Source organism: Papaver somniferum, chromosome 5 (genome assembly GCF_003573695.1).
Source record: "Papaver somniferum cultivar HN1 chromosome 5, ASM357369v1, whole genome shotgun sequence".
Classification (NCBI taxonomy): Eukaryota; Viridiplantae; Streptophyta; class Magnoliopsida; order Ranunculales; family Papaveraceae; genus Papaver; species Papaver somniferum.
This window is the reverse complement of record NC_039362.1, coordinates 173,380,993-173,453,081: the sequence shown is the minus strand read 5'-3', so window position 1 is coordinate 173,453,081 and position 72,089 is coordinate 173,380,993. Positions and strand designations below refer to the sequence as shown.

General features: G+C 37.1%; 7 protein-coding genes across 7 annotated transcripts; 2 read left to right on the top strand and 5 right to left on the bottom strand.

Moving 5' to 3' along the window:
* Positions 1-24,128: 24,128 nt before the first annotated feature.
* On the bottom strand, positions 24,129-28,798 carry LOC113283697. Its single transcript, XM_026533026.1, has 4 exons — positions 28,735-28,798; positions 27,102-28,025; positions 26,841-26,990; positions 24,129-25,375 (listed from the first exon to the last, which is right to left on the bottom strand). The coding sequence occupies exons 2-4, from the start codon at positions 27,279-27,281 to the stop codon at positions 25,292-25,294; spliced, it is 414 nt and encodes a 137-aa protein (XP_026388811.1). The 5' UTR covers positions 27,282-28,025; positions 28,735-28,798; the 3' UTR covers positions 24,129-25,291.
* LOC113280092 (F-box/FBD/LRR-repeat protein At1g78750-like) lies at positions 27,283-27,825 on the bottom strand. Its single transcript, XM_026528742.1, has one exon. It carries the CDS (start codon positions 27,823-27,825, stop codon positions 27,283-27,285), a length of 543 nt encoding a protein of 180 aa, XP_026384527.1.
* Positions 28,799-35,711: 6,913 nt separating the features above from the next.
* Positions 35,712-36,520, top strand: LOC113278164 (non-specific lipid-transfer protein-like). Its single transcript, XM_026527075.1, has 2 exons — positions 35,712-36,135; positions 36,272-36,520. Exons 1-2 carry the CDS (start codon positions 35,795-35,797, stop codon positions 36,279-36,281), a joined length of 351 nt encoding a protein of 116 aa, XP_026382860.1. The 5' UTR covers positions 35,712-35,794; the 3' UTR covers positions 36,282-36,520.
* A 3,088-nt stretch (positions 36,521-39,608) lies between these two features.
* On the top strand, positions 39,609-40,442 carry LOC113283695 (non-specific lipid-transfer protein 1-like). The gene is made up of 2 exons (XM_026533023.1): positions 39,609-40,045; positions 40,191-40,442. The coding sequence occupies exons 1-2, from the start codon at positions 39,702-39,704 to the stop codon at positions 40,198-40,200; spliced, it is 354 nt and encodes a 117-aa protein (XP_026388808.1). The 5' UTR covers positions 39,609-39,701; the 3' UTR covers positions 40,201-40,442.
* Positions 40,443-40,868: 426 nt separating this feature from the next.
* Positions 40,869-41,717, bottom strand: LOC113283696 (non-specific lipid-transfer protein-like). Its single transcript, XM_026533024.1, has 2 exons — positions 41,272-41,717; positions 40,869-41,157 (listed from the first exon to the last, which is right to left on the bottom strand). The coding sequence occupies exons 1-2, from the start codon at positions 41,610-41,612 to the stop codon at positions 41,148-41,150; spliced, it is 351 nt and encodes a 116-aa protein (XP_026388809.1). The 5' UTR covers positions 41,613-41,717; the 3' UTR covers positions 40,869-41,147.
* Positions 41,718-43,586: 1,869 nt separating this feature from the next.
* LOC113283694 (non-specific lipid-transfer protein 1-like) lies at positions 43,587-44,490 on the bottom strand. Its single transcript, XM_026533022.1, has 2 exons — positions 44,022-44,490; positions 43,587-43,907 (listed from the first exon to the last, which is right to left on the bottom strand). Exons 1-2 carry the CDS (start codon positions 44,360-44,362, stop codon positions 43,898-43,900), a joined length of 351 nt encoding a protein of 116 aa, XP_026388807.1. The 5' UTR covers positions 44,363-44,490; the 3' UTR covers positions 43,587-43,897.
* Positions 44,491-63,117: 18,627 nt separating this feature from the next.
* Positions 63,118-64,860, bottom strand: LOC113280091 (zinc finger MYM-type protein 1-like). The gene is made up of 3 exons (XM_026528740.1): positions 64,561-64,860; positions 63,674-64,449; positions 63,118-63,571 (listed from the first exon to the last, which is right to left on the bottom strand). Exons 1-3 carry the CDS (start codon positions 64,858-64,860, stop codon positions 63,118-63,120), a joined length of 1,530 nt encoding a protein of 509 aa, XP_026384525.1.
* Between the last annotated feature and the right edge of the window lie 7,229 nt (positions 64,861-72,089).

Below are 72,089 nucleotides of genomic sequence, written 5' to 3'. Positions count from 1 at the left end.
TCTGGCATGCGCGTCTGGCGAGCGTGTCTGGTGAGCGCGTCTGGGATGCGCGTCTGGTAAGCGCGCCTGGCATGCACGTCTGGCGAGCGCGTCTGGCATGCGCGTCTGGCGAGCGCGTCTGTCATGCGCGTCTGGCGAGCGCGTCTGGCATGCGCGTCTGGCGAGCGTGTCTGGTGAGCGCGTCTGGGATGCGCGTCTGGTGAGCGCGTCTGGCATGCGTGCCTGATAAGCGCGTCTGGCATGCGCGCCTGGCATGCGCGTGCGGCATGCTGGCGTTTTTTGGGAAGCTAGCATGTTTTTTGGGAAGCTGGCATGTTTTGGGAAGCCAACTTAGTATGGCGACCTTTTTGAGGTCGTGGCAAGTTTTGGAGCAACCCGATTGGTTGACGGGAAGTGGGGGCAGCATGCTAGGACGTGGCCATACTTCCAACGCGCGGTGGAGGATTCGGAGCGACCTGATTGGTCAACGGAAAGAGGGCCGATATGCTAGGGCGCGGCTGCACTATTAGCGCGCTGTGGTGGATTCGGTTGCCTAGCTTGTTTAAGCATGGTTTCGACCAACGGGGTCCAGTATACTGCGCGGGGCGCGAAACTGTAATTTGCAAATTAGTTGGGTTTATGAGTTCTTTGTGAGTTATCACAATAATTACCTGGATTTTGTATGATGCCATACAAAAATCTTTATCTACAGAATGTAGTGTGCGGATAAAAGTGTATTGAGCGGCTCAATAAATATGTCGATGGAGAGGTTTAGTACTCGCATCACCGCTTCCTTGTAGAGTGTCGTCACATCTGATTCAAGGTTTTACGATTTTAACCCTAAGCTAAAAACCACCATCAGCACCCACTCAGCAAATAGTCAACGAAAGTATCATACGATGGAGGCAAAGAACATAATAATATGATGGATTTATCCTATCAGAGATATTGACACTGATATTAGACAAACCAGAACAGATCTTATTAAACTCATTAATATGATCAATCATAGATTTACTCGAAGACATCCTAAAGGCATGGAGTCTACGCTTCAAGTAAAGTTCCGAAGTCAAATCCTTTTGCAAGTAGAGCTTCTCTAAATTCTCTCACGACATCTTTGCATAGGTTTCACTCGAAAATTTATGAGCGATATCCCTTGACAAACATAAACGAACAGTTGAACACGCCTCTGAATAAAGGTCAACCCACTTTTCATCAGTCCAATCCTTTGGAAACGGTGCTGGCTTCGCCTTGATTGCTTTGATTTGTTTCATACTAACAAGAATATATTTTACATCAGTTTTCCATGATGGGAAATTATTCTTCCCAATGAACTTGATAATATCAAATCCATGCACCATCGAAAATCCACTTGATGTAGACCTAGACATCTTCACTTCTAACTATGATCCTCTCCACCCTTACCGCACCACTTGTTAGGATTAAGACCTCCACAAGACACTAATAGTTCTTTGGATCAATATAGAACAAAAGAAAACAGAAACTAGATGCACTAAACGAAACAAGAAAGACACTAAATTTAACGTGGTTCGGCAATATGCCTACGTCCACAAACAGCTACGATCAACTCTTATTATAGAACAAATTATAGAGAATTAAAGCACAACTATGAGCAGCAAGTTGTTGTTCACAAACACCAAACTAATTCTCTATGAACAAATGTTCTAAACCCTAAAATTCTCTAATTATGAGAATTCTTCTCTAAACTGTGTTGTATGTATGTCCCTAAGACTTGTAGCCTATTATATAGATTACAAACTTGTCTTCCAAGTAAACCTAGAGTTTAACCAAAATATGAAACTTTGAGTTTAACCAAAATAGGAAACCTCTAGCTATACCAAAATCAGGAAACACCTGGATAATTCTAGAATATTCTGAACCTTCTGAAAACATCGACAACTTCTAACACTTTCTTGTCAAAGAAAAACAATAGCCAAGTATTGCGGCTTGGAAGCACTACTGCAGAGTAGCAGTACATGTATGGCAAGAGGCACGTAAAACTACTTCTCAAATAACTGCAGGACTGATGGATCATGCATGTATTCTGCCAGAAAGGGTTTTACTCCCTACTTTGAGAATACCACTGAGAGAGCTGAGAAGAAACATTTCGGCATGTTAGCCTATCAGCGGGTGTCACGTATCCTTTTTAAAATGTCTGGCTTTAAAAGAAACAAATGAAATGAAATGCTTTTCTTTCGTTTACACAGGATTGAGAAAACAACATTTTGATAGATAAATTCCTACAATGATGTTACTTTAACTCGTTTATTTTGAAACGATCCATAATCTTTACTTGTAATGAGTTTGATCTCAACTATGGATGCATACTGTATAATTGGCAAGCGCTGAAAGACAATACATACATTCCTCCATGCCAGTAACCAAACAAAACACAAACTCATCTACCAGTTTTCACATGAAGTACTGAAATGCATGGGGTAATTTTAATAGAAGTTGAGCTAGATGATTAATATCATACATACATAGACTGTAAACTTTAGTTAGAATCGGATAAAACATTGATAAGTTTTCAGCTGCTTTAGGAAGAAGGTACTGAAAACAAAATTAAGTGATAACACGATGAGCCAATGTAAAATTAGTGCCAAGAAATTGATTTCTGATAATTAAATAACATTCCATATCATAAATGAACTTGTGAAATCCGTGAGTTTTGACAAATATCAATTTGATCCTATTAAGGAGGAGGTAGACAACTGATCTCTTAAGTTTCATCAAGAGAAGAATGGTGGCGATTGACAAGAAGAAGCTGACGCTGAAACAAGAATGAAAATCAAAAGATAAAAACCCATTAGAGAATGAAACCCACAAAACAAAATTTATACACCACCGGAAGTTCTACAATGAAATGAATCTCCCTCACCCCATAGTCCGACCGAGGAACAGAAAAATTCTTTAAAAGACCTTCCACATAAACAGCGAGAGAAGTGTCTTTCCAAGCCGAGCCCAGAACTTGTTGGATAGCAACGTGCTGTCAAAAATTGAAATAAAATATATTACTATACATTTAACAATCAGAGTAGTGTAAAGCGTCTACAGCAAATGTTCAAGGTAAGAAGATCCTGAAGTAAAAGATGGTGAGGCTGAAACCAAAATGAAAATCAGAGAATTAGACCACCAAACATATAATTTGTACACCACTAGAAACTCTAAATCAGAGAAAAGATAAAAGTAAAGCAATTAAACCTGAGAAATGGTTAAGGTGTGAGAAACGGGATGTACCCTCACCAAATGGTAGAAATAAGTGAAAAATACTGAGAGGAGATATCATTATGCTGGGATAACTTGTAATTGTTAAGGATGGTGTTGGAAATACATCAATCATGGTTTTGAATTGCATTTGTATGTTGATTTACTAGCTAGGATGGCGTTGGAAATACATTAATCATGGTTTTACCATCTCAATAACATGGTGGGCTACAGGAAAATGAAGTTTTTGATACAACCGGAGTAGGGTCCTCATTACCCGAATTATTGACTGAAGTTCCGGCAACTCCTGGGTTGATCTTATTTCCATGAATCCTGCTATCATACAACAAAAACAGAATATATCAGGATCTAAGTTAAAACCTAAAACAGTAGAAAAGAATGTTCACCTTCTGATGTAAGTGCTTGTGGATATTACATCTTGCGATCAATCCCAGATTAGCAGGTTGGTCTAAACTCTGTAAAATTGGACCAAATAACTAAGCTGTGGTGTTTTAACAAACAGATTTAAGAAACAATATAAACTAGTACTAGAATAAGAACCAGACAACATTTGCACACCATCAGAACACCTAAAAATGAAAAGATAAAAAATTAAAGATTGAAACCTGCAAGACTAGTGAGAAAAACAATCACAAGTCCGTAGAAAAGGGATAAGTGATGTAGTTTTTAAGTGGTAGTAAAGTTCGTTCAACTCGGACTTGTGTAGACTCAATTTCAGACTTAAAAATAAAAACAAATAAAATATATTCACAGAATTGTCACGATAACGAGAGACACTAAGACTTCGGATTCCACCATTAATCACATTCAATTGGTTCATATAATGACTCATAACAATTCTAGCTCTTTTATGGACTCTATTTATTTGCCAAGGTAGATTTCTAAAACATTAGATGTAAATCACAAGTATGGTATATCAAAATCTCTTACGTCTAAGCATACACCATCAAACGAAATCACAACTAATTAGTGAAAATCATAAATCAATTGAATCAAGTGCAAAAGTCAAAAAGAATCTAATATAGTTACCAAACAATTGTGAATAAGACTTCCTCCGTCATCCCAGTTTTGGGGTTTAGCTCCTCATGTCAAAAACACACCCGAAAACATGGCTCACAAGGTGCTTTTATCGAAAAATAATATAGTGCAGCGAGTTTTTAACAGAGATAATTGTTACAAATCCCAATGTTACAGAGAAACCCTAGCAGAAGTGTTGCGAACTCAAACTTAAGTGTTACAAAACTGTTATAAAGGTATTGGATTTGAAATATTGGCTAACGGTTTCTGCGACTTTCTTTTTCTGCGGTTTGCATTGTTCTTCTTCTTCTTCCCTGGAACAGCAGCAAGCTTCTCTGCAACTTCACCTGCAGCTACCCAATCACCTCCGTTCGGTCCCCCAACTCCCGATTACTCTCTGGGACTCTAGCACAGGATATTTATATCCAACAGCAATCCAAAATATCCCTAAAACATCTTCCAAATCTCTCTCTGCCTTTCACCGGAAGTCGCGCTTCTTTCCTTTTTCGTTTCTCTTTTTAACGCGTAATAACAGAGTGTGACATGTTCAATCCTCTCCATAGATAGACTACAATCACGAGATGAAGATATCTTATCTTATTCTCACGTACTTTCCTTCCTTTTTGCTCAACCCAAACAAACCCGATAAACATATGCTCTGTTTTGTTGTCGCGAAAATCAACTGCCAAACTTTGTCACACAGACTCGAGCTCTTATTGCTCCTCCTCAGAATCACCACCGGCTGCAACAACAGTACCCCGAAGCAATCAAACTACGGAAAATATCCGAGTATATCTCTTCCAAAAATATCCAAACAATCCCGTGAATATCTTCACCTTCCCTGCTTCGGTAAAACTTCCCTTATAAATAAAACAGGGTCATATCAATCAGTACATGGCAATAAATCCAATTAAATCTCTCCAGTTCTTCCCAAATATAAATCCGAGAAGCCTATCTCCCTGTTTCACTCGAATCGAAATATTTCCCTTTTTTTATACGTAAATAAATCGTTACCATCCCTTCTCTATTGCACCAAGCCCATGATGATCCATATCTGTGAACAAGTCCAACAGAATAGCAACCAAATTGTTGCCAGAAAGTTACGCAGTTGTAACTCATTCTCCCGCCAAAACTTCATTTTCAAACAAGGAAGATAGGATGCCCCCAACCAGAGTAGGGGTGCACATAGCCATGGGGTGTAAATAATATATCTGGGGTACAAATAGCAGTGAGGTGCCCCTTAGTAATTGAAGTACCCCTTATCCGAACTGAGAGTCCGAATAGTAGGTGTCCTCCGGGGCGCCTTTATCAACTTTTCGAGCCGATTTCTCCAAAAATGTTTATTGCCCAAAAATACCTACAAAGACATAAAACACCATAATAAGTACAAAATCGAGCACTAACAATATATATAATTGAGATCAAAATAGACACATAAATGTGTCTATCAAATACCCCCAAACTTATTATTTGCTAGTCCTCGAGCAAATCAAATCTAAAAAATAAAATCCTAACTCATTGTCGCAGGCATCGTCGGTTGCATTTAGCATATGCAAGAAGCCTTTAAACCCCTAGGTGGCCCTAGTGGCCAAGTTATAGTCTCGGGAGGGCTTACCAGAGATATACCCAGAAAACCTTTACTCCAGACCCTAGCTATCTTCGCAAAACCTCGGAAGGCACTAAAGAATCTCCTTTGGTTGGCATACTTATTGAATACAAGGAGGAAATACCCTGATGCGAAATTCCAATTGTTGTACACGAGTTTGCACTCAAGCATACTAAAATTCATATAAAGTGACAGAGCTCTACTCAGATAGTCACACTATGGACATCAATATCCGGAGTCAAACTTATCACATGGATAGATCAAGAAGATGTATATAGAGAAAAACATAGATGGTTTTCTATGTTGACTAAGGTGAACGGTGTTTCTCATATCTGTCTGAAGGCCACTGCCAAAATGAACCTATCCTAATGGATTAAGGTACTAGTCTGACTAATATCAACACACTGGCATATACAAGGGAACCAGTGGTCGATAACCTAACTCTAGGTCAACACAACTGGCATATACAAGGGTACCAGTGGTCGACTTTATTGAATTTATTCCTTTTGGTCAAATGGTCTGGTCTCAATTTTTTATTTTTATTTTCAACTTTTTTTTTTTCATGGTATCTCAATGACTCTAATTCACCCTAGCATTGGTAACAACTTGAATCGTGAGCCCCACCAAATCACTTAGAAACATATTTAAAAAGAAAACTAAAAACAGAAGTGAAAAGGACTCAACGAGATATGGCGAAACTACCATGTTATTTCTAACACCTGAGCTTTGTGCTTTTATGAATAGACTCTTTAGATGTTTCCATCTAATAAGATTGGTTCCTCAACTCCTACAACCAAAATGCTTCCATCCACTTAGATTGGTTAGTGCAATCCTTAATAGGCATAAATTTCTAGGCTCTGGAGTTTATTTATTGCAACTAAAAAGTTTATCACATACCCCCAAACTTAAATTTAACATTGTCCTCAATGTTCTAAAGATGAAATTAAAAGCATGAACAAGGAGAAACTGTTACCATTTGAAGCAAAAGAGATAAGGAAAGATATTACCGTGTTGCATGAGATTGGGTTACCTCCCAAGAAGTACTAAGTTTAACGTCTTCAGCCAGACATAAGAAATGATTAATCACCTCGTATCATAAAGTAATAGCCGAAATATTTGTGGGTCATCAGAACCAAATAGAGCTATCACAAGTAAAAGAAATCTGCAACATGCCAAGAAAATTAACAAATAAAGCGCACTCTTGTCTAGTTTCCTGTTTAAGACAACTACATCTAGCTGTGGTTCAGGTTCAGGCTCTATGAAAGGGTCTAGATAAAATATTTTCATGCGCTGGAATTCCTCAAAGCTAAGGTCCGGTTCAGGTATTAGAGTCTGGAAAAACTCAAGTAAAAACTTAGAAGCACATAATAATAACCTGAATAATTGTGGATCCTTAAAGTCAATCAGTTTTGACTCACACAGCTGACCACAATGAGAGTGGTGGTCTTCCTTAAACAAATGTGTCGACCCTAATCTCCTAAACTAATTAGGTTTAGTCTCAAAACTTAATAATTGACACATATGAAACTTATACGTTCCTACAATTGGTCGAAAAATATTTGGTGAGAAAACAAAGTCAATTTGGATATCATAGCCTGGGTAAACCACATCAACCATAGGATGGGTTTCTAACAACTGAACTTCCTTATGGACATCACTAGGTTCAGGAAAACGTGTATGAAGATAATCTTGTAAAATGGTTGAGGCACATATGTCAAGTCCCAAGTGAGGGACATTTCTAATAGTTAAAGAACATGGAGAATGATAATCACCCCCAAACTTAAAGTTTTCAGTGTCTCTAGAAAGACTAGTCACAACTTCCCTAATTTCAAGGTCATATGATCCTTGAAAATGGTTAATTGATTCTTCTAAGTCAGGTTCATCCTCACTCATCTCTACGAGTTCACTTTCTTTGTCTAAGACTAATGTTTCTAAATCACTAGACTCTAAAACAATATTCTCAGAAAAAACTCGTTCCTCTAAACCATTATTAGCTTCATAATCAAAAGAAAATACTACATCGTCTAAAACGGGGGTATCTCTAGTCAAATCCTCGTCCTTTTGAATAAGTGAATAATTATTAAAATTATTTGGATTTGAACTAGAAACATTATCATTATTAAGCTCAATTGGAGTAACAAATTCCTGATCACTATGCCTACTTATTTCAAATTCTTCATCAACACTATCCTCATTATAATCATCATTATAATAACATGAAAATAGTTGAACCTCATCTAAACAAGTAGTGTTACCAATTTTATCCTCGTAATCTTGATTATGTGAATAACTATCTTCATTTTCAAAGGTACTATTGGAAACACTATATTGGAAATTAAGAGCGGTTATGTTCTGGGCCTCTAACAAAATATTTTGAGTCGACTCACACGACTTCCTGATTGAATCTAGGAAAGAAAGTTCACTCGTTACATTTCTTTCGTCCATAACTAAGTTATTCATTTCTGCTAACTTACGTGTCGACTCAGCTAACTTACGTGTTGACTCTAGTGATGGATTTCAAATAGTGATTGTAGTAATAGTGGTAAAACTGGGTCTTTTCAGACTTGTGAAGGAAATAATTTTTAGACTTAATAAAAATAAAGATAAAACAAATTAAATTCAAAAGTGAAGTAAATATTATGGAAAGACCAGGGTTCAGGATTTCACCATACACCAAAATTCATGTGATTCAATGATAATTCTTATCATGCAATTCTAGACATTATAATTCCAATCAAAAGTAATTGTGATTCTAATCATTGCCTAAATCAGATTTTCAAAACATCCATTGTTAATCGCAAGCATGAAATATCAAAAGCAATAAACCAAGCATATTTCATCAAGAGAAAACACAATTAGTTAATAAAAATCATTTATCCAATTTTCATTCGGTGCAATTAATCATAAAAGGATTGCATAAATAAATTTAAATGAATTTTACCACATAACTTTTGGAAGAATGGCTTCCTCCATCACCCCTTGGATTGGGTTTATCTCCTCATCCCAAAAACACACTCACAAGATAAATTCATGGCTAAAATAGGTGTTTTAATTAATGAATATAAGATGAAACAGGAATTTGCAACGCTGTAATGGTGTTACAACGCCACTGTTACAAAGGGAAAAGGGTTGAAAATCAACGATACAACTCAAGTGCTGTAAAACAACGACACTGGGTTTCACTTTTAATACTGTTGAAGAACGACTTGATAGACGCATTTATGTGTCTATTTTCATCTCTTTTGTGTATTTTGTTAGTATCCATTTTTGCTTATTGTGGTGTTTTTATGTTTGTTTAGGTGTTTTTGGAGAAATACCCCTTGTGTAGAAAGAGTTGCTCAATAAGTAATGTTTTACACCCTGGAGAAATGCACCCCAGAAATGCACCGGAAACGTCCCAGAAATGCCCCGGAGGATCCCAGAAAAATTATTATTTCCACCCCAAAATTACTATTTCCACCCAAATTACTATTCGCACCCCAGCACTCTGGATAAGGGGCACCTTTTTCTCAAATTCAAATAAACTTTTTGGCGGGAAAATTGGTTCATCAACTGGCAGAATTTCAATCGACAAAATGAAGGTGTTGTGGTGCGATTCAATGGCTCAAACTTGGTAGGAAGATGTGATATAGGTTAAGGAACACTTTTTGGGCTTTTGGTTTGATCAAATTTGGCCATAATTAGCTGGACAATTGACGGAAGCAAAACAGGGAAACACGGGTTGGACACGGGATTGGAGAAGATTTGAGCGTGTTCTTCTCATGCATGAGGGCTCTAGCAACGTTGTGGGTCGTGTTTAAACACTTCTAGAGTGACCAGGATGGAAATCTATGCGTACCAGAGCAAGAATGGAAAGAAAATATTCCCAAGAATATTTTTCTTTACTGCCGAGTTAAAGAGAATTATATGGAGTAATTGAGGGAGATTCAACGAGCTGTAGGTGTATAAATATGTTCCATGGGAGTACTAGAGAGTCTGTCGAGAGTTGGGAGAAGAGAGGAGAGCCACAGACGCAGAAATCAAGAGTTGATCAAACTCTGCTGCTGCTGCTGCTGCTGCTGATGAAGAACACCAAGAACACGAAGAACGGACTCGCAGTAGCAGTCGTTTATCAACAGTGGAAATGACTCACGTCCGCGGGTCGTAGGTGTGGGTCGTAGCATTTCAGCGACAACAGCACCTCAGCTTTGTCGTTCATTTTGGACGCCTTCTGTGGGTCGCAGAATCCTGTTTTAGAACATTTACTTATCTTTCTCTTTATTGTAAACATCAATTGAGCTTAATAAAATATTTTGAGAGGTTTTCCAACATGATGAGTTAATTCCCTCGTAACCAAGGCAATGGAGGAAGCTATTCACGCAACATAAATGGGTAACTATTTCATTTAATTATATAATTCACCTAATCGCTGCTTTTGCAGAGTTTTAAATTGTTTGAATGATTGTCTTAATTATTTGTTATTCAGTTTGATAGGTTATTCTTGGTTTAATCTCTTGATAATCTATGCTTAAGGTTTACAAATAATGTTTGAGAATTTGTATGATTGATAGTGAATTAAAGATAAAAGAGGACTTAAGAATTGAATAGAGTTTTGAAATATTTATCATTCAATCTTGCGTAGTAGTGGAATCTAGTGTCTTGGTTACCTCTCGCCCAAAATTGTTAATATTTTGTATATATATTTTTATAAGTCTAAAAAAATCCTTTACCTTCACAAGTCTTAGAGTTCGAACCTTTATTACTACAACCCCCATTAAATCTTTAATCATTTTGGCGCCGCCGACGCGGATTTGTGCTTAGGTAGAATTATTTTTTTTTTTAGGTTTACTATTTTTTTTTAGAATTATTTGTTCCTTTTTACTTTGTCTTTTTGTCTTTGATTTACAGGTTCGAAGTGGAGCACTAAGGACTTGGAGAGGAAAAAGCTTAAAGCGAAAAGCGAAAAGAGAAGAAAAAAGGACAATTTTAGGATTTAATTTTTAATTTTTTTTTTAGAGTGTGTGAGGAAAACTGTAATTTTTTTTATTTTGGACTTTCTTTTTTATTTGGACTTTATTCTGGACTTTGGACATTATTTTTAAAACCCTACGGAAGGGTTATAAATTAAAAAAAAAAAATTAAATACAAACTGTTTGCAGGGAAGGACGACGATTACTATATCGTCTCGGCCCCTCGGGTTCGCACACGGCATAGGAGTCGTGGCCCGAGTCGACGACAACGGTTCATCGCCCGTCTGGTACGGGAGGTAAGTCCAATCGAAACCCCCGCGAATCTCCTGCAAGCGGGTTACTGTCTGCCTTAAGGTGATAATTGTTTGAGGACGAACCGGACTGTCTTTATTTTCCTAGTAAAGGGCAAGGCCTGGCCTAAACAAGATAAGGGTTCGGATTTCATCACCGTTCTCTTCTTGCCCGCCTTAGGAAAACGAAACCGAACGCGAACCTAAGCTTTAAAATTTGGAATAGAACGAGACCGATAGGGTAACGAGCTTAATAGGAAACTCGTTCGAAAAATATTGGTTGCTCTTTAAGCAAACTCCAAGTTCATGATGGTTTCTGTGAGTTGAATGCGTGACTGCGCCGCCTTGTGATAGCGGTGAGGCCTTGGGTATCAAAGCTCCACTGAGCTTCCCTCGCCTCAATTCAACTTACTTTGACTCGGATTGATTCCAGAGGGGTTTGCTCAAATTGCAACGAATTCCCTTTCGAAAGATAGAAGCTGGTCTAGAAACAATCTAAGTGGAGCCATCATGCTTTTTGTTTGCTAGAAATCTTTAGGTTTGTTTTGGTGGAGTCGAGTCGGCTTTGTTTGTGGTTGTGTAGAATTCCCTTGCAATTAAGAATGTCGAACTGGTATGATAGAAGCCAATACAATGAGTATCGACCTGAATTTGAATATGGACATCATCAGTTTTATGACCATGGTGGGAATAGTAGTTGGGAACGCCAACCTTTTCAAGGTTATGGTTCATACCATAGTGAGCCCAATTACTATCCACACACGAATTGGTCTTACGAGCAAGAAAATCAGGAATATTATAGTACTAGTCATGCGTTTTTGGAAAATTACTTAAAAACTAGTCCTGATTATGACATTTATAAACCTGTTCAATCTCTAGAAGAAACCTACCAACAAATTCGAAGGGAGTATGAACGTGCAGATAGTTCAAGAGAAGAGAGTACACAACGGTCTAAGATATTCAATGAGACTTGTGAACATATAAGTGTTATGCTCAGTGAAATTCAAGCACGTTTAGAGGCAGAAAATGAACAGTTAGCTAATGCTGCTCGAAATAATCTAAATTTCCAAAATAGGGTTTCTAATTCTACCCTTGATATCAATAGTGAATATTTGCCTAATTTAGAGGACGAGGTTAGAATTGGTAACACTACTTGTTTTGATAAGGTTCGATCATTTTCATGCTATATAATGATGATGATGATGAGAATAGTAGTAATGAAGAATCTGAAATATGTAGGCATAGTGATCAGGAATCTATTAATCCAATTGAGCTTTATAGTGATTATATTATTTCTAGTTCAAATCCAAATAATTTTTATGATTATTCACCTATTCAAAAGGACGAGGATTTGATTAGGGATACCACCTTTTTAGACGATGTAGTTCATGATCCTTTAGCCTACATAGTATTGGACAATCCATTATTTGATGAACTTATTAGTGGATCGGAGGAAGTAACTATGATTAACACCTTAGTTAATGAGCCTTTACTAGAAACTTTTTCTCATAATCCTTTATATGATGGTGGTTTAGAGGAACCGGTTTATCCTGAGAATCACCCACAAGATTACAACTTAGAAAAATCAATTGCCCATTTTCAAGAATCTGATGACATAGAAATTAGGGAAGTTGTGACCAGTCTATCTAGAGACACTGAAGACTCTAAGTTTGGGGGTAATCATCATTCTCCGTGTACTTTAACTCTTAGAAAGATCCCTTACTTGGGACTTGACATCAATGCCTCAACCATCTTACAAGATTATCTTCATACTCGTTTTCCCGAACCTCATGATGTCCAGGAAGAATTTCAGTCGTTAGAAACCCATCCTCTGGTTGATGTGGTTTGCCCAGGATATGATACCCAGATTGACTTTGTTTTCCCACCAAATACTTTTCTACCAATTGTGGGAACATATAAATTTCAGATGTGTCAATTATTAAGTTTTGAGACTAAACCTAATTACTTTAGGAGATTAGGGTCGACACATCTGTTTAAGGAAGACCACCACTCTCTTTGTGGTCAACTGTGTAAGTCAAATCTGATTGACTTTAAGGATCCCCATTTATTCAGGTTGTTATTATTTTTAATTGAGTTTTTCCAGACTTTTAAACCTGAACTGTTGGATCTTAGCTATGAGGAAGTGCATCCAATGAAAATTTTCTATCAAGATCCTTTCATAGAACCTGAACCTGAACCACAATGGGACATAGGTATCTTAATCAGGAAACTAGATAAGGGTATGCAGTACATGTTCATTTTCTTGGCTTGTTGCAGATTCCTTTTACTTGTGATAGCTCTATTTGGTTTCGATAACCCACAATTATTTCGGCTATTGCTATATGATTCGAGGAGATTAAACCTTTCTTAGTCTGGCTGAAGACTTTAAACTTAGCACTTCTTGGGAGGTAACCCAATCTCACGCAACACGGTAATATCCTTCAATAAATCTTTTACTTCAAATAGTAACCGTTTCTCCTTGTTCATGTTTTTAATTTTATCTTTAGAACATTGAGGACAATGTTAGATTTAAGTTTGGGGGTATGGGGAGAAACTTTTTAGTTGCGTAATAAATAAACTCCAGAGCCTAGAAATTTACGCCTATTAAGGATAGCACTAACCAATCTAAGTGGATGGAAACATTTTTGTTTTAGGAGTTGAGGGACCCTGACTAGATGGAAACATCTATAGAGTCTATTCATAAAAGCACAGAGCTCAGGTGTTAGAAATAACATGATAGTTTCGCCATATCTCGTCGAGTCCTTTTCACTTTCTATTTTTAGTTTTTTTTATTTCAAGTGATTTGGTGGGGCACACGATTCAAGTTGTTACCTTTGCTAGGGTGAAATAGAGTGACTGAGTTACCTTTTCAAAAAAAAAAAAAAAAAAAAAGACCGGACCAGTTAGACCAATCGGAATAAGTATTAACACTTGGATAGCAATATGCGTGTGTTCTCCCTGTTTCCGTCGCCTAAGCAAGCGTGGAATGCAGGACCCGTGGGAACTATCGTGTAATCTGCTGACAAGAAGCATGCGCTTGGATCCAAAAGATCTATTCATGCCGTTAAAAAATAATAATAAAAAATATATAAATAAAAAAAATGGTTATTGTTATGTGTAGTCAACTGCTGGTTCCCTTGTATTTGCCAGTTTGTTGATCTAGATTTAAGTTATTGACCACTGGTTCCCTTGTATATGCCAGTGTGTTAATATTAGTCAGACCGGTATCTCAGTCATTTAGGTTAGGTTCATCTTGGAAGAGGCCTTCAGACAGATATGGGAAACACCGTTCGCTTTTCAACCATCTACATTTTTCTTTCCATCTTCTTAATTTTTCATGTGATTAGTCTGACTCCGAGTATGATGTCCATCGTGAAACTATCTTAGTAGAGCTCTGTCACTTATATGAATTTTAGTATGCTTGAGTGCAAACTCGTATACATCAATTGGAATTTCGCGTCAGGGTACTTCCTCCTGTAATTAATAAGTATGCCAACCAAGGAGGTTCTTTAGTGCTTTCCAAGATTTTTCGTAGATAGCTAGGGTCTGGAGTATTGGTTTTTGTGGTACACCTCTGATAAACCCACCCGAGATTAACTCGGTCACTTTTCAAGAATAAATTTTGCTTGAGGACTAGCAAATAATAAGTTTGGGGGTATTTGATAGACGCATTTATGTGTCTATTTTCATCTCTTTTGTGTATTTTGTTAGTATCCATTTTTGCTTATTGTGGTGTTTTTATGTTTGTTTAGGTGTGTTTGGAGAAATACCCCTTGTGTAGAAAGAGTTGCTCAATAAGTAATGTTTTACACCCTGGAGAAATGCACCCCAGAAATGCACCGGAAACGTCCCAGAAATGCCCCGGAGGATCCCAGAAAAATTATTATTTCCACCCCAAAATTACTATTTCCACCCAAATTACTATTCGCACCCCAGCACTCTGGATAAGGGGCACCTTCTTCTCAAATTCAAATAAACTTTTTGGCGGGAAAATTGGTTCATCAACTGGCAGAATTTCAATCGACAAAATGAAGGTGTTGTGGTGCGATTCAATGGCTCAAACTTGGTAGGAAGATGTGATATAGGTTAAGGAACACTTTTTGGGCTTTTGGTTTGATCAAATTTGGCCATAATTAGCTGGACAATTGACGGAAGCAAAACAGGGAAACACGGGTTGGACACGGGATTGGAGAAGATTTGAGCGTGTTCTTCTCATGCATGAGGGCTCTAGCAACGTTGTGGGTCGTGTTTAAACACTTCTAGAGTGACCAGGATGGAAATCTATGCGTACCAGAGCAAGAATGGAAAGAAAATATTCCCAAGAATATTTTTCTTTACTGCCGAGTTAAAGAGAATTATATGGAGTAATTGAGGGAGATTCAACGAGCTGTAGGTGTATAAATATGTTCCATGGGAGTACTAGAGAGTCTGTCGAGAGTTGGGAGAAGAGAGGAGAGCCACAGACGCAGAAATCAAGAGTTGATCAAACTCTGCTGCTGCTGCTGCTGCTGATGAAGAACACCAAGAACACGAAGAACGGACTCGCAGTAGCAGTCGTTTATCAACAGTGGAAATGACTCACGTCCGCGGGTCGTAGGTGTGGGTCGTAGCATTTCAGCGACAACAGCACCTCAGCTTTGTCGTTCATTTTGGACGCCTTCTGTGGGTCGCAGAATCCTGTTTTAGAACATTTACTTATCTTTCTCTTTATTGTAAACATCAATTGAGCTTAATAAAATATTTTGAGAGGTTTTCCAACATGATGAGTTAATTCCCTCGTAACCAAGGCAATGGAGGAAGCTATTCACGCAACATAAATGGGTAACTATTTCATTTAATTATATAATTCACCTAATCGCTGCTTTTGCAGAGTTTTAAATTGTTTGAATGATTGTCTTAATTATTTGTTATTCAGTTTGATAGGTTATTCTTGGTTTAATCTCTTGATAATCTATGCTTAAGGTTTACAAATAATGTTTGAGAATTTGTATGATTGATAGTGAATTAAAGATAAAAGAGGACTTAAGAATTGAATAGAGTTTTGAAATATTTATCATTCAATCTTGCGTAGTAGTGGAATCTAGTGTCTTGGTTACCTCTCGCCCAAAATTGTTAATATTTTGTATATATATTTTTATAAGTCTAAAAAAATCCTTTACCTTCACAAGTCTTAGAGTTCGAACCTTTATTACTACAACCCCCATTAAATCTTTAATCACGACTGTCTTAGCTAGTCCGTTCTTCGTCTTCTTCTTCCTCCTCGAGCAGCAGCAGCAGCACTGTAACTCTCTGTAACTCGATTCTCCCTTCTCTGCAGACCTCTAAACTCTCTCATAATGGTTGCTAACCCTTCTTATGACTCGACCCAACCTTTTTATAACTCAACAGGGTCATCAAATCCAGATGAAATCTCTAATTTCTCTTCTCTGCCAGTTACGGGTTTCTATCTTCTTCTCTCTTCTGTACGCGTCTGTTAGCTATCCCATTGCCACAAAACTCTCTCCTGACTTGAACAAAACTAGATACATGTATATCCAGCGTGAAAGTCTCCCAAAAATTTCTCACAAAATATTTGAACGTGAACAGCAACATACGTGTCCTGTTTGGACTTTGATTGCTTCTCCCGGTCATTCCAGACCAACTGGTTGGGTTAAAATCGATTTTACCAGGCCTGTTCAGTCAGTTAGAGTCCATACGTACCAAATACAGCCATTGAATCTCCTAAAATCTCGTCAGAATTCGATCTCCAAAACTGTTCTTTGCTGCATGCATTTTCCCGCCAAAACTTGTATTTGAATTATGAAGATGACCTCCCCCTATCTGGGGTACAAATAGCAGTGAGGTGCCCCTTAGTAATTGAAGTACCCCTTATCCAAACTGAGAGTCCGAATAGTAGGTGTCCTCCGGGGCGCCTTTATCAACTTTTCGAGCCGATTTCTCCAAAAATGTTTATTGCCCAAAAATACCTACAAAGACATAAAACACCATAATAAGTACAAAATCGAGCACTAACAATATATATAATTGAGATCAAAATAGACACATAAATGTGTCTATCAAATACCCCCAAACTTATTATTTGCTAGTCCTCGAGCAAATCAAATCTAAAAAATAAAATCCTAACTCATTGTCGCAGGCATCGTCGAATGCATTTAGCGTATGCAATAAGCCTTTAAACCCCTAGGTGTCCCTAGTGGCCGAGTTATAGTCTCGGAAGGTCTTACAAGAGATATACCCACAAAACCTGTACTCCAGACCTTAGCTATCTACGCAGAACCTTGGAAGGCACTAAAGAATCTCCTTGGTTGGCATACTTATTGACCACAGGAAGAAGTACCCTGATGCGAAATTCCAATTGTTGTACACGAGTATGCACTCAAGCATACTAAAATTCATATAAAGTGACAGAGCTCTACTAAGATAGTCGCACTATGGACATCAATATCCGAAGTCAAAACTAATCACATGGATAGATCAAGAAGATGGATATAGAAAAACATAGATGGTTTTGATGTTTACTAAGTGAAAAGTGTTTCCCATATCTGTCTGAAGGCCTCTGCCAAAATGAACCTATCCTAATGGATTGAGATACTAGTCTGACTAATATCAACACAACTGGCATATACAAGGGTACCAGTGGTCGATAACCTAACTCTAGGTCAACACAACTGGCATATACAAGGGTACCAGTGGTCGACTTTATTGAATTTATTCCTTTTGGTCAAATGGTCTGGTCTCAATTTCTCTTTCTCTTTCTCTTTTTTTTTTTATAATTGTTTTTTTTTTCTTTTTCTTTCTTTTTTTTTTTCAATTTTTTTTTCATGGTATCTAAATCACTCTAATTCACCCTAGCATTGGTAACAACTTGAATCGTGTTCCCCACCTAATCACTTAGAGAAACATAGTTTAAAAAGAAAACAACATCAAAAAAAGAAGTGAAAAGGACTCAACGAGATATGGTGAAACTATCATGTTATTCCTAACAACTGAGCTCTGTGCTTTTATGAATAGACTCTTTAGATGTTGCCATCTAATCAGATTGGTTCCTCAACTCCTACAACCAAAATGCTTCCATCCACTTAGATTAGTTAGTGCAATCCTCAATAGGCATAAATTTCTAGGTTCTAGAGTTTATTTATTCATACTGCAACTAAAAAGTTTCTCCCATACCCCCAAACTTAAATCTAACATTGTCCTCAATGTTCTAAAGATAAAATTAAAAGCATGAACAAGGAGAAACTGTTACCATTTGAAGCAAAAGAGTTAAGGAAAGATATTACCGTGTTGCATGAGATTGGGTTACCTCCCAAGAAGTGCTAAGTTTAAAGTCTTCAACCAGACTTAGGAAAGGATTAGTCAACTCGAACAGTATAAAAGTAGTCGGAATAACTGTGGGTCTTTAAAACCAAAAAGAGCTGACAAAAGGAAACTGCAGTGAACCAACGAAATGAACAATACTAGCATGCCCTTACCTAGATTCCTGATAACTATCGCTATTTGCGGTTCAGGTTCTATGAAAGGGTCTAAATAGAATATTTTCCTCGGATGCATTTCCTCATAGGTTGGATACAAATTATTAGGTACTAGAGTCTGGAAAAACTCAAATAAGAACTTAGAATCACAAAATAATTACCTAAATAACTGATGATCCTCTAAGTCAATCAGGTTTGACTTACATAATTGACCACAGTGAGAGTAGTGGTCATTCTTAGGTAAATGTGTCGATTCTATTAACCTAAAGTACTTAGGCTTAGTCTCAGAACTTAATATTTGACTCATTTTAAATACAAACGTTCCCACATTTGGAAGAAAACTATTTGGTGGGAAAACAAAGTCAATCTGGGTATCATATCCTGGGCAAACCACATCAACCAGAGGATGAGTTTCTAATGACTGAACTTTTTTCAGGACATCATTAGGTTCGGGAAACCTAGTATGAAGATAATCTTGTAAGATGGTTGAGGCATGGATATCAAGTCCTATGTGAGGGGACTTTCTGAGAGTTAAAGGTAAAGCACTAGGAAAGTGATAATCACCCCCAAACTTAGAGTTTTCAGTGTCTCTAGATAGACTAGTCACAATCTCCCTAATTTCTAGATCATCAGATTCTTGAAAGTGGTCAATTGATTCTTCTAAGTTTTTATCAGGTAGTGCATCTTTACTCATCTCTACGGGTCTATTTTCTTTATTTAAGATTATTGTTTCTAAATCGCTAGACTCTAAAACAGCATTTTCTGAATAAACCCGTTCCTCTAAACCACTATCGGCTTCGTAATCAAAAGGAAATACTACATCGTCTAAAACGGTGGTATTCCTAATCAAATCCTCTTCCTCTTGGATAGGTGAATAATCATAAAAATTATTTGGATTTGAAGTAGAAATAATATAATCACTATAAAGCTCAATTGGATTACTAAATTCCTGATCACTATGCCTACATATTTCAGATTCTTCATCACTACTATCCTCATCATCATAATAGTACGAAGATGATTGAACCTTATCTAAATAAGTAGTGTTACCAATTATAACATTGTTATCTTGATTATGTGAAAAACTATCTTCATTCTCAAGGGTATTATTGGATACACTATATTGGCAATTCAAGTTATCGTCTCTAACTCAAGTCTACGTGTCGACTCAGCTATCCTCTCAAGGGTCTCTTCCAGAGAAAGTTCCCTTAGTGTAGGATCTAAGTTTTGAGTTAATCTATTGAGGATATCTTCTACAGATTCAGTTGTTGTTGCAGTTCTTTCGTCCATAACTACGTTATTCACCTCATCTAATTTATACGTCGATTCAGCTAACTGACGTGATGACTCAGCTAAATTCCTGAGAGTCTCTTCTAGAGAAGGAATAGGAACTGAAGGATCATAATAAGGACTACTTTTCAATAGTTTGATTGTATCCTCTAGAGACGAAGAACTAGTACTATAATCTTCTTGCTCCTATGACTGATGCACGTGTGGATAGTAATTGGGCTCACCATGGTATGACCCATAACCTTCAAAAGGTTGGCGTTCCCAACCACTATTCACACTGTGGTCATAATAATGTCCATATTGTTCAGTAAGATAATTATATTCATTTTGATGGCTATTATAATACCAGTTTGACATTTTAACTGCAAGGGAATTCTAAACAAGCACAAAGAAGGCTGACTCGACCACGACAAGCCTATTTTATCTAGAAAACAAAAATCATGATGGCTCCCTTAGATTGTTTCTAGACCAGCTTTTAATCCTTCGAAAGGGAATTCGTTACAATTTAAGCAAACCCCTTTGGAATCAATCCGAGTCAAAGTAAGTTGAATTGAGGCGAGGGAAGCTCAGTGGAGCTTTGATACCCAAGGCCTCACCGCTATCACAAGGCGGCGCAGTTACGCATTCAACTCACAGAAACCATCATGAACTTTGAAGTGTGCCTAAAGAGCAACCAATATTTTTCGAACGACTGTCCTATTAAGCTCGTTACCCTATAGGTCTCGTTCTATTCAAAATTTTAGGCTTAGGTTCGCGTTTGGTTTCGTTTTCCTAAGGCGGGTAAGAAGAGAACGGTGATGAAATCCGAACCCTTATCTTGTATGGTCAGTCCTTGCCCCTTACTAGGAATTTAAAAACAGTCCAAATTCGTCCTCAATCAATGAATCACCTTAAGGAATACAGTAACTCGCTTACAGGAGATTCGCGGGTGTTTCGATGGACTTACCTCCCGTACCAGACGGGGGCTGAACCGTTGAAGTCGACTCGGGCCACGACTCTTATGTCATGTACGAACCCGAGGGGCCGAGACGATATTGTAATCGTCGTCCTTCCCTGCAAACAGTTTAGATTTATTTATTTTTTATTAATAATAAGACCCTTCCGTAGGGTTAAAAAAATAAAAATAAAAAAAATGTCCAAAAGTCCAGAATAAAGTCCAAATAAAAAGTCCAAAAATTACAAAAATTATGAAAAATAAAGCCTATTTACAAATTCTAAAAAAAATAAATAAATAAAATCTATATACAAAAAAATAATAATAATAAAAATTAAATCCTAAAAAAAAAAAAAGTCTTTTTTTTCTTCTCTTTTAGCTTTAAGCTTTTTGTTCCCAAGTTCTTAGTATTCCACTTCGAACCTGTAAATCAAAAACACAAAAAGAAACGTAAAATGAACAAATGGAATAATAAAAAATAACAAAAACCTAAAAATTCTACCTAAACATAAATCCGCGTCGGCGGCGCCAAAAATTTGATGGATTTCAAATAGTGATTGTAGTAATAGTGGTAAAACTGGGTTTTTTCAGACTTGTGAAGGAAATAATTTTTAGACTTAATAATAAAGATAAAACAAATTAAATTCAAAGGTGAAGTAAATATTATGGACAGACCAGGATTCAGGATTTCACCATACACAAAAATTCATGTGATTCAATGATAATTCTTATCATGCAATTCTAGACATTATAATTCCAATCAAAAGTAATTGTGATTCTAATCATTGCATAAATCATATTTTCAAAACATCCATTGTTAATCGCAAGCATGAAATATCAAAAGCAATAAACCAAGCATATTTCATCAAGAGAAAACAAAATTAATTAATAAAAATCATTTATTCAATTTTCATTCAGTGCAATTAATCATAGAAGGATTGCATAAATAAATTTAAATGAATTTACCACATAACTTTTGGAAGAATGGCTTCCTCCATCACCCCTGGGATTGGGTTTAGCTCCTCATCCCAAAAACACACTCACAAGATAAATTCATGGCTAAAATAGGTATTTTTAATGATGAATATAAGATGAAACAGGAATTTGCAACGCTGTAATGGTGTTACAGCGCCACTGTTACAAAGGGGAAAGGGCTGAAAATCAACGATACAACTCAAGTGATGTAAAACAACGACACTGGGTTTCACTTTTAATACTGTTGAAGAACGACCGTCTTAGCTAGTCTGTTCTTCGTCTTCTTCTTCCTCCTCGAGCAGCAGCAGCACTGTAACTCTCTGTAACTCGATTCTCCCTTCTCTGCAGACCTCTAAACTCTCTCATAATGGTTGCTAACCCTTCTTATGACTCGACCCAACCTTTTTATAACTCAACAGGGTCATCAAATCCCGATGAAATCTCCAATTTCTCTTCTCTGCCAGTTACGGGTTTCTATCTTCTTCTCTCTTCTGTACGCGTCTGTTAGCTATCCCATTGCCACAAAACTCTCTCCTGACTTGAACAAAACTAGATACATGTATATCCAGCGTGAAAGTCTCCCAAAAATTTCTCACAAAATATTTGAACGTGAACAGCAACATACGTGTCCTGTTTGGACTTTGATTGCTTCTCCCGGTCATTTCAGACCAACTGGTTGGGTTAAAATCGATTGTATCAGGCCTGTTCAGTCAGTTAGAGTCCATACGTACCAAATACAGCCATTAAATCTCCTAAAATCTCGTCAGAATTCGATCTCCAAAACTGTTCTTTGTTGCATGCATTTTCCCGCCAAAACTTGTATTTGAATTATGAAGATGACCTCCCCCTATCCAGTTCCGGTGTCCCTTTAGTACATGCACTGAAATGGGGTCCCCCTTATCCAAATTAGGGGTGCCTTTAGCAATTCTTCTGGGATGTTTTCTGCACTTTTTCAGGGTTCCTCCGGGGTATTTCTGGGGTGCTTCTGGTAGTTATCAACGGAGGTCCAAATGCCGCATTTTTAGCCAATTTCGCCACAAAGCCTTATTCTTCCAAAAACACCTACAAATAAATAAAGTAACCAAATAAGTACGATATGGAGCACTAACAATACTTACAAATGATCTATAATAGACACATAAATGCGTCTATCATCTAGTAGAGAGGAATTTTGCTCGTATGACTGGTTGGCGTGTGGATAGTAATTGGGCTCACCATGGTATGGACCATAACCTTCAAAAGGCTGATGTTCCCAACCATTATTCACACTATGGTCAAAGTAGTAACGTCCATTTTGAAAATCGGTCTGATATTCGTTGTATTGGCTATTGTAATACCAGTTCGACATTCTATTGCAGGGGTGTGAGTTGTCACACAAAATAAAACCCACTGACAGGGGATTCGTGGGTGGATAAAATCTTACCTCCCGTACCAGACGGGCGATGAACCGTTGAAGTCGACTCAGGACACCGACTCCGATGTCAGTGTACGAACCCGAGGGGCCGAGACAGTATCGTAACTGTCGTCCTTCCCTGCAAACAGATGATATTTAATTTTGGCCCTTCCCTAGGGTTTAAAAATAATGTCCAAGAATGTCCAAAAAGTCCAAAAATAAAAATGTCCAAAAAGAAAAAGAAAAATTACAAAAATAACACCTTATTTACAGTTTCTAAAAATAAAACAAAATAACTATATACAAAATCTTCTTCTTCACTCCTTTCGGATTCCTCTTTTCTTTCCTTCTTTGGCGATGCTTTCCTTTTATAACACTTTTTCTTCCCTTGTAGCTTCGCTTCAAATCTGAAAAGAATCGAAAAATACCAAAACGCGTAAAAAAGAACAAAAAATAATAAAAAGAAACCTAAAACAAATCTAAATACAAGTCCGCGTCAGCGGCGCCAAAAATTGATGTAGTTTTTAAGTGGTAGTAAAGTTCGTTCAACTCGGACTTGTGTAGACTCAATTTCAGACTTAAAAATAAAAACAAATAAAATATATTCACAGAATTGTCACGATAACGAGAGACACTAAGACTTTGGATTCCACCATTTATCACATTCAATTGGTTCATATAATGACTCATAACAATTCTAATTCTTTTATGGACTCTATTTATTTGCCAAGGAAGATTTCTAAAATATTAGATGTAAATCACAAGCATGGTATATCAAAATCTCTTACGTCTAAGCATACACCATCAAACGAAATCACAACTAATTAGTGAAAATCATAAATCAATTGAATCAAGTGCAAAAGTCAAAAAGAATCTAATATAGTTACCAAACAATTGTGAATAATGCTTCCTCCGTCATCCCAGTGTTGGGATTTAGCTCCTCATGTCGAAAACACACCCGAAAGATATACACATGGCTCACAAGGTGTTTTTACTGAAAAATAATATAGTGCAGCGAGTTTGTAACAGAGATAATTGTTACAAATCCCACTATTACAGAAAAACCCTAGCAGAAGTGTTGCGAACTCAAACTTAATTGTAAACTGTTACAAAGGTATTGGATTTGAAAGATTGGGTAACGGTTTCTGCGACTTTCTTTTTCTGCGGTTTGCACTGTCCTTCTTCTTCTTCCCTGGAACAGCAGCAAGCTTCTCTGCAACTTCACCTCCAGCTACCGAATCACCTCCGTTCGGTCCCCCAACTCCCGATTACCTCTGGGACTCTAGCACAGGCTATTTATATCCAACAACAATCCAAAATATCCCTAAAACATCTTCCAAATCTCTCTCTGCCTTTCACCGGAAGTCGCCGCTTCTTTCCTTTTTCGTTTCTCTTTTTAACGCGTAATAACAGAGTGTGACATGTTCAATCCTCTCCATAGATAGACTACAATCTCGAGAGGAAGATATCTTATCTTATTCTCACGTACTTTCCTTTATTTTTGCTCAACCCAAACAAACCCGATAAACCTATGCCCTATTTTGTTGTCGCGAAAATCAACTGCCAAACTTTGTCACACAGACTCGAGCTCTTATTGCTCCTCCTCAGACTCACCACCGGCTGCAACAGCAGTACCCCGAAGCAATCAAACTACGGAAAATATCTGAGTATATCTCTTCCAAAAATATCCAAACAATCCCGTGAATATCTTCACCTTCCTTGCTTCGGTAAAACTTCCCTTATAAATAAAACAGGGTCATATCAATCAGTACATGGCAACAAATCCAATTAAATCTCTCCAGTTCTTCCCAAATATAAATCCGAGAAACCTATCTCCATGTTTCACTCGAATCGAAATATTTCCCTTTTTCTATACGTAAATAAATTGTTACCATCCCTGTGCTATTGCACCATCCCATGACGATCCATATCTGTGAACAAGTCCAACAGAATCGCACCCAAATTGTTGCCAGAAAGTTACGCAGTTGTAACTCATTCTCCCGCCAAAACTTCATTTTCAAACAAGGAAGATAGGATGGCCCCCAAACAGAGTAGGGGTGCACATAGCCATGGGGTGTAAATAATATATCTGGGGTACAAATAGCAGTGAAGTGCCCCTTAGTAATTGAAGTACCCCTTATCCAAACTGAGAGTCCGAATAGTAGGTGTCCTCCGAGGCGCCGAACCGATTTTTCCAAAAATGTTTATTGCCCAAAAATACCTACAAAGACATAAAACACCATAATAAGTACAAAATCGAGCACTAACAATATATACAATTGAGATCTTTAATGTTTGTAAGCCATGCTCTTTAATGTTTGTAACTTGATAACTTGTGAAAGAAACCAAAAATAAGAATTGAGTTTTAAAGAGTAAGTCTTGCTTCAGCTACATTAGCATGCTAGGCGCTCTAGGCGAGCAATCCATATGGGTGTCAAAAAAAAATCCGCATCAAAGTTTTTTGCCGGCACAAATCAAAGGAGATACAAAGTTTAAAATGATGAAAAGATACAAGAGCCTAGGCGGTCTATATGGGCGTGAAAGTTATCGGTGCAATTCAACGTTGTTTATGGAGTTATTTAAAGGTATGATTTTCAGCTATCTAAAGTTTAAAGTGCAGATGTTACCATTTTTAGTTACAACCCCAATAAAAGCTATGTCACCCAAATCCAAGTTTAAGAAAAAGATGAAAAGAATAAAATAATAATTACTTGTGAAATTTACTAAGTCGAGTTGAAATAAATTAAAAGATGCAAATACGTCTACATAAAAAAAATTAAAACTAGCAAGAAAAGAAGTTTTGGGATGTGCTAATGGAATGCATGCACTTCCAAAGTTGAAAGAAGAGAGCAACAAAGATTGCCTTCTCAACTGTTCCATAATTGAGGATAATGGCATGAAAGACTGCCTCCTCAGTTGCCGAAGATGACAGGAGAGCCATATTGTCACGGGAGTACTAACTGCCTACTTATGACGAAAAAAGAAAAGTGGACCTGTATCCACCATCTAGCCAAAACTAAGCAGACAGAAGATAAAATGGAGCTCCGAGACACTGCCACATAGAATTAAGGACGAGATGTTTTAGGCGTGACGACAGGTCGAAAATGAAGAATACGAGTATGAGAAGCTTAATATAAGAAGTTAGATTGGGTGAAGATCGAAATTGGATATGTTGGGCCATTACAAATTAAGAGGGGGTGTTGGTACATGTAATTTGGAATGTTAAGAAGATTCTGGAGTTGTGCAGATAAGTGTAGCAAAGTCTTATAATATGAACTAACAAGAGCTAGTGGGTTGTAATCTGTAATATAAGAAAACGTAGAAACTACAAGGTTAGTGTAGTTGGTTCTTGTGTAAGATAGGTGAATTAGCTTTGAAGACTCTAGAGAGTCGGGAGAGATGGCCATAAAAAGCTATGGTGTGTACCGTTTGTAACTTGATAACTTCAGAAAGAAACCAAAAATAAGAATTAATCGAGTTTCAAAGAGTAAGTCTTGCTTCAACTACACCAGCATGCTAGGAGCTCAATGCGAGCAACCCTAAGGAGATACTATGCTTGTATATCTCCGCTTAATATTTTATAAAATGTTAACAATAATGACCACATACATAATTGCTTAACAAATGTGTTATCTATTTAATCAATGTCGGAATGCATGAAAAACTGAAAGTTGTGTAGAACTTGCCTTATCAAATACAAGTAACTCCAGATTATGTGTTGCTTTGAGCAAAGCAACTAGGGCTTTATCATTGGTTACTTCCTCCAACATGGTCAATTTCTTGGCATTATGAAATGTAGGCAACTTTTCCCAAAGATCGTCTGCGAAGGAGAGAGCCTATTCATGACATGGCAATAGCAAAAGATAAATAAACTTTATGGGATTAGGTTAAACATAGATAAAAAGAAGAAGCAGATCTACTCTATATTCAGCAGTAGGCAAGAATACCTGTAAGGTATCATCAGAAACACTTAGGCATTTTACATTTACAAGGGCTCGAAGAAATTGACTTATTGCTGCACAATGACAAATCTTTTCCTCCCTTGTTGCGACATATGGTTCAAACCGAAATTCAACATTTGCTTTCACTAGTAATGGGAAGGTTGTCAGAACATTCTCCTTGGCCATACTACCATTGTAATAAAAAGACTCCAGATTCTCCTAACCCGTCATCCTCTCCACGCGGTAACCATTGGTCATCCCAATTAGCAATGTTAAAGCTTTTCAGTGTAGGAGTTGAAATACAGAAATATGGCATATGGACCCAAATGCAATTTTCCATTCTGATTATTTCAAGGGCTGGGCAATCGGAAAAGTGATTCTCATTCCAGTTTTCATCGCTGAATTCAACACCCTCAAGCTCAAGACGCTTGAGTTTTGGAAGAGAGATATAGTTAGGAAAGCGGACATCAGCGGATATACTCAAGGAAACTAGTGATTCACAAGTAAAAAGAGACAGGGTGATACTGAGCGGTTCATCCTGAGTTAAATTTAAACGAACTTGTTGAACGTTATGCCTTACAGCACTGGTGATCCATGAATTGAGCCGTTCTTCATTCAAATGTTTATCCCAGCAGATTAAGAGCCTTTGGATATTTTCCTGACGACGATGCAATGTCCCATCTACAAATTCCATGAACTTATTGGTCTTCGAATCCATGGATCGCGACATTCCGACTCATAAAATTCAAGGATGGGGAAAGTGATCCAAATGTAGCTCCATCTTTTAGATAAAATGCTAGTTTGTGCAACATGCTTTATTTATGAAATGAGAGGATGTGATGTACCAGTGAGTCTGGGAAGTTGCTTATCCTATCAACTTCTTCCTCCTCCTCCTCCCTCTTATTCAAATCCATGTCTTCTTCGTTTTTACTGTTCAATGAAAATAACTGAAATAGTTAACAGAGATTATTATAACTTGACTAATGTTAGGTGCATGTTTGTTTGAAAAATTCACTAGATTGAAACAACTCAAACTGTGAATATAGGACTATGCATTGAGAACATTACAAATTTCACCATCAAGATGCATTGAGAAACATACAATCATGATTGTTCAACAGCTACCAATTAGTCAACAGAGTTACCCAAAACAATGTCCACAAAATGATTTTTAGGGAATCTGTTTTTAGAAAGCCTTGACAATTCCATGCCAAAGCTGTAGCCATAATAGACGAAACCCAGGCTGCCACAACTCTAAAACCCCCAGACTCCTTCACTCAGAAAATTTAAGCACTTACGGAAGTCCAATTAGTTTTCCAAATCCTCTTGAAAAAGGTAATCACCCATGTTCATGTGATAGACAAAAATAGCATACACACAGGTGATCTGAATTTGAAAATTGATCATCTATTTAACAAAAAATACCATAATCGATCACAATTACCAGGATTAGAGACCCAAATTATTCTCAATTGATTACATTCTTAGACTTAAACAGCATTATAACTTGACTAACATCTAATTGATCTCTCAAGACTTAAATTGAAACAGTGTTTCTAGGGTTTATCAGAACAATATAATTGTGGAGGAAATTGAAACAATGGAGATCGAACAACAGTTAATTAACTAAAAGGATTACCTTTAACTTGATCTTCAAAACACTTTTTGTGGTTTGAGTTTGAGAGAATCAGACCGTCAGAGGAGAGTGAGTGTAAAATGAGAAGAAATTGGGGGAAGTTCCAATTTAAGGCAGGAAGGGCATATGGTGTCATTGTGGTTCCGGGTACCCGATTCATTGGCCACGGGTCATCTTGATCTCAAGTCAAGTCAAGTCAAGTCAAGCCAATTTGAATTTGAATAACACACTACAAGAAAAGTCTCTTTTAGTGGCAAAACATTGTGTCACGAAAACTAATTTCTTCGTTGCAAAAAGAATTCAGCGGCACAAAAAATTTCGTCACCTATAGTGAGTCGTTGAAAGTGTTCAGTGATGTCCTTAAGAAATCGTCACCGGATTTTTTAATTAGCGATATAAATCTTTTTTGTCACCAAAACTATCTGTTCGTGAGCAAATAATATTGACATTGTTCAATGATTTTGTGATGAAAATTTTTGTCACTCTAGGTATTTTTGGTGAGGAAATTATTTTATCACTTAAAATAGTTTTAACAACGAAATTTGTTTGTCTCGGAATACATCTATAGTAAGGAAACAAGTTCGTCACATAAAATAGTTTTAACCGCGAAATATTTTCGCCTCGGAATATATTTCTAGTGAAGAAACAAATTTGTGACATAAAGTAATTTTAGCCTCGAAATTTGTTCGTCTCAAAATATATTTATAGTGAAGAAACAATTTTGTCACATAAATAAGTTTAGCGGCGAAATTTACTAATTTTAGAAAATAATTTAGCAGCGAACTAACTTTGGTCTCAAAATAAAAAATTAAAATGATGTTTCTAAAAGTACGTATAATGACCATCGTCGTCCCCAAAACGATTTTATCGGCGAATATAGTTGTCTCCAAAATAATTTTCATTCGTCTCAGAAAATCATTATCGGCACAACACTGCCCTAACCACAACTATTTCCTTGCAAAATTATTTATCCCTAACTATATTTTTTACATGACAAATTCGTCACCAAATTTTCATTGGTGACTAGCATATATCGTTCCAAAGAGAATAATTACAAAATAAATATCTCCCATCATGAAAACCTGTAGGAAGACCCACTGCTACAAATGATTTGAACCTTTTAAGAGCTTGTTGGCGCAGCTTCAGCAAATTTGCTTCAGAAGTTGTCCTTAGAAAAGGTTCCACAAGAAAAATAGTTGAGGAGAGCTGCCACTACTCCACTACCGATGAACTCAAATGTGGAGACACCACTCCTTTACTAAGCTCCGCTAGCAGCTCAGACATAACACCAACCAAATGCTCCACGATCTAATAAGCGAAGAGCATAAGACATTCAGTTGCTTTCAAATATTCATTAAGCGTAAAAGGTCATTAGTTACTCCAACTTCAGTGGCTGTGTCAGCAGAAAAATATTTAACCTTGAAGTCTTTCGCTCTTGCACAGACTTCGCACGAAGACTAGAATTAACCAATGTAATTTCTACAGTAGCTGGGGGGAGAGCCAATATTCATAGGAGCGGAATATTTTGATTCCTCAAAGGAATTTCTTCTTGCATTCGATCCAGCAACGTTTCGTCTACAACGCCGAGAACGCGTTGATGATCCAGCTAGCGGGAGATTCCTGGAGAGCAGAGCTTGATGAATCATACACTATAAGAGTCTCCACAGCATGTACCATCCCTTCTCTAACGAACATCTTTGAGAAGGTCCCAGGAAGTTTGTCCATGAGAATTTCATCTATCTGAAGGGCGGGAACTAAAACTTGTGTATCCTTCCATGCGAGCACACCAGCTAAGAATCTGGAAAAAAAAATTCAAACATTGGTGAATCAGCATTCTACAAAATCATGGATTGAAGATGAGATTTAAGATTGCAAGAACTGGCTCTTTATTTAGGAAATTGTGTGACATAATATTTACAAAGACAACTGAAGTAATGATCTTAGAAGAAAAAGAAACTAGAGCAAAATCATAGGGGGGAAATTAGGCAAAAGTCTGTGCCATCTAAAGTATCATTCCTTCCTGTTGCAAAAGTCTGTGCTAAAATTCAAGATAGAAAGCAAATACTCTATGCTACAGAACACTATAGTTAAAACGACATTCTAAAGAACATTTTCTGCTTGCCATGAAGGAAAACAACAAGTAAAAATACAATAAGGTGGATTAAGAATTTAATCACAAAAATTAGAAGCAAAACACCATAAAGGAGTTAGAGCATGGTTTTCGAAAGAATGAGATTTTCCGGAGAATCGATGGAATTGTTCATTAAGGGTTAATCCAATGATAAAACATTAGCATGGAATTGTTCATTTTCTTTTGCTTTCGACAATTACGACAAAAACAAATAAAAATGAAGGGATTTTTCATGTTCTTTCTTTTTCGCTAAAAGAAACCTCAGCTACAAATTAGATGCAATCATAGGTACCCAATACTCGAAGTTATTGAAGAAAAATTCCATCAATTATTTCATTGAAAGACTATTGGAGTAACTGAAAACCAAGGATAAAAATAGAAGAAAATCCCTACTTGTGGAACAATATAACTTGTAATCTTAGAAAACAATTAGGGCAGTTTTCACAAAGTAAACCTAGATTAATCAAACAACACAGTTAACTTTCTCCTTATGCTATACTTCGCTCCACATCTTTACAAATCCAACATATTTAGCCGACTTTGAAGATGGTGGTGGAGCTTTCAACTTTTTGATGTCTGAATTAAAAAAATACACGAAATGAGTATAACAAAACCAAGAAAGCAAACAAATTGAAAAGTTGAACAAATGCACAGCACCAACCATCAAATTGAAGTGATGAATTTTTTGTACTATGAAAAACCCTGAGGGAGAAATCCAAAACCTTCTTAGAAATCAACAACCTAATTAGAAATCGAAACCTTAATTAGAACCAAAACGAAGAAATCGACAGAAATTGAGACAAAAGAGAGAAATCAAAACCTAATTAGAGATAATACAGAGTAAAAACTAAAGATCTGACAAATTTTGTGGAAAACTTACCACATCTGTAGATGTAGGATTTGCTATTGGTATTGCTCTACTAAAAAATTTTCCTCTACTTCCCATTTGAGTAGTTGAAAGGATTAGGGATTATACCAAATCGATGGCATTGAGAACGTGGTGATGCGATTAAACTGATGTGTTTTATGAATTTCTTTCTCTCCTTGTTCTCTGGGAATCACCAGGGGATGAGTTGTATTCGCGATTGGGCTTGAAGTTGGTCGATCGGTGAAGACGGACCTTCAATTTGATGGATGGAGAGAAGAATCAGACGACATTTAAGAGACAGACAACGGTGATATTGAGGGAGTAACAAAAGATGGGTTTTGTTTTGTTTGTTTGATAACAGTGATGGAAGGAGAGCCGGAGAAGGAGAAAGAGATGGGAGCCAAAGGAGGATAAAAAGATGCGAGACGAGCTAGAGGAAAAGTAAAGTGAGATAGAAAAGAAAAAGAGGTTTTGATAAAAGTTATCGACGGGGGATCTGTGTGTAAGGTGTAGTCATGCGGATTATGAAATTTATCGAGCGGTGGATATTTTTCCAGCAGTACTCATACAGATCAAGTATGTGTACGTGTGAGAAGCATGAGGTTCTAAGAGATCAGGCGATATCATGAATCATATTTTCTCTTGAAATCGACTTTATATAAATCACTAAGCGTATCCAATGAAATTTAAGTATCTGAAAATGGGATGAATTTTTCATACACTCAATATACAAATCTTAATAACTTGTCCTATGGGAATGAACACAACGAACTTTTATCGACTTTCTCCACAGTGAACCCAATATATGTATGTGAATGCGAATGAAATTGTAAGATCGAGAATTACTTTTAAAATGAAAATTAATCCAAATAATAATAAAGAATCCGACAAATGAAAACAAGTCCAAATATTAAGAAGGAATCCAATAATTGTTATTGATCTTTTGGGATCGAGATAATTCTAAACGGTAAAAGAAAAATTTGAATAATAAGAAATTGAATTCGAAAATTATATACGGGCAAAGTAATAAATTCTTCATCGATGGAAACGACTCAGATTGAGATTTAAACAAATCCTTGACATGCATCCATCTATAAAGGGGACCTTCAGCAGCTCTACGGTTCATCTCTTACTCTCGAAGTAGTTTTGCATATAGGTTATCATATCTCTTAATTTACTGCATATGACTTGAAATAGTTAACCATAGAATGAGAGTAATGTAGTTGAGATTAAAGAAATACTTAATAAATGAGCTATACGCTAAACATCCAGCCTAATAGCATCAATTCATTGATCTTAATTAGTCAAATCTAGAAAAATGGTAGAACCAAGTGTCCTTAGGGATTTACCATTAACTAGGGATACCTATATGGCTAAGTTAGTAAATATTCTTCTAGGGAAAATTTTTATACATGGGATTTCAATTTACTGAATTTTCCGTCAACATCAGTAGACCACACTTACCTTAATTGATTATTGATAAACTCAACCCATTTACAAAAATTTACTCAATTCCATTAAAATTGCTAGATAATGCTTAATATAACTGATTAGACAGCTAATTCCATCTAATTGATTTCAATCATATCAAATTTTTCGTCAACATTAGTAGATCACACTTGTTTTGATTAATTATCCATAAACTCAATTCAATTTACTTTGTTTTACTCCATTATATAAAAATAACTAAATCGTGCTCAATATGACTAATTATACTTAATGTGATTGATTTATCTATGCTCATATGAGAATTTGTTAGAGCAAATGGAAATTAGGTTTTGAAATTCTTAGAAAATTTTGGCAATAGGACAAAAAATCAAATGGTGTATACTGATTCGATTTAAGGAAATCGGGTTTGATTTTCTGAAAAGAAGAAATAAACAAACATTTCGTTTTTTCAATTAACTTTAAATATTTTGAGCGGGATGAAAATGAAATGGAGAAATCTTGTCATTGCATACATGACAGTGCGATAATCTAATATATAAATAATAAATAATATTGCGTGCATATATACGCAAAATACTTCTTTTAGTAATCAAAAATTGGTGCAATTGCCTACATTCAAAAGAATTTGGCCATTCAACCGTTCGAGTCCCTTGTAACATGGAAATTAAAAATAAAAGATATCAAATTTCTTGAATTTGATTAAATTCTTCCAACCTCACTACAACATCATACTAGTTCCTCCAACCTCAGTGCATTCATGGACAAAAACAAATCCTAATGTTTTTACCACTTTAATATATATAAAACCAAAAACAAATTTATATTTGCTATAGAAAAAAACCTGCTTTATTTGTATATAACATGGCAAGTTTCTATTAGATAAAGAATTATGTTGTATCTTAATTTGGTAAGTCATGATGTTTGTGATAGAAACTTGGTTAGGACAAAATTTCACCATGTTTGATTTCGATGCTATCTTAGTTTTTCTGATAAGTTTCCAACCGGACTTCACCTGGTTTAATCTCGATATTCTTTGTGTTAGAAAAAAAAAATTTCCCTATTTATGCTGGTTTCTTTTCATTCTTTTCCCTATATGATGTAAACAAATAATAACTTGTAATTTTTTCCTTTATGAAAATTTACTTCGTCAAACAAACTTATTTTTGCTAATTTTGTAAGTTATACTTAGATATTATGTTTTAGGTGATAAAATATATTTTTACTAAAAACTTATTTTTACTATTTTATCTTTTGCCACCAAAAAGAATTCTTTGTGACAACATTTTGGTAATCACAGAAATCATGAACTGCGGTGAAATTACGGTGTCACTAAAAAGGACTAAAGCGACAAAATTTACTTCGCTACAGATGTTTTTTCTTGTGACGATTAGGCGTTGTTACTATATAAATATTGGCAACAAAAAAAGTTGATGGTCACTAAAAATAATTATAGCGTCAAACTTTTAGTTTCGTTACTATAAAATTAGTTAGTGACGAATTAATTTGGTCAGTATAAACTTTTTTTTTTTGCAACGAAAGTTATAGATTATCACTAAAAAGATTCATTGTCGATTTTTTAGCATCGTCACAGTAGACTTAAATAGTGACACAAATACATTATTACTAAAAACTTATCAGTGACTGAACATTATTTTGTCTCTAAACATGGTCACTAAAAACTTATGAGTGGCAAAATCTGAGTTCCATCATGGAAAACCTAACAACAGTGACAACAATTTATTTTGTCACGATAACTAAGCTTTAGCGGCGAAATTTTCTTTGCCGCAAAAACTATTGTCACTAAAGCAACCTTTTCTTGTAGTGACATTATTTGGCATTTTGATATCGTTTTTATTATAGAACCTTAACGATGATTAATTTCGAAGCAAAATTGATGATGACATTTTCGCTTGTAAAGCTCGACCTTCTTATTAAAAAATGAACCCATTCAGAGATGGGAAGCATTCTGGTCAATACTATGATTGTTCAGCATATATTTCGGTCAATGCAATGGTTGTTTGGTGTATATTTTGTTTTTGAAATGTAAACAAATTTTATTTTATTTTTTGAAGGAAAGAAAATGCAAACAAATTGATTGGTGTCAAGTGCTTAAGGTTTTAAAACTTTTTATACTCAGGTAAGGTGTTTTAGACGGTTAAGATTTTGTGTTTATACAGTTGGAGTCAATAGTCAAAGTTATAATATTGACCCACATCCAAAGTGGTCAACAGATATATTGTTGGAACAAAATTGTTCGGTAAATCTGCCAGCGCCCCAGCCTATGGTGAAGTGTTAGGTATCAAAACCGTTAGTAATGTTAATCAAACTCGTTTATATAGCAAGGAACGTTACCCTTATATCTTTTCTGGAAATGAATTTTATCTCGATCATGTATACGCATTCGCGCTAAATGATGCCAAACTATGTAAAACCTCTCATGTTACCATGTGCAAGAAGAGTACGTTGTTTGATATCAACTTCTAACTACAAGCCAACTAGTACGATAATTGAGAGCCTATATAAACCCCTCCATGCCTTGTAACCAAAACACACAAAATCATAAGTTCAGCTCAGCGAAAACCTATCACTTGCTTTCAAGATTAGCAACGAAGAAAATGGCAGCTATGCTTAAATTGGCATGTGTTACCCTAGCTTGCATGATTGTTATTGCACCTTATGCAGCTGAAGGTGCAATTTCATGTGGTACTGTGGTTCGCAAGGTGTCACCATGCATCGGCTACCTGAAAGGGGCTGCTCTTCCTCCTAGCTGTTGTGCAGGACTCAAGTCTCTCATTGGTGCTGCTCATACCACTCCCGATCGTCAAGCTGCTTGCAATTGCTTGAAAAGCGCCTCCCGTGGTATCTCTGGAATTAACTATGGGAATGCTGCCTCACTTCCTGGCAAATGTGGTGTTAGCATCCCTTACAAATTCAGCCCCTCCACTGACTGCACCAAGTATGTATTCTTATCGTCCATGTTTTGTTAATTTCTCTACTAGCAATTTTAAGTTGATAGACACCCGATAACCTCGATCGGGTAAAATGAACTCTAATTAACATGGTTTTTCTTGTTTTATCTGTGTTGCGCGCAGGGTACACTAATTTTATACCAATCGATGAGGAGATTAATGTAGGATTGGCAAAATGAATACTGATATGATAGATGAATAATAAGATGGATGTTGTATCGAGTGAAGGAGTTTCCATGCTCTTTTAAGAAAAGCTTTGTTAGCTTTCATCAACTCCTAGCTAGTAAATAAATGTATTGTTGTGAATTGTGATGTTGTGGTTGTCGTTGTGTTTTGAGTTCAATATCAAGTCATTTCTCTCTAGTTGTTAAAGTCATTAGCTCATTATCCTCTCTTTAGCCATGAAAAATAAAATTCTAACTATATTTTAATCAACTCTTCCAATGAAAATTGGACAAATCGTCTATTAAAATTAGATAAATAGCTCGGTGACTTTTTGTTACGACCCAAGTTTCACAACTAAAATCAGGAGGTTTGCAAACAGAAAATAAGGTTGGAGATAAATGTTTCAAATAACTAAAAGAAACATTCCCCAAACGCTAGCTGATGCAATAATTATATCTGATCTTTGTATGTATGCACGAGGAGATCCCTTAGCTTACATAGACCTTCCTTCGCACACATCCTACCCAACTCTTTTAGTACCATGCCAAATTACTTTTTCGGTGCTGAGATCCTAACTGTTGGAGAGCGACAGGCTATTGAAGGAGGATCAACAATTTCTATTACACAAAATTGGTTAAAAAGACCAAAATTAATAATGGGGATTTTAATAAAGTGCCACACTTCCAATTTCATGTTTAAAAAAGTGTCAGGGGTTTTTTCAGAATTTATTAAATGCCACACTCTTGACCTTTTCCATCCAGTTTTTTTGAGAAAACAGTTAACTGCAGTTAGTGCATACGTGTCATTAAATCGCCCATATAAAATGACATTCAAGCGCTTGAATCAGTTAACTGGGAACGAGTGATTGAGTAGAGAGTTAACTCGTGACTAGATACCGAGTCGAAACAAACTGAATGCTTTCATGCACCAATACCAACCCAGACAAGCAATTTATTTACCTCCAGCTGCTGCTCATCTCTTGCAAATTCAGCTGTAACTCACTTCCCTTAGCAACAACCACTAGCAACATCTCATCTTGTATGATTCACCATTGCAACTGCATCTTCTCCAATCTCTAATTCAACTCAATCCTATAGAAACAACATTCATATTTGTTTGTCTTTCTCTGCAACCATCACCTTCAGCTCAACTCAACACATCAGCTCTCCACATTAACATAGCCTCAACATCAATTCCTATCAACTCAGACATCCTAAGATTATTCAAATCCAGAAACCTTAACTAAGTCTTTGATTTACTTTTCGCCTGAGTTTGAAAAGAAACCATTAGTGAGAAAATCAAACCCCACTTTCAATTTCAAACTCATAAGAAAAATAATGAAAGAAAAATTTCAATCTCAATTTCGAATCCTGATGGAAACCCATTAGTCAGATATGATTAGAAAACAAAAAACCCATTAATCCGACCAAAATCAAACCCTAATTTCAATTTTAACACAATCTGCATACCCTAATAGTGAGGAAATGACTTGTTATTTTTGTTGTGGTCGAGATTTGAAAGAAGGAGAAGATGAAACAAGAAGATAGAAACGGAATAGTTAGAAAGAATAAGAAGTGGATCCGCAGAAGCCATACAGGAGGGGGCGATGGCTTTTTCTTTTGTTCCCTTCGTGATAAGGATAAACTTGTAAGGGTAAGTGTAAAGTAGACATATTATTTTGACAAAGTCAACCAAAAATGACCAAACTCGTGGGTCCGGATGGAAAAGCTAACGGTTGTGGCAATTAATAAATTTTGAAAAAAACGGTGGCATTTTCTTAAACCGGAAATCCAAAGTGTGGCAGTTTGTTAAAATTCCCATTAATAATTTCTGGGTGAAAAAAATATTTAGATTTTGATACTGTTTAAATGGACAAAAATTTAAAAATATCCAGGATGTAAACAGTTTCATCCTACCCATTTTCGAATACTTTTTCTTATTTTTAATTTACATGAGGATGCATCCAGTTTCATCCTTGCTATTTTTTAAGATTAAGTCAGGATAAATCCAGTTTCATCCTTGCTATTTTTTCGGTGTCCATTTCACCCATACAAATTTTTACTCGTCCATTTGAACCATGATTTAAATATATTTAGACAATGACCTATATATTTTCCGGTTCTGTTATTGGCATTGTCAATACAGTTAGTATAAAAAGGCTCTTTTCCCTTGAACCGATAATAGTACGGTGCATCTAGAAAATGCTCTCAGTGTGGCATTTTTCCAATATCCCCAAATATAAAGACAAATACATTATAGTTAGGGGAACGTACTGTGTTATCTAGATATTGCATGTGTATATATCATATGCCAAATTTAAGACATGCATGTGCACCAAGTACTATGCATGAACATTGAGCCCATGGTGTGTCCTATTGTACCTAATTGCCAATTTAATTTACAGGTGGAGTTGTGTACTCAACTTTCTCTCGTGACCCATGAGCATTTATCAAGCCACTCTCCCTATTTAGTTCTTTTAGTACTAATTCAGGCTGGTACATGCTTCAAAAAAGAAAATTCAGGCTAGTATATTATCTTTTTAATGTCCCAGACTCTCAATGTTGTTTTCATTGTTTTTAGTCATTGGCTTACACCGCACGTACACGAGAAAATGAATTTCAATTGCAAAGCAAAATAACCTTTCTTTATTTTGAAAACAAAATAAAATCGAAGGAAAATATGGAGGAAAACTGAAAATATGGCTGGAGTACAAGTATGAAATTGATGTGGCATGTCTGAATTAATCCCGAACTCTGAAACCTCAACCATTATAACTAGATTCAAGTAGAAGTCGGTTCTAAACGAACCCAGCTGCGAGATAAACCATGCAGGTTACGTTTGTCAAAGGGGCGTTAAAAGTCATGCATCACGATAACAAGATAATGTTGGCTTAACTGGATTTGGGAGACAATTTAGTCCAGTGATAATGCAACTGTTAACTTTAGTTAAAATAAGATAATGTCCAACTTTTTCCGCTTTGTAGTTCTTATAGCAATTTGACAGGTATTTCTATGTGCAAGTCCAAATGAATAGCATATACAAATGGGATTACGCAAAGTATTAATCTTCAACGAAAAATCAATTATCTGAACTACAAAAGGTAAACCATATTGTCTTGTCTATAAAAAATGAAAGAAATCTCATTAGTGTTTAGTTGGAAAATCTGATGGTTAATCATCAAATTAAGCATCTAGATAGTGATTAATGAGAGCCAACCACCAAATATGACAAGGACTGATTCACTATATAACTCCCTTTATGCCTTTGCAAAATCAAATCACAAACTCATAAGCCATTGGGTAATTCGTCACTAGCCAAAGTACATACATTCCAGTAGGGAAACATTTATTACTTGCTTTCGAGTTTAGTAGAGTAAGAGCCTACGAAAATGGCAACATTGTTTAAGTTAGCATGTGTTGTTCTTGCTTGTATGGTTGTCATTGTACCATTTGTAGCTGAAGGTGCAATCTCATGTGGTACGGTGGTTAGTAAGTTGTCACCATGTGTTGGCTACTTGACGGGATTAGGTAGTCTTCCAGCTAATTGTTGTACAGGAGTCAAATCTCTTTATCAAGCTGCTCAAACTACTTCTGATCGTCAAACTGTTTGCGGTTGCTTGAAGAATGCTGCCAAGTCTATGACTAATATTAAAATGTCTAACGCTGCCTCACTCCCTGGAAAATGTGGTGTTAGCATCCCTTATACATTCAGTACCTCCATTGATTGCTCTAAGTACGTATTGGAATTACTTGTTCAATATCTGTGATTACTTTTTTTTTCAGTAGAGTGATTAATTCATTTAGACTTGACCTCGGTTCAATTTGAACTCTTAATATATGGTTTTTTTGCTTTAAGTCTTTTGTCTTTTTTGTTGCAGGGTAAACTAAATACAAAAAATGTTCCGATTCAGGATATGCAATAAGATTACCAAGCTATGATTAAGAATAATTGGATGGTTAGGTGATGAAGGATCATAAGGACTTATGCAAACCTTAATTATCTATCATTTACTGCTATAAGCTTTGTTAGCTATGTTATTGCTGTGATGTCGTTGTTATCGTGTGTATCAGTTGTTAGTGTCATCATCCTACCTCTTATATATTTAATAAAAATTTAGCTACTTACTGTATATCCTAATATTTCATTTATGTATGACCATATTTATAACATCTACATGACTACATTCACATGAAACCCAAGTCAAAGAGAAATAGGTGAAATTTTGGGCTTCTCCATTTAACAGTGGAGCTTTCTCCTCCTTGGGACTGTCTATCATATATCAACGTAACTAGGGAACCGTACCACACAGGATTGGGTACTGTATTAAACATCCCACCACCGCAAATTAATTACTGTCTTTTACTGCAACCTCCTGTTACCACTGCATGTACAGAGAAGCCATTTTTCAATTTTTTTCCACAACCATATTGAAGGTGGTCCATAAGGCAGTGTTCATTGATACTATCGGTACTAAACCAAGCTTATTGAAATGACTTGTTTTGCCGAGCTTCACATGCTGAAGAAACTAATGAAAGAATTAATACGGCAAGAATAGAAGAAGACGGGATGCTGACACTAACGTAAGTTACTTAACCATGATCTGATCGAAACTGATCCATTCTGATTACATGATGATGAACAAATTCATCAGCAACCACTACTTCTACAGTACCAAAAGCAATAACAACAACATTAGGAGATGCTAAAGCTAACAAAGCTCGATCGTCATAGGTTGCATAAAACATCCTTATGCCTACTACTACTTCATCACCCAAACATTCCATCTTATTTTTCATTCTCTCAATCCTACATGCAGATCCTCCAACACTACATTTTACTTTACCCTGCAACAACACAAAATACAGAAAAATATTAGGACCAAATTAAGTTCCAGTGACTTTGTTATTGGTAAATTAAAAGGGGTTGAAACAGATTAAAAATACAATAACAAAACTTACTTGGTACAATCAGTGGCAGGGCTGATCTGGTAAGGGATGTTAACTCCACATTGTCTGGGTAGTGCAGCAGCCTTATCCATTTTAATACCACTCATAGACTTGGCGGCATTCTTCAAGCAATTGCAAGCAGCTTGACGGTCAGGAGTGGCTTTAGCCATGGCAAGAAGACCCTTGACTCCTGGACAACAACCAGGTGACATAGGATTACCCATTAAGAAGCCAAGACATGGTGTCATCTTGCTAGCTACCTGACCACATGTAAGTGCACCTTCAGCTGCATATGGTGCAGCTACAACCATGAAAGCAAGAACCACGCATACTAACTTGAACACTGCTGCCATTTTCTTAGTAAAGTAAGTTTCTAACCAAGGGAGTAATAGTGAAGGTGATGGATATAGATGAAGTCTGATGAGTTTGTGGTTTGGTTCAAGGCATAAGGGCGGGGTTTATATAGAGACTGAAAGCCTTGTCACTTTGTTCTAGGTATGGGTTATTAGTTGGTGGTTGGCCTCTCATTTATTGGTTTCTGGTGACTTTTACTCAGCCTCTGCCTCTCCATTTGGACTTGCTTACAGAAACATACAGTTTTTTTTTTTAAATTATATTTCGATCCACTAAAATGTCAGTATATTGTAGAGATTTTAAGTTGAAATGAAAAAGATACAGATATTACCACCTAATTTTCACCAAATTTCCTTAAATGATTAACTCTCTCTGAAACCTACACAATCTCCTAACTTGATTTTTCTATTTCTGAGTTCTCTATTATATTGGAATTTTTCATTTCTAGCTTTGGATTTTTGAATCGTGAAGGGATACAAAAAGGGAAAATTGGGAAAATGCTCCAATATGGGGTGCAATGTTGGAAATCTGTCCCAACATTTAAAAGTTCGGAAAAATGCCCCATTCCCTCAAAAACTCAGTTAAGTCACATGTGTGAGCCCACACACGCGAATAAAAAGACAAATACGTCCTTCAAAATTCACGGTTAAGGGTTCAAAATCCAGGATTAAGGGTTTAGGGTTCATGCTTAAGGTTCTGGTGGTGGAAGCGGCGGTATTAATGGTAGTTCTGGTGGTGATGGTGGCTTTACGCATGTGACTTAACTGGGTTGGATGTCAAAATTAACGAAATGGAACATTTTTCCAACTATTTTTAACGTTGGGGCAGATTTCCAACATTGCATCTTATATTGGGGCATTTTCCCAATTTCCCCATACAAAAATGGATAGAAAATTTTAACTGCCGAATCAAAAACCTAGAACTAAATTTATTAATGACATTAATATTTCTAGATCAAATAATTTATATTTGAATTTGAATTTGAAATCCGTTACTGCAGCGTTTGCATGATTTTTTTTTTTTTTCTGAAGACACGGGCCATTTTAGTGCACCAACCAGCTAATACTACGAGGATTTGAACTTCGGGACGCGTGGAGAAGATATTTGATCTAAGAAAAAGTTTCAATGGTGCAGTGGACCTACGTCAAAAGAGTGCGTACTCCCATGTGACAGTGATGGTCCATTCGATTCTCCACAGTCCACTGTATTTCAGGGTAAACAAGCCAAGGCAAACATGATTACCCGTGGAGAAATTTCTATGACCGGAAACTTCCATGCAAACTGGCATAGAGTTTGGCCTTATGCCGTGCTTGAACTCTAGATTTTCTAGAGATTAGACAGACTACCCCTGAATTTCAAATCCTTAAGCCATACTTGGCGGGCAACAAGAGTAGATATGGCTAGCTTTATGTTACTTCAGCAAAAATGTTAGATTGATTCGGGATTTCTTCCGAGCATAACTCCGCATGAGAAGAAAATCAACATCCAGTTTACCCCATATAACATATCCCTACAGACCAGTGATAGATTATTTCATGATATTTTGCTTTGATTTTGCTCGGCCAGTCCATAATCACTTTTTTACCAATAATTGAAAGAGATAATATTTTACAAATGGAAGAATTTACAAGGGGTCTGGCTAGCGAATATGTAGTTCTAATTGTTGTGATGTCGATTGTGTCTTTCATTTTTAATCCGGATACAGAAGATAAGTAAAACGCTGTATTTGAAAATCAAATGGCGTTCTTTCTATGACTATATCCAAGTCAAGGCATTGGTAAATTTTCAGGCTTCTCCATTTATCACTGCATTAGATTAATTACACTGCAACCTCATGAGACAATTGCATGTACAAAGAAGCCATTTCTCTACAGGACCACGTCTCATATAAAAGTGGTACTGGTATATGGCAGTGTTAACATGCTGAAGAAACTAATGAAAGAAAATACAATGAGAACAGAAGAAGATGGGTCATAACATAAAAACTCTGCATTTTCATTGATTAAAAGTAGGAGGCTGAAATTAGCATAAGTTACATAATCATGATCTCATCTGATTACATGATGATATGCTAAACTCGACAGCAACTACTACTTCTATACTACTAATTAAAAGCAATAACAACAACATCACAAAAACCACAGGCAGGGATGCTAAAGCTAACAAAGCTGGATCGCCAGAGGTTGCATAAAACATCCTTAAGACTTCTACAACTTCATCACCCAAACATCCATCTTATTCTTCGATCTCGCAATCCTACATGCATATCCTTCAATGGTACAGTTTACTTTACCCTGCAGCAACACAAAATACAGAAAAAGATTAAATCCAAATTAAGCTCCGGCGACTTGGTTGTCGGTAAGTATAAAATGGGTTGAAACAGATAAAAATGCGAAAAGAAAACTCACTTGGCACAGTCAGTGGCAGGGCTGATCTGGTAAGGGATGTTAACTCCACATTGTTTGGGGAGAGCGGCAGCATTAGCCATTTTGATACCACTCATAGACTTGGCGGCATTCTTCAAGCAATTGCAAGCAGCTTGACGGTCAGGAGTGGCTTTAGCCATGCCAAGAAGACCCTTGACTCCTGGGCAACAACCAGGTGCCATAGCACCACCCATTAAGTAGCCAAGACATGGTGCCATCTTGCCAGCTACCTGACCACATGTTAGTGCACCTTCAGCTGCATAAGGAGCAGCTACAACCATGAACGCAAGTAGAACACATACCAACTTGAACACTGCTGCCATTTTCTTAGTTTTCACTCTGTAAATCTGAAAGCAAAGTAAGCTTTTAACAATGGAGGAGTATTACTGAAGGAGATATGGACCGAAAGAAGGCTGTTGAGTTTGTGTTTTGGTACAAAGGCATGAGGAGGGGTTTATATAGAGACTGAATGCCTTGTCACTTTGTTCTAGATATGGGTATTGGTTAGTGGTTGGCCACTTGGCCTCTCAATTATTGCTTTCTGATGACGTTTTCTCAGTCTTTCTTTGTACCTCTCCACTTTGACTTGCTTACAGAAATATGCATCAAAATTCAAAATTTTAAAGATTTTCTTGTTAAGATTTGAAGTTCAAAAATATCACTACCTAATTCCTTGAATATATACTGGTAGTAAGTAATATTTAGTTGCCCACATAAATGATTAAATCTCTTAATTTGGAACCTGCAGTGCACAATCTCGAAACCAGACTTTTATTCTTCTCATGTATGGCATTGTTCATTGCTAAGTGCTAACCTTGGAACGATGGTAACCTGATATAATAATGGGTAAAAAATCACAGCCGAAAAATCAAAAATCTAGAATTATATTGTATAAATTCATACTAATTTTTATTTGTGCTTTTGAACCGTGTTTTAAAAAAATTTGGAGAAATGACCCAAAATCGCAGGCCACAAGCACAACATACCGTTTTTCTTTATATGAAGGGATGGGCCATTTAAGTACCACCGACCAGCTGATATGAGGCTTTGAGTTTTCTGGACACGTGGTGAAGGGAAAGGTCGATAGATACAGGTGGGACCTACCAGAGAAGAGAGCGGACTCCCACAGTCCCATGTGACAAGTGATGGCTCAACCCAATCGAATCTCCACGTACAGTCCACAGTAGTAGATACTAGTGTTTAGGGTAAATAAGCCAAGGCAAAAATGATTCACCCACGGTGAAATCCGAAAACTCTAGAACTCGGACTACTAATAACATGGGTCAATCAATCGAGATCTTTGATCAAACCCATATAGGTAATTTTGGGTGCATGAATTGACAATTTTTGGTACATTTAATTTTCAGAAATGCAAAAAAAGATTAACGTGGCCAGTGGTCACACATGCCCAAACAAAGCTTAACATGATGAGAAAGTATAACAGTAGTTAGGGGTAAAATCTTTTGGTAAACTCACTTGAGGTTAAAATTTTGTAGATAGATAATTGGTGGTGATACATCAAAGCGTCTGATATGACATGTCTAATTTCTGAAATCTGACAAGCCTTAGAAACTGACGGACATGGGAGTGGGAGACGAGGCCCTACGTGAACTAGGGAACCGTACCAAATGGGAGAGATTGGTTTGTGTAGTCATTCAGAGACATGGATGGAACGATCGTTTTCTTGGTTACAATGAATGAATCTATTTCTCAAATCAAGGACTGTCTCAGCTCAATAATGGAGGGAGTAGCTATCTCTGGACATCATCAGATGAATAATGGCTACCTCTGCAACGTAAATATTGGAAGAAGCAATACCGGATGAAAATGTACTTGATGATAGGATAACCCGTTGCCCCCACAGCCACAAGTTGTGGTCCCGTAACCCACACCACATGAATACAGTCGGTTTGGCGTTAGTCATTCGGTGCAATCAGATATCTGTATTTTTGGGTGCATTAACGTAAATAATTCTTTCCCAAAATTAAGTCCAAAAGTTATAAATTAGTTTATAAACCCAATTTTTGAAATGGGATTTGACCCCAAAAAAAAAAACTTTACTGTACTTTCAACTTATCATTAGTTTTGCTTTTGGTTTCCGTGTAAGCTCTAATAGGTTAGGATAGCACATCTGGAGTAGCTTTTCGAGTTTTAGAAGTCGAAAAATCAGAAATCAGTCTGGCTGTCGAATTTTAAAACGATTTCTAAAAATTGAAAAGTTGACTTTTTATGAAACAAAATAGTTTTGTTTCTGACTTGGATTTTTTAATAAGCAAATTTATATTCGACGGAGAGTCTCCGTCGAATACAGTCTACAAAGAACCCGCAAAGTTTAGGTGCAACTTCACTCTTGCAGCAGAAGCCCAAAGCAAGAATCAGTAACCTTGCCTCTAAAGTCCAAACCCGGATCAGATTCACTACTTTGCCTCCAAAGTCACCGTTTTGGAATTCTTTTACGCTTTGATTTTGCCATAACGCTAAAGTTTGGTGATCTTTTACCCCACACTAGGAAGTTTTTCTTCCATCCTGAACTTTTTCTGACGTAATCCAAGCGAAAGTATTTCTATAAACAGAGATACTATAATTTTAAAACTTGGTGATGATGTTTTTCTGGAAATTTGGGTAAGGAAGGCCAGTTAATGAATTGCTTAATGTCTTTTAGACTTGCATATTGTATAGCAAGGCACCAAGACTCTTTTGGAACATGCGCATGTCTAGTTTTAGGCCAGCCCATTTTATTTGCACGTAAGCTAACCAAAAATTTAAGAAATCCAATAGTTCTAATATGCTATTTGGGCATTCTATGGAAACCCAACTAGTATTTATTACCTAAGTTACTAATATGCCCTTGTAAAAGAAAGGGGTTTGTAATAAAATGTTCATTTGGAGAAATGCATTTAATAAAGAACGTACAATTGGGGATATAAATTACTATTCCCATCCAATAATTTCTATTAAGGGGTGTTTTTTGGGGGTGAAAATGCTAATATACCCTTTGGGTTAATTAAAAACATATTGAAAAAATTATAATATTCTTACCCCAAAATAAAAACTCAAAACTTAAAATCATATCCCCCATTGTATATTTGTACTGGCACTCTCTTAGGTTAGGGTTTTGAGAAAGAAAAAAAAAAACTCTTCGTTCTTCGTCGTTCATATGAACTCATCGTCGCTCAACAAAAATAAGAAGAAAGGATTATTCGAATTTCTCTTGAAGAAGAAGAGGTGTAATGACCCGTCCCTCTACCGATATTGTCCCCACTTAGCCACTGCCGGCACATAGCCACTGCGGTTATCTGGCAGTGTGGGGTTTTCAACGGGCATCGTAGTGGTAATCCAGCAGAAACTTCCCGGATGGTCACCCATCCCTGGATTACTCCCGCCCGAGCACGCTTAACTGCAGAGTTTCTGACAACTCTGGAGCCAATTATGCTGATAAGGCCTCGGTGTTAGAATAGGACAAACCATTACTTATATTCCATTCGACCAACCACTGCCGAATATCTGGTATTACAATACCACCACCTTAAATTGGAGTCATCCTTGGCTCCAGAATATACATACAAGCCCAAATCTCCGAAGTTCCCTTCCCCTCATGAGAAGCACCTGGACCAACCCTGTCCAGCATACCTTCTCACCCTCGGCAAGTGACCCTCGTCGGCTCTGATACCATTTGTAATGACCCGTACCTCTACCGATACTGTCCCCACTTAGCCACTGCGGTTATCCGGCGGTATGGGGTTTTCAATGGGCATCGCTGCGGTAATCCATCAAAAACTTCCCGGATGGTCACCCATCCCTGGATTACTCCCACCCGAGCACGCTTAACTACAGAGTTTCTGCAAACTCTGGAGTCAATTATGCTGAAAAGGCCTCGGTGTTAGGAAAGGACAAATCATTACTTATATTTCATTCGACCAACCACTGCCGAATATCGGGTATTACAAGAGGAGGATTCAGACCATCAAACTCTCGAAAAATGGCTTCTGTGAGAAGGTAAGGGATTCTGAACTGTTTTTTAAGTGTTTTAATCGATTTAAAGTAGTAGGTAGGTTAGAATCGTGAATCCTAAAGCAAGCAGTTCAGTTACAGTCAGTTCAAGATACTGAAATTAATATGAATACCATGCTGGTATAGGTTACCGGCATTGATTTTAGTTTGAATACCATGCTGGTAAAGGCTTTCGACATTGTTTTTAGTATGAATACTATGTCGGCTTAGATATCGAAAATCACCAGAAACTGCATGTTTATTTCCGGCATTAATTTTAGGTTGAACACCATGCCAGAGTTGGGTTTCAGCATTGTTTTTAATTTAAGGTCAACGCCGATAGTTTACAGGAAAAACTTTGGAATTTTAATATTGTCGGCATTTAGATATCTATGTTGGTACACGTTTTTGGCATGGACGAGCTTTTGGAAGACAATTTCGGATGATTTGTAAAAGACTACAGAAAACTCCTTGTTTTTTGTTTGTAAGCCGACATAGTTTCTTTATCTATTTCAATGTCGTTGTTTCTTTTCGTCATGGTAGGTCTTTCGTAAAACAATGCTGGCTTTCAATGTCGTTGATTCAATGTCGTTACTCAACATATCTATGTCGGCTTTAGATATGATTGTTAGTTGTTTTTTATTCATTTCGTATGTATTTTGATATAGTGCTAAATCCAAGGAACTTAAGAAAGGAAAAAAAAAAGTAAAGATGACGGCATTAAGAAAAGAAAGAAGAACATTCATGGGACTCCTGAGTCTCTGCATCCTCGAGGGAAATAATTTGGTTGAAATAAGCGTTTGTGGGTAGGCTATGCAAGAGGAAAATTTTGGGGAGTAGGTACCGTAGAAACATAGCAATTCGTGAACGTATTGGAGAATCAGATGATGAGCACGATGATGTGGTTGAGCCCAATCAACAAGCAATCCAAAGATAAGTTTTAGAGGAAGACGATGGGCCAAATTACCAACTGACACAAGGTGAAGAATTGGGACAAGGTGAACGTGAAGGTGAACAACCGGTAGAAGGAGAACAAGAGAAGAAGAAAGTAGTCAAACAAAAAGGTTCGCACCTTCCTCATCTTGATGACAGGTTACCTGAACTTGGTGGTGGGAAATTTTGGGGTCAAACACGGGATCCGCTACCACTATTTGGATACAAGGACGCGTGGGCTCGTACTATCTATCAAACCTATGTAAGAATTTTTACCTTGTGCATATGTATTATTTTGTATGCTTTCTTTCATTGCCTCCTATTGTAGACTTTGTTCTTTCTATTTATGTATAATCTCATTGTCTCCTAATTGTAGGATCATAATAAAGTTGTATGTGTTTGCCGACACCAAGACGTGAGTAAATGGCCTATGGATTTGGAAGAGGACCAACAATTAGTAAAGGACTCTGGGATATATCCTTTGGTTGAAAATTTTGTGGAGTATGATTATGTGACAGTCAATTGCTTTGTCGAGAGATTTCATGGTGAAACTGATACCATGCACTTCCCATTTGGGGAGATGACCTTGATCCCTGAAGATGCTCAGAACAATATAGGCTTATGGGTTGCTGGAAAATCAGTTGCATAAAGAGATAATTGTTTGGACCTAGAATGGTCGAAGTTACATGCTTTAACTAACAAGATATTTGGCTGGGACTACGAAACTTGTATACAAAGATTTTATATACCTAAGAATTTTAGACAAAGACACTGAAACTGAAGATGCTTAGGTAGAGGTTAATTTGGAGGGACGGAGGAAAAACGGAAAAAAGACGACTGGGTCGTAATACAGTCGTTGCGTACCTGTTATTTATGTTAGGCACTAGATCATTCCCTGACATTAGTGGAAACATGGTGAATGCAAACCACATACAATATTTGGATCCGCTGGAAGAGGTCCTCAGCTATTCTTGGACCACCATAGTAATTACCACGGTGATGAGAAGGGCCTCTAAGGATGATACCAATCAATTTTTCGGGAATTTCACTCTACTCCAGGTAATTTTGTTTTTAATCTTATACATTGTTCACATATACCGTTATTACTGGAAACAAAATTACTTCTTCTTATATGTATCATTCTGCATTGGTATAGGTGTAGGCTTTTGAATACTTCCCAAGATTGTCACGAACTAGAAAGCATTATCGAAAAAAGAAAATTTCAAACCCGATGAGCCTAGAGCTCGGAGATATGATTTCAACAATACTTCGAAGGCTGGTAACAATCGTCGACTGACAAATATGAAATTGACTATGGACGCGATGACTAGCAAAGAGGTTTTGTTCGACACTTACAAGGAGGATAGAGAAAACCGTCACTTTTTGAGGTTTCATAACGTTGTATTTTACAATGAACTGTTGTTCCACCCAAAGAGGTACGCTATTACTTATGCCCGACGTGTGATGCAGCAACTTTGATATAAGTAACAAACTAGTGTGTAGCAACTTGCGTTTGAAGGTACTTTGTTGACTATCCTCGGAGTTATTCAACTGTCGGAAGGTTGAAGGTAGAGTATACGCCAAATCCATAACCAGCGCATTTGAGGGAAAGGAAACAACGTCGTCTGGTAGATATGAGTAATTTGGAGATTTAGGAAAACGATGATGAAGTCGATCCTGGTTACATGAGGTATTACCTGGAATACTCACATCATTTTTTTATGCTCCCGGATAACGTTAAAGTTCCACCACAGAAAAAACCTCCCTTTCTAACTCCTACAGAGGCACCACCTACAATTTCGGGACTTCCGAAGACCGTTAGATTGCTAGTAAGTATTGTTATTTGCTTAGTTGTTTAATGTATACATAATCTTATATGAGTATATATCGTAATTATTTTTTGGATGTATGAAACTAGCGGGCCCAACTTGGTAAGTTGAGGAAGATCTTTGGTTGCAAGAACGAGAAAGGAAAGGTGCTGACTCCAGAAGAAATGATGGAAGTCGAGGAAAATCTAAACAAAATCGATGATCTAGATTTGTTAAGGGAAAGGAAGAAGGTGGCTGACAAGAAGCCTAGGACGAAGTGATTGAAGATGTGTGTTCGTGTTTCATTTATGGTTGTTAGGGTTTAAACAATTTGGAACTTGTTTTGGTTTGTAACTCATGATGAACTCTTTAGTTGTTTGGTTTACATTTGGTTTGTGGTAGATGGATTATAAATCTTTAAGTACAATTCAGTTGTTTGGTTTATGTTGAACATGTTTAGATTTTTAGAAAAAGGTTTCTTTTTTCTAAGTTTTCTTTACACAATTGGATAAGCGCCGGCATTAGTGTTAATATATGGAAACGCTGGCATCTGTGCACCACGGCATTGTTAAGTCTGTGCATTTCTAAAATCTTTTGAAATTTTCTGGGCTCAAGAACAATCGACCAACATAAACATGAAAATAATGACTATTCTTGAAGTTTATTGTGGGTTTATAAAATTTTTGAAATTTTCTGGATTCAAGAATAATCGGCCAATGTAGACACGAACATCGACTGATTGTTCTTGAAGTTCTTTGTGGTTGAAGAACATCAACACAAAATCGGCCAACATGAATATTCATATCGGTATAAAAAGGTACTCGTGAAGTCGGCCAATCTAACACCAAGACAAGTTTTTTATATGATTGGTTTCTCCGCTTACAGAAACCAATAGAGAATCTTAAGAGAAAACATTCGGTTGTGCATTACTCAAACATTTTTGATCGAGTGGCATAACAACCAACCATTTTACACATGGTTGGTTGTAATATTATTAGCAAAACACTGGAAGAATAGATAAACTTGTTATATTTTCAAATTAACCGAATTGATTAAATTCCGTACGTTTTTTTCAATGGCGTGATACTGCTAACTCGAGCAAAAGAATAATAACTGGAAACTTAAAAATAAATGGAAACTTACATTTATAGGTGTTTACAATTCTCAAACAGTTACAAGTACTCCCGGACGGAAATTAATATTGTGGGTGCAAAATACCGCACACTCATTAGCTACGTGAATTAATATATTTGGGACTATGCGAAGACGAACGCACATTTATATCAAAGATGACGAATTTGATGATGTCACTAAGTCACGACAAAAGTGTGAAGATCTGTGCGTCATCAAAGAATCCATGCGGAAATATAAATGTCCAAGCGACTTTGACGGACGTCAGATCCGAAAATAGGGACTTTATTAGCTATCTTCCACTATGTAAACCCCTATATAAGGGACCAACCACCATTGCAAAAGAGAGAGATCTTTTTGGTGAGCAGAACTTAGAATTTTAGGAGAGACAATATTATTTGTTTCCCAAGTTAGGGTTTCATCATATCTCATTTGTATTTGTTTTAAGTTTTTAATAATAGATCTGGAGTATTTCATCAATGTTTTATTAGATTATTTGATAGATTATCATTAGGGTGTAGTTGTGGGATTTCCTTCAACTACATTTTGGCGCTAGAATACAGCTTGGATGAAATACCCTGTTGCTGATTTTCATTGAAAAACGTTTAAAAATATTTCTAGTTTTTAATCGTTTCATCATCAATCTTTGAGTGTTTTAGAAGTTTAGATCTGAAAAATGTAACCAAAAGTTTTCATCTCAGAAAAAAAAATTCCTTAGTATCTTTCTGGTTCTTTATAAAGTACTTTTTTCTTCGTCAAAAGAAGATATTGTTACAGGAACAGCAGATGGTGAGACAAGCATTCGCGGGAGAGAACGCAACGCCAGTTAGAGTGAGCAGGAGAATTGCAGGAAGAAGAAGAGGCGAACACGCAGAATCGTCAAGGATAGGCGAAACAAACAACCAGAATAGACAGGTTCAATCTCAGATTCAACAGGTAGAAGAGCAAAACAACCGCAGAAATTATGATGAGGTAATTTTTCATACTACAGATACATATACAACACACGAAAACAAGCAAAGAACTGGAGAAGAAGGACTCGTAGGAGAAAATAAGGAGAATATGACGATAGAGGAGCTTCGAAAAATATTAGTTGAGGAAAGGAGAAGAGAAGAAGAAGTGCGTGCGGACTTGATGCACCAGAATGATGAACTAAGAGAAGAAAAAAACAGGTTGCTAGAGCGAAGGTCACAAACCACATCAAGGACAACACGTGCAAGCTCAAGATCAAGGAAAAGCAGGAGCACATCAGGACGTAGTAGACCGCAGGGATAACAGACAAGAGCAACCACTAGATAACATTGTTGAGAATTTTCAGGTAGGAGATAATATACAGGAAGGGCGCGGTCATAATCGCATGGAACATCATCCAGTTGAAGATCGATATATACAAAAAGGCGAACACCATCGCATACAAGGAGATCATAGGGGCAATCAACATGCACAACAAGGCGAAAATGATCGCACATACTACGATCAGGAAGATGAAAGCGATGAAGAACAAGGAAGGATGATATTACAAGGCAGATAAATGTTGTGAAATCAACGCGGCCAGGTAGAAGAAGATAAAAGACGCAGGGAACGCGTCGAAATGCAAGAAATGAAAGGAACGAAAGAGATAGACGCAGGCAAAGAAGAGAGGAGGCGGAAGAACAAGAAATACAAGAGGCGCTGCGTCAAAGTAGGCATGACAACAGAATAAGACAAGCAAGATTGAAGAGACCCATGCAAAAAGATCAGATCATGAACGAAAATCTTACGAGAATTAGCAGAAGTAAGAGCGATGATGACAGCACGAAGAGGCGGAGAAAAGCGGCAATTGGATGAAGCCATAGAAGAAGAAGCAAAAACACCATTCGCAAGGCAGATACAAATGGCAGCAATACCATCTAAATGCACTTTACCTGTCTTTACTAATATTTTTGATGGCACCACATGTGCAGTGCAGCATATAAAGGCGTACAACAGATCTTTATTACAATGGGAAGATAAAGATGCGGTCCTATGTAAGTATTTTCACGCAAGTTTAACAGGAGAGGCGTTACAATGGTTCGAAGGGTTACCAATGGGAACAATAAGATCATTCAATCATCCCCAAAGTACTTTCTTAGGAGCATACATCAGTAACAACATGTTACGACCAGGAATTGAAAAGATATTCAACTTAAGGAGAATGACCAATGAAAGCTTGCGTAACTTAACCATACGTTGGAGGATCATGTGTAGTGAGATGGCTAGAAGAGTAGATGAGAGAAATTTCATCTTGTCTTTCATTAACGCACTATTTCCAACAGATTTGTTGTATAACGCAGATATTCAGGATAAAAGATACCATTACTATGACAGAGCTGCGCGAGTTCCAAGAAGAGTACATTGCTCTTGAAGAAAAGCAAAGAGATATGGAATCTTATCCAGTTGCGGTCACAAATGTCAATGAAGGGAATGCAAGCCTACTACCAAGATTAACAAATGTGGTCGCAAGCACATCCCAAGGGAGTCAAGAAAAGACAGTAATGGAGGATAAGCAAAAGAAGGTAGCAATGAGCAGTAGAGATCAAGAAATGTATGAAAAGGAATATAGAGAAAGACAATATAACAATAAACCAAGCAATAAAAAAATTCCCATGTATGAAAACCAAGCAGATGAATACGGAGGATAAAAAAGATATTACAACCAAGGACCAGGTGGAAACAACAAAGTTTATGAAGAAATCAAAATGTCGCACCTGAATACAGCAATAGAAAAGATCTGGGAAGCGATCACTTTAATGGAAGAAATACCTCCACCACCAAATCTAGGGCAAGAGCCACCGTCATGAAGAAGAAGTAGATAATTTTGTGCGTATCATCGCTTCCACGGTCACAACACTAATAACTGTCGAAATATTCAAAGAATCATACTAAAAATGATTGATCAAGGAAAATTAAATCATTTCTTAACCGCACAACCATAAAACCTACCACCACCACCGGAAGGCTAGACATCAGGAATGGAGGCAGGGAAGAAAACATATGTGATAGAAGTGGAAGCGAACACAAAGAACTTATACTGCAATTCAATCATTCATTCATATAAAAGTTTTGAGGATTTTCATGATAATGTATTAAGCCGTGTATATACTAGAGATGATGAAGGAAATGAGATATTCAACCTGGAAAAGGTGTCAAAACTAAAGGATTGGCAAAAGCAACCAATCACATTCAGTGCTGAAGAAATACCAGGAGGAGGAGAATTATATGAAATCTCATTGGTGGTTAAGTTGGAAATCATACCCAAATCAAAAATGGAAGGAGAAGAAGACAGTGAAACGCAGACGCATGGGCAATAAATAGGATACTAATCGATTCTGGCAGCTCGGTGAATATACTATTTTATCATGCGTATATGACCATGGGTGGAAAAGATGAAGAGCTAATACCTTCAACTTACAAAATCTACGGGTTCAATGGATCACCTAATAAGCCAAAAGGAGAAGTCACCATGCGGATTCCACTCAAGACTATGTCCACTGAAATAACTTTCTGCCATGGTTACACAATATTCTGGGGGTAGCATCTACATATCATCAGTGCATCAAATTTCCACTACCCCAAGGAATAGGAGTAACCAGAGGAGATACCGCGGAAGCAAAAGTTTGTAATGGAATTGATGTTGAGAAGAGTGAAGAACGCGCGAGTAAAAGAAGAAACTGGAAAGATACATCAAAGGAGGAGAAACACAGAGACATATTGATAGTTGATGTAGTGATCAGGGGAGAAAAAATGAATATTAGTTATGTTGAAACAATGATGGTAAGAGGTAAAGTTGTAGAGAAAAATAAAGATGCGGCAAAGCAGATCTACGCTGAAGCGACAACATCCGCATTAAAACAAGGTAAATTCAAGCCAGGAGAACTAGTACTGCGAATAATACCACATTACAAGCAAGGTGGAGAAGGAAAAGAGAAAAGTGTTTGGGATGGACCATATGTTATAAAGAAGGATGCTGGAAGTGGAATGTATGAATTGATGGATAAAGATGGAAAAAGCAAAGGGGAAATACTCGATCAGCTGTGGAACCAAAAATACCTGAAGAAGTACTACAATTAGGAGATGCGGTAATAAAAATATATTTCGGCAAAATAGTAGTGGATAAGATGTGTTAAGTAGTAGTTAGTATGTAGGCGAATAAATGAAGAAAGAAGAAATCAACAATGTATGAATTGAAGTTATGAATGATAATCAAAATTTGTATTTCTTCAAAATTGAATATTTCGTAAAAAGATACAAGTAGAAGAACGAGGCAACAATAATACCTCATAAATAAGACCTTAATAGGAGGCAGCGAAAATTAAAACCTCTAACTAGGGAGGCTAGGCATCCAATCGTGGCGTGCACCCTAGTTCTCATAATTGCAAGAGGAAACAATAAGACCTAAAGCACGTCATGGTTGGGGGAAACCTAGAATGCATGACTCAGGCGAAAGCCATACCATCCCTGGAACCTGAGTCTTGGAGAATTGGGGTGAAACGAAAGCCTATCCAGCAGAGACTCCTTAGTCGGAAGACTAAGGTACTAAGCTCTCTCCTAAGGAGTGCAGAAACTCGATCAGGGCGCCGCGATACACGGTTGAGTCAAGGGTGCCTGGGGCGTCTGGAGTGTACCTGGCCATCCTTGACAAGTCCTGACTATGATGCACTCGGCCCCAAAGAAACCCCACTAGAGTGTGATCTTGTACGAGATTACGAAAACAACTGATTGTCGGCATAACTGGATGGGAAGATCCCACCCTAACGCGGTAGGGGTAAGATTCCTTGAAGGGGCAGTCAGGGGGAATATAAGGGCGGAACCCTCCATTAGGGAGATGAATTGTGTCAAAAGACGTCAATACCATGGGGCTATGACTCAAGGGAGAGTATAGGCCTATTGTATTGGCGCGAAAATATATCCTGCAAGGGAAATAATACGAAAGATGATAAGGAAAAATCAATGGTCATTACGTGAAAGTGTAAAGACCGCCTGCGATTTTATCGCCCGACCAAAAACGGTACCTTGGCGCAAAAATAAGACCTATCAACAAGGGGAGGCTTAATAAGACCTCTTCTTAGAGAGGCCCAATAAGACCTCATAACAAACACAAATTGACCAATATATGCATCTAACATTATTTTGTAGGGAAACAAGCACTTATAAAGACGCAACATAAAATAGAAGCGAAATTAACACACAATGATAGCAAGCAAGAGCAAGGAGAAAAGAAAAATGTTAAGGTGCAAAAATGATAATGACGTAGAACAACTGAGGCTACATTGAGGGGAAAAGGAAATCAAGACGTAGGAAAAATGCACAGAAGAGGTAAGATTGAGGCAAAAATCAATACAGACGCAGGAAAAGGTATAAAAGGGTAAGACACAAACATTCAGGTACAATCTAGAACTCATAATATAGTTAATGCGGATAATGGCGCATGCATAATTATATCGTACCGCACACACATATTTGCTTGCGAATGGTTGCGCACCCATCAAATATTGATCACATAAACGCGAATAACAGAGAGGCAAGAATAGGAATACAAATGTCAACAAAATGTTATTCGCCTTCATATGATACATTCATGCACTTATGCAATATGTTATTATCATTGAATTAATTCTAACTTTTAGAAAGAAAGGTATTTTTCTTTGTATTCTTGATTACTTGCAGATATAACACAAGGATAATTAACATTGAAGGAAAAAGCCTCAAATTCTTAGGAGTATAATATTAAAGAAAAGGTCTCAAAAACTAGGGAGCATACAGTATACAAGAGAGGGAAAAGATGAATATAATACAAAGGACTGATAAAGGACTCACAAGCGTGAAGAGGAAGAGGACATATATAAAGCACAATTACTTCCCGCCCATATCGTCTTCACCATCTTTCTCAACCTCTGAGTCACTGTTCTCTTCATCAGTTAATTCATATTCTTCATAATCAGCTTCACTATCAGAGATTTCATAATCCTATTAATTAGCGGAAACCTCAGCAAAATCATAATCTGGTACGGGAATATTATGATTAGTAAAGATCTCCACTGCACTCTTCTTAACAGCCGTATCACGTACACGGAGCGCGTCCTTATTTAAGTTGGAAACAGTGACCACCAACTTTCTCTTTAGTCTGCGGCATTTATCATTTCTGGCGGAAAGCTTCTCCTTTAAATCCTCAATCTCCTTAAGATGACGCTTTTCAGTATCTACAAAAGGGAATAAAAGGATTAAAACCGCATGCAAATGAAATTCAGAAAGCAACACAAAATGAAGACGCCATGTAAGGATTATAAGCAACCTTCTTTTTCAGAAAGGATAGTCCTAACCAATGCCGTATGGTCAGCTTCTAAACTAACATTTGTAGCTAAGCTGGTCCTAGAGTTATCAATAACCCTTGCAGCCCATTAAAATTCATCATCATTCTCTATAAGAATCCGAAATTGAATCTCATTTTCACGGGTGAGAAGGGCATTCCTTTCACTTATAACTTGATCCCTCTCCATCGGAATCTGAAGATGAACTTCATGAAGTTCTTTCAAAGCCTTAGCACCTTTAAGAATTGCCTGATCCTTTTCAGTAATGAGTGCGTTCTTTCTCGCCTCAAGCCTCTTAATTTCCTCCTTATTTTCATGAAGGCGGCGTTTAAAACCATTATTCACAGATAGCATGGACCTATGTTCCCTGTTATGGATCTTATATTTCGAGCGAAGTTCATCCAGACTAATGTTCTCTAATCCATCATTAGGGAAATTATTCAAAGAAAAATTAAGATGCTCAAGAAGAGTCTCATCATCATCAGGGAGGACAGACGCTTCATCGGACAAATTGTAGATTTCTGCGAACACAGGCAATTAAAAGAATACAAAGGAAATGCGAGGAAGTCAAAATGAGGAGAAGTGAAAAATACATACCCACTAGCTGATCGTTTCTCTCACGAAGGTCAACCACCCTGTTATTATAAGTGGAAATCTCATCACTGACTTTCTGGTTCTCGGTTTCAAGATGGCGAATTTTCCTATGCAAATCATTGGTAACCGCATAGGACACACAAGCGCTCTATATCAACAGGGAGAAGGAAAAGAAATGAGTGAAATATGAAACTTTAGCGAAGATTGACGCACAAGAAGAAAACTCACCAAAGACCCAAGCGCGAATTGGAAATTTGGAGTTAATGCAGAGGCAACTCCTTGCAAAGACTCATGACTCAAGGAGGGAGCATCACAAATCTTAACCACCGCATCGCACGTGCGAGTTAGTCCAGTATCACCAACAAAAGACAATGATTTGGAAAAGATCACTCGATAATTTCTCCATAGAAGATGTGGATGAGGAATTATCAGAAATAGGAAGCGCGTCATCATGGGAGCTGGTATTTGGGAAAGCTGGAGAAGAAAACTTTCTCTTTTTTGAAGTAGTCTTTTTCTTTATCTTTGAAGAAGCGCCACCACCTTTAAGGAGAGGAACATCATCATTGAGACCCTTAGCATCTCCAGTCTCCGCCTACGCATACAATGAAAGATAAGAAACAGAGGCAACAATATTGTTAAAAATTTAAATGAGTATTTCTTACTTCATTGTCGTGCGAACTTGAAACCTGTGACGCATTCTTGTTAGCCTTCTTATTCTGCTTGCCAATCTGAACACGGAGAAAATAATAATAAAAAGCACTGAAGATAAGTGGAAGGATAAAGTTAAAGAAAAATGCACCACGTCATTTTATTCAGGCCATTTAAATTCCCAAGGTTTGTAAGCGGCAAGATTCGCAGGGAGTGGAAGAGTTGAACCATCAACACCCCTACCATAGATGTAAGATCCCTCCAGATTGATAGGGTACTCTACCCAACGGACGTCCTTTGATTTTCGCGTGTTATTGGAGGTGTCATGAAAGTCAACATCCCGCATGATCCTCTGATCTTCTGCGAGACCATCCTTTCTCTTCAAGCGAATGCCCCAACGAGTTGATTCATTCTTCATGATACCAACCTCATAATTGAGGAAGAAATTCTCGAGAGTGTACTCTGCAGGGATGATTTCTTTCTGCGCGGTTTTTGGATTTCTTACATCTTCTGGATAAAGAGATTTTAACTCAGCCGCACGACAGGCGTATTCAACCATTATCCTGATGCAATCACCACTTAATTGGAATATGGCGCGTGAAAATCTCGCATCATATAAAAGTTCATAGAATAATGGAATTTGAGGATTGTAAAGGGGAATGGGAAGACCATCGAGCAGTTTCCCGAGCGAAATAATGATTTTCTGATCATTCGATCGATCAAGCGAAAACCATTTGGGTTCTAGAGAAGAAGTGGGTTCTGATCCAGGAGGGATGGATAGTGTAAAATCTCTAAGACCGAGCTCTGCCTTTAATCTCTTGAACTCTTTAACATTCTTCTAACTTGGTTTAAGTGGCATTTTTAGAATGAGAATGGAAGATGAAAGAAATTTAGTCAAGATGATCAGGATCAAGATGATCAATAATATGATGATAATGAAAAATGGAGTTCACAACCCAGAAAATTAAGGTAAGAAGAAGATAGAAGAAACAGTTAAAGATAGAAAGAAAGCGCGAAATATAATATGATGATTAATCAAAAATTGAAGAACAGTCGAAGAAGAAAAGTTGCTGAGAGCAGAAAAGAAACAAAGGGTAGAAAGAGTAAAAAGATGAAGAAAAGAACGAACTGGAGTATATAAATGATTATATCTCCTCTTCCCGAGATATCTCTTTTACGGACGCATTAATGATGAGATAGGTATGAAGCGAGGGTTGTCAGGTCCAACAGAGACGTGTCGAATGATAAGAGGTGAAGTCAACACGTGGGAATAATCATGCCGAAGACCCGGAAGAATGTCGGTTGAAAGGAATACGAAAAGATGAATAAGTGTAGCAAGAAGAAAATTAAAGTTTCTCTCATCGCTCCTTCTTTCAATGTACATAAGAGAAGAGGCAAAATGTGGGTATAAAATACCACACACTTATTAGTTACGCGAATTAATATATTTAGCACCATGCGAAGACGAACGCACATTTATATTAAAGATGACGAATTTGATGATGTCACTAAGTCACGATAAAAGAGTGAAGATCTGTGCGTCATCAAAGAATCCATGCGGCAATATAAATGTCCAAGCGACTTTGACGCACGTCAGATCTTAAAATAAGGGATTTATTAGCTGTCTTCCACTATGTAGATACTAAATATAAGGGACCAACCACCATTGTAAAAGAAAGAGATCTTTTTGGTGAGAAGAACTTAAAATTTTAGGAGAGAGTATTATTTGTTTCCCAAGTTAGGGTTTCATCATATCTCATTTGTATTTGTTCTAAATTTTTAATAATAGATCTGGAGTATTTCATCAATGGTTTCTTAGATTATTCGATAGATTATCATTAGTGTGTAGTTGTGGGATTTCCCGCAACTACAAATACGAAAGACTGAATATAACAAGAAAACAAACAAAAAGCATGTGTTTACAATCCATCTTATTCTTCATATTCGCAATCCTAAACGGTGGCATGCCCTCGGATGGTTTACTTTACCCTACAAAAACACAAATTATTGAAAAAAAAATCAGAACAAAGTTAATTTTCGACGACTCCTCTTGGTTATCGGTCAGTTAATAGGCGTGTAAACAAATATAAAGTGCAAATAACAAAACGTACTTGGTACAATCGGCGTCAGGGCTGATCTTGTAAGGAATGCTAACACCACATTTCGGAGGAGTGAGGCAGCTTTACTCGGATTAATATTAGAATCCTTGGAGGTAATCTTCAAGCAATTGCAAACAGTTTGACGGTCATGAGTGGTTTTACCCATGGAAACAAGACCCTGGAGTCCTTGACAACATCGAGGATTAATAGGACCTCCCGCCAAGTAGCCAAGGCATGGTGACAGCTTGACGAACACCATACTACATGAAATAGCACCTTCAGATCAGGGACGGACCCAGGAAATAGTGTTGGGTAGGGCTAAACATATGCAAAAAATAATTTTTTTTGTTCAACAAGATAAACAAAGTTCTACCAAAGAAATTATAAAGTAGTACCTTTTTATTGATGCATATGTCGCTTGTCCAACAACCAAATCCCGATCATTTCATAAGCTTTATAACAATCGGTGGACTATATATCATCTCACCTACAACGCTGCAACATAAATCGCCAAAAACCTTACAATATTCACCAAGTGGTTAGCTCCATAAAATTAACAAAAACTTTCAACAGCCAAGAACCCCTTCATTTTATAGAAAAATGTTATATCCCATTAAGATTTCATAAGCGTTTAAGTACAAAAAGTTACATATTTTATAAAAAAAAAGTTGTTATACATTAGGATTTATAAGTGGCTAAGCTAAGTACAAGTATAACATTTGATCCGACATCTATATATATGCATAACTAGCTATAAAAAAATATATGCAACCCGTATATACTAACTGAATTGGACCTTTCGTGGTCTCAATGAAGCAAAGTCATCTATGATAGAGTCACATGACACTTTTTCAGCAATTTCTCTTTCAGCATGGACTATCATACAATCTCCAAGAAACTCATTACCCATCTTGTTACGAGGTACTGTTTTCACAATATTCATACATGAAAATACCCTTTCTGCACTAGCTGCTGAAACATGAAGAGTCAAGACAAGGAGAATTAATCTATCTATCAAATCATAGGCATTTTACTTACCAGTTTCAACCAATCGCTGACATAATTAAGCCACAGTATTCATGTTTCCAAAATCTGGATTGTCGGCAATGTCTAACTTGTAATGTTGTAGTTGGCTTCTTAAAACACATACCTCTTGCCCCGTGAAATCATCAGGGTAAAACCTTTCTGCGAGACTGCAAAGGGAATCAATGTCAAAAGCTTTATAATTTTCATCCGTACTGAAAGCTGAAAAAAGCACAAGTAGCTTCATTGATTCCTCTGTGAATCGATTGCTTAGCTCCAATAGGTGAAAATCAATGACAGTATTAAATATATCAACGCGGTAATGATGTTCAATAGTCATATGGTATTTCTGCTGACAAGAACGACCCGTACCCATCATATATCGATCTGAAAATTCAGGAAGGACAATGTCATGTTCATCACAAAAACTTTTAACATTTCCAAAAAAAGTAACCCAATTTTTGTCCCTCAATTCTTGAAGAAGCACTTTTGTGGACTTGACCAGATTCATGGCATTAACAATGTCTTATGTTTTCTTTTGCAGAGCTTGACATAACACTTCTGTTACCGCCATAACACTTCCCACCAAGTGTAAGATAAAAACAAACTCAAAAGACCTAATTGCAAGATAAGCAACTTTCGCCATCCCCCTTATCTTAGAGGTGTTTCCATCTTTCGTAACATTTTGAAGGACTATGCAAGCTGGATTATACATACAGATCAAACTGAATACAAAACCAAAATGTGAGCTCCAACGAGTATCTGCTGCCCGTTTCAAAGTACGAGTTTGATTGGCTCCCGAACCAGTCTCAAGTTCACCATCAGCTAATTTTGTGGCGACCTCTAATACTGCTGCAGATTTCAATTGACTGTGACGCTTAGGAGAAGCCCCAAAAAGCTTGACAATAACCTTTAACTTCTCAAAAAACAGATAAACATCTTGCTCATCTGTAGCTGCTTCTACTAATGCTAGTTGTAACCTGTGAGCAAAGAAATGGACATAATAAGCATATGGACAATCTCTAAGAAACAATGCCTACAACCCATTCCATGCTCCTCTCATATTACTAGCACCATCATACCCCTGACCCCGAATATTTTCTACTAAAATACCATGTGAAGCAAGAGCTTCGGAAATCTCCCTCTTTAAAGTTAATGACGTGGTGTCCTCAACACTTCTGACTGCAAAAAACCGCTCTATAATGCGACCATTAGTATCAACAAACCTCAGAACAATAGCCATTTGCTCTTGAACTGATGAATCTTGTGCTTCATCTACAAGAATACAAAATTTAGCATCTCCGATTTCTGCACGAATAGTATCCTTTACCTTGTTAGCGAGAATATGTAGAATTTCCTTTTGAATCTTCGGTGAAGTATACATTGCCTTTCCAGGTGCATTTCCTAAGACAACTTCAGCAATCTTGTCATTCAATATGGATGCATATTTCATCAAACCAATAAAATTACCACGATTTGTTGACTCTAATGACTCATCGTTACCTCTAAAAGGACATGCATGAAGACCAAGCACTCTAACTGTCTCAATTGCTACCTTTAGTCGTAGCCTGTTCTTTGCTATAATCTCCTTACTTTTTTTACGAAAAACTCTATCAATATGGCGAGATGGCCTCCGAAGATTTTCACAAGCTTCCACAGCTACCATGTGAGAAGATTTGATATGTCCAATATGTTGAACAAATGAACATGTAGATACCGTCTTATTAGAACCAATATGCTTGAAATATGAGAAACCTTCTATTGTAAATGCAGGACGCTTAGGTGGATCCGTTTCAAAAATAAAGCAAGGGAAGCAATACGCTTTGTTCTTTTCGATAGAGTACTCTAGCCATGAATGCTGTCTCAGCCAACTTTATTGAAAATAACGATCTTGTCTTCCATCCCAAGTAGGAGGATATTTGGATAATCTAGGTTTGAAAGGTCCCTGTTTTAAATAAGCTCGACGTACCTCATCACGTTGATTCACTGGATATTCATAAATTTGGCACCGCAAACCTGGATCACGCTCATAAGTACCTCCATTTCTTTGAGCTGCAACTTCTTTGGCTTTACTAGATATAGTTGGTTGAGCATATGATGGCTTCTTTTGCTGCTGAGAAGTACCATGTTCATGGTGTGATGATGTAGGCATGCCAACATTGTCAGTAGAAGGAAGCAGCTCACTTGATTTATCACCCCTTTTAGGCTTGAAAAATGACTCTATCGTTTTTAACTTCTTAGCCGGTGGAAGAAAATGGTCGAGTGACATTGTCGAATAGGATTAGTATATACCTGAAATTGTAAATAATCATATCAAACTATCAAAGTATTGAAGCAAAAATAAGGAGTAATTACAGAACTATTGAATTTAAAACTTAACTCCAATTTGGATGAGGTATAACAGTGGAAAAGCTTTCCAATCAGGTATGAACTATAATTAACAGTGGAATCAAATTAAGAACACCCATATTTAAGTGAATCCTAATTATTCGGCAAACCAAAAAAAAAACAGCAAAAAAAAAAAAAACCTAATTATTAACATAGCAAGAGAATCCTTGCAATTTCATTATACTAAATCATTGATCTAAGATGACAAAACTAGAACTACTGATATTTATTAAGAAATATCACCATAACTCCATTATCCAATCTGATTAACAATACAAAACTCTAGATTGACAAGGTAAAAAAAAAAAAACGAAAACTACACACTATAAATACCTTGAAATTTTAATCGATCATCCTGCAATCTTGTTTACAAACTTCAAATTGAATAATTGATTACGATCTTCCCAAAATCAGATCGATCAAAGTTAAATTGAATACTACCACTGTGACATAGATAGGAAGTCCTCTTTCCAACTCTTTAGTCTTTACTCTTCGAGACTTCTGCCAAGCAAAAGAAAAAGGCGAATATCTTAACTTTACTGGCTTCGATTAGTGGTGTAGGATCTCACACGTATCAATTTTTGGTTGTCCATATTTAGTGTCGGGCTAAATATATAAAATGAGGCTAATCTGGATGGTATACAGTATACCTTAGAAATTAGTTTTCAAATCTGGGGAGGGGCTATAGCCCGGGTTAGCCCAGCACTAGGCCCGTCCCTGCTTCAGATGCATAGGGTGAAACTATAACCAGGAAAGCAAGAACCACGTATGCCAACTTGAACAATGCTGCCATTTTCATACTCACCTGCACTATCTAAATCTCAAAGCAAGTTCCCCTAGGAGAATGAGGGAGACTGAATTATTATATTTTGATCGATATAGAGATTGAATGCTTGTCACTTTGTTCCAAATATGGATTATGGTTGGTGGTTAGCTCTCATTAGTATTTGCTCTCAGACTCACTCTTTCGATGTCTCTCCATTTGGGCTTGCATTCAGAAATATACAAGAAAATGGAAATTGCTAATATAAAGACTTTTCTTTTTTTTTAGATCTCTAGTGATATCTCTAGTGTAGTTTTGTAGGAATGATTTTTTAGGGACCATGATTTTTTTGAGGGGATCATGGTTTTATTTGGCCACCTTTCCTATAGTTATATGGGGTGTCCTAAAATGTTGAAATGACTAACCTATTTTTAATCTAATTTAATTTAAAACCAACCTAATAACCACCTATATATATAACCACCACCTCCTCCCACCACCACCGCCCACCACCGCCGATTACCACCACCACCACCTCCGATTATCACCACCACCAACCACCGATTACCACCACTACCTCATCCCACCACCACCGCCCACCACCGCCGATTACCACCACCACCACCTCTGATTATCACCACCACCAACCACCTCCGATTACCACCACCACCTCTATATATATAGATTAATTTAAAACATTAACAAAGATGTTCTCACAAACTCATTACTTGTCATTCGTTTTTGGTTGAATAAATGAGAAGTAATCATCAAAATGAGTTGAAAATGGAAGTTGTAGAGAGGTTTAATGGAGGGTTTTTCAGAGAAAAGTTCGGTTACGTCACAAAAAACAAGTCTCAGCCAAACTTTTAGTTCGGTTACGTCGCAAAACGTTTGGTTTCGTCGCAAAAAGTTCGGTTATCACGAATTAATTTTTTCTTAACCGAACTCAGAGTTCGGTTGATTCGAAAAAAATACTTTTAACCGAACTCCTTGTATTTGAACAACACAAGTCCATAAGTTCGGTTCCTTCGCAAAATAAGGATATCACCGAACTTTAAGTTCGGTTGGCAGAGCAATTTGATATGTAACCGAACACACAAGATGTACCCAAATAAATTGTTAAGTTCAAAGTTCGGTTACCTACCATTTTATACTAGGTAACCGAATATAACACTGTAACTTTGTTTTTTTTTTATCGGTGAGTTCGGTTAGATACGCTTTTGGATAAAAGTTTGCGAACCAACCGAACTTCTTACACTTGGAATAATTTTTTTTAACGTAAAGTTCGGTTGGATAGTTGGTTGGTATGAACTTTGCGTACCAACCGAACTATGTACAATTGGTAAAATTTTATTTTCACGTAAAGTTCGGTTAGTTATTGTTTGCAAAGCAACCGAACTTCTAGACCCTAAAGTTCGGTTACATTGCGGGCAAACCGAACATTACACGGTACGACCAAAACCTCCATTAACGAGCGAGTTCGGTAACCTGCGTGTTTGGAAAACGTAACCAAACTACACTTTCAGGTGTGTTCGGTTACATGTTCTTGACATATGGTAACCGAACTGGCCCAAATCTACATAAAAAAATTCATTTTTTTTTGAAAGTTTGGAGCAATTAAACCAACATTATCTAAGTTTGAAGCATACCTGATAACCCAAATGCTCTTCCTCCGGTTGTGATTGGTAAAATTCATCGTTTTCATCTTGAGATTGAGTTTGGGGAAGAATACAATCACCATCTAAGAAATAACTCATATCCGGAACATTGTGAATATTGACAAATACTCTAGGAGAGGAAGGAGATGATGATTCAGATGTGCTATCATCAATTGAATACTCAAGATTAGTGAACTCAAAAAAAAATTCATTTTCGATGTATTTCTTCTTCATCTTCTCTAACTTTACTCTCTCAATAATTCTACTTGTTTAGCTTAATCATTTCACTAATGATTTCTTTAATCATTACCCAAAATTAATCAGGAGGGTAGTTTAGGTATTAATATAAATATCTAGATAAGGGGTGACCTAGATTTACTTCTAAATGTGTTACTAAAAATAGAACCATGCTCCCCAAAAAAACCATGGTCCCCAAAAAACCGTCCTTTTGTAGCAGGTTGGGCTTCGATGAGATATCTAAGGTTGGGCTTCGATGAGATATCTAATGGGTTTTTTGGGCAATCTTTGGCTCCTTACTCTCTCAGCTGAGAGATGTATCCCCTTGTAATTTTCTTTTCGGGTTTGGTTTGTAAACAATTCTTATTTCTCTAATATAATCTCATTTTCTCGATATAAAAAAAAAAATTAAAATGCCCCAAGAATCCCCCCCACACACCCACAGTTTTTTTTTTCTTTTTCATGATGGTTTAATAACCATGGTTGTATAGCTGGAACTCATTGCGCATGCCCTTAAGTGTTCTGATGAAGGCTTCAGACGAGAGCCACACCACGAGGGAGAGAAATGGGGGAAGATGTTGAGGGTATATAGCAGCTTCCATGTAACACCTTCCAAATGGGATAGGATTGTGTATTTTTTGATCAAAGGATCGTTTTCTTTGGTTCTCTTTTTCTCAAAAGAAGGAATGATTAGCTTATGATCAATAATGGAGGGGCTCAGGGCGTATGACATGATCAGATTGATGGCGGCGACCTCTGTCTGTAAATACTGGAAGGAGCAAAACCAGATGATACATGTAATTGATGATGGCCATGGCCCCCAACCTCCCACAGCCAAAAAGGCCTATAAGTTGTGGTCCCTCGACCCACACACCACATGGTGGTAAGACTATATTGACAGCATAGCATCCGTTCGGAAACGGTCCTAATCCTATACCTCCCGTGGGAAACTCCAAGAGAGTCCAGTGATTTTTCATTGTTGGGCCTGTGCTTACTGAATAACTTTTGCTCTCTTTTTTTCTTTTTTTGAATTTATTAGGGCTGAGCATAAAAACCGTAACCGCGGTTTTTATCGGTATCCGTCCGCAAATTTGCGGGTGAAAACCAATCCGCTAGAGTTATAGACCGGACACGGGTGCAATCTCAAATCCGCATGCGGTGCGGTTACGGTTGCGGGTGCAATCTCAAATCCGCGGATTAACCGCACCGTAGGAGATTTTTCAATCGCATATATACTACTACATTTTTACTTTTATGAAAATGCAGGCAACTTAATATATGCATCATTTGTTGATTAACAGGCGTGAGGATAAATTGGTTCATAGGAAAAGAGACAAAGAACATCACTGAAGATACAAACACATATAGTTGTTGCTATTGATAAGGTTTAAATATCATTTTTCTCATGAGATACAAAGCATACTAGTTACAAACTCTTCAATGTTGTTATTAGAGGTTCCATTTTCATCAACTGCCTCTTTAGCCAACTCCTTCCATTTCACAGCATTTCTCTTCATTTCCTCCTGTCGATCTCCTTCCATGACTTCTCTTATACAGTTCTCTAATATCTGTCTCACAACAATACCATTCTCGTTTCCTTCGGCTCTGACTCCCACTCTCCACACATCCTCGATGAACTTCGCATTTGTCGGTTGATCTGCAGATTGGTGCATTGCGACCATTGGCGCACCTGAACTCAAACCCTCTAATGTAGAATTCCATCCACATGCATTCGGAGAGGTAGAGGTAAAGTCTCCTCGACGAACTTCACAGGAATCTTTTCATCCTCCGGTTCCCTGACCACCCATAAGAAATTGTAGTTGCAATTCTTTAATGCCCAGCATATTTCTTCCATCTGATCTTCACTTAATGAAGCCAAACTTCCAAATAAAAGGTAAACAATTGACGCTACTTCTTTCGTGTCTAGCCACTTCATGTAAGCGTCGGAGTCCTGTGTAAAGAGATCAAGTCCGTAACTGTGGTTACTTTCGATACTGTTGTCTAGGTACATGGATGGTATAGTTGGGCCGATATCCATCATTCTCGTCGGTGATTGTTTTTCCAGCCAATTCATTACCTGCAAACAATATGCAGACTGAGTTCCGACGATACTACATAATCTCAAGAAAATAACAACAAGATCAACAAACACCTTCAGGGGTGGTTCTAAGGTGACAAACAACAGGTGCCAAAGAGAATATGCCTGAACTTCACATGCTCGGGGTGTCTCTTTCTCGCATTGACAACACACCTGGTGCAGTAAATTTGGTTAAACACATATAATCTCAAATCCGCGGTTAATCCGCAACCGGCCCGCAAGATCCGCTGATCCGCAGAGGGAAAATCCGCGGGTGATTGGGCCGGTCACGGTTTGAATTCCCAAATCTGCAACTTTGACGGTTTGGTTGCGGGTGACCCCTAATCCGCAACCGTTCGTCCGTTGCTCACCCCTAGAATTTATAGATTGATCATACTAACTTTTGCTCTCACAACAATGAAAATTAATATACACCCGCCGCAGTCGATTAAATTTCATATCTAATAAAGCCCACCAAAGATGGGTAAGCAATACTTTTTCAAAAATGAAAATCGTTTTTTCTAGGCGAAAGTCTTCACTGGAACCTAATAATAATTAAAAGAAAAATCCATTAGATCTATTTGCAATTGGGAAGCATGGACACTGACACGGCACATGGACATGTCTATATATACATGTCCGTGAACACTGACACGACACGACACGACACGGACACAAGGACCGGTAAAAATCCAAAATCATCAGGACACGGACATGTCTATATATACATTAATAAAATGGTTTTTATATAGTAAGATCATAGTGATATAGTATATCAAATACATTAATCACACAAATACATGAAAAAAACTCAATTCTATGCCATTATGATAAAGGGTGTCCTAATTGTAGTCAACGTCCAGTCCAGGTACCAAGCCCTAACGTTGGACAAATGTTAGACCAAACCCTAATGTTGGTCAAAATCCGAGTATTAAACTCCAATTATCCCTTTTATTTTTCATAGATTAGGTATTGCTATTCAGAAATGAGTTGTTTCCCTGCTTGCTGCTAGGTTACCAACCAAAAATGTAGGCTAATCTTGATTTTCTTTAAAAATAATTAATTTAAAAAAAAAGTATTTAATTAATTAAAAGGTAACTTAATCATTTTCCTCAATTAGGACACCCTTTAAATTTATATGACGATGATCTAAGCATACAATGATCCGCCCAAAAAGTCCATGGTATCAAAACAAAAAAAAAAGAAAAAAAGAAAAAGAAAACCTAAGTTAAATACATTCAGAGTTTAGAGTATAAATTAAAAAGACTCATAACCAGTTTTGCCGGAAGGGTGCCAGGTCCGTATACTTATGGATTGGATGGGGAGCTAAAAAAAAACTGTTGGACATCTGCATCCACTAAGTTCATAGTTATCCTTCTCCATTATGTTTATGTTGTTCGCTAATGTTGATATTAGTTGTTTAGTTGAAATACTAATATAAATTTCATTACATTATTATATTCCGTAATAGAAATTAGATTATTATATATGTTCATTTTTGCTGAGATTTTGAGAGTATTAGATAAAACTAGAAATGTTATTGTTAAATGAAATTGATGGTTCTTTTTACAAATATTTGATGATAGATAAGATTCTTTCCTAGTATACGATGAACCAGTAAAGAACATATTAGCAAATGTAGTGTGTATTTGAGTTAATATTAGAATTTATGGTAAACCTTATTGAGATCTTAAGTCATTATTAATTTATTCTTATATATATATATATATTAAATATTGATTATAGAAGAAATTCGTTGAATCATCCGCATCCAATCCATCGGATATTGAATCAGATGCGGATGTCAAACTGAAATCCGACATATGTTAGGTTTGATACAGATTAGGTGAAGATCGGACCGATCCAGACTGTTTGTACCATGAGTAAAAATACCACATAGTGGGCTAGAATCTTGTTTTGGGCCACTATTCAGCTGCCACTAGTCAACTGAAGCAGCCCACCAGCCTGCCCAGTATTACAATGATCGGTCAATGGTCAAATTCAACACTCGGTCAACATTCAAAGTCAATCGTTGGTCAACTATCAAAGTCAGGTTGCACATCGCACCTTCAGCCAATTTTTAGTCTTGTTGCTAACAGTGATGCCAACCAATTCCCAGCCAAGTGCTCTGCCTCACTGCCATCCAGTTTCTAGCCATACTACCAGATGTGCTTCCATCTAGTCTCTACCCATGCAGTCAGCTATGCTGCCAGCCAGCGTCCACCCATACTGTCAGCCATTATTCGTGCAGAATTTATTCAAAGAAGCATGCAAACAGTTTCATGCAGAATTGAAGATGGAGGCATGCAGAGTTAATTCCAGCAGTTTCATGCAGAATTGAAGATGGAGGTATGCAGAGTTAATTCCAGCAGTTT

Bases quoted from the DNA above. Each gene is read 5' to 3' on its own strand.
- LOC113283694 (XM_026533022.1), bottom strand. From the start codon at position 44,362: ATGGCAGCAGTGTTCAAGTTGGTATGTGTTCTACTTGCGTTCATGGTT.
- LOC113283697 (XM_026533026.1), bottom strand. From the start codon at position 27,281: ATGGCCAAGGAGAATGTTCTGACAACCTTCCCATTACTAGTGAAAGCA. The intron at 26,991-27,101 runs GTATTCTTGCCT...TGTCATGAATAG, and splicing joins TTTCTGATGATACCTTACAG to GCTCTCTCCTTCGCAGACGA. The intron at 25,376-26,840 runs GCAAGTTCTACA...ATGTCTTTGTAG, and splicing joins AGTTACTTGTATTTGATAAG to GTATTTTTGGGCAATAAACA.
- LOC113280092 (XM_026528742.1), bottom strand. From the start codon at position 27,825: ATGTCGCGATCCATGGATTCGAAGACCAATAAGTTCATGGAATTTGTA.
- LOC113278164 (XM_026527075.1), top strand. From the start codon at position 35,795: ATGGCAGCTATGCTTAAATTGGCATGTGTTACCCTAGCTTGCATGATT.
- LOC113283696 (XM_026533024.1), bottom strand. From the start codon at position 41,612: ATGGCAGCAGTGTTCAAGTTAGTATGCGTGGTTCTTGCTTTCATGGTT.
- LOC113280091 (XM_026528740.1), bottom strand. From the start codon at position 64,860: ATGTCACTCGACCATTTTCTTCCACCGGCTAAGAAGTTAAAAACGATA. The intron at 64,450-64,560 runs GTACGTCGAGCT...TGGCTGAGACAG, and splicing joins CAGTGAATCAACGTGATGAG to CATTCATGGCTAGAGTACTC. The intron at 63,572-63,673 runs GTATGATGGTGC...CTTTGCTCACAG, and splicing joins GAAAATATTCGGGGTCAGGG to GTTACAACTAGCATTAGTAG.
- LOC113283695 (XM_026533023.1), top strand. From the start codon at position 39,702: ATGGCAACATTGTTTAAGTTAGCATGTGTTGTTCTTGCTTGTATGGTT.